A 72,089-nucleotide genomic window follows, 5' to 3' on the forward strand; every position below is an offset into this window, starting at 1 on the left:
GTGAAATTTGCTACTCTACTCAAAACTAGTAAGGTACACATGTATTGAACGCATGAGATTTCGAAACCAAATTATGAATAAATACACACTATGGCATGTAAAGCTTTGAGTCATATATGCATGATGTAGATGTTCGTTTAGTTCTTATAGTTCATCTCATTCAAAATCAATAAGTTTTATAAAAATGTTAAGATTCATGGGGTTGTGCAAAGTTGGGTCATCTATTTTGGAACGGAGGGAGTAAATCATAAAGTAAAAAACAAATAATGGCAATTCATTTAGAAAAAATAATCAATTATGATACAGAAGATTCTAGAACAAAGGAGAAGTGCTTGTGTTTTGAGGTTTGTGCATTATGCTTAAGTTCAACCATGGAGTCTTCTAAATTGTACATGTGGCAGATCTGGTGGAATGTTGATGATATCCAACGGCCAGTAGTGCTCGGATTTGCCTATCTTTGCACTGTCGGGTTAGCTTCATCTAGCGAGCATCTTTCAAAGTTATTGGCACACTATATAGTTCTTGTGCCATAGTTGCATGTTTTGGAAAAAAGCTACTAGTGGGTTGTACTATCTATTTAGGAATAGAAGATGTATACATGGAAGTTGTAGGGAAAGAGATGACATGGAGCATCTCAATTCCTATGAGTAGGGATTGGGAAAGAGATGTCATTTGGTTCACATCATAGGAACTTTTCTATTGAATATAGAGATGACATGTTTCTCAATTCCTATGAGGAGGGATTAGAAAAGAGATGTAATTTGGTTCATATCATAGGAACTTTTCTATCGAATATACGCTAATGTTTATTTTCCTTTGAAATTAAGGGAGTATAGGAATCCATTCATATGAACCAAGTGGCTCTAAAGCTATAGAAATGATATCATGTTTATTTCCTTTGAAATGTGGAGTATATGAATCTATTCCTATGAACCAATTGGCTCTAAAGGAAAAAATCCTATAAAAATCATATCATATAGAGTTCCTATGATATTCCTCGACACTAAAGGATGCTTGAAATTGCTGCAGGTGATACGATGGTCTTTCTTTGTAGACTCCTCACCCAACTTTATAGTTACCTCTCGAAGATGAATGAAATGATATATACATGGTATTCTACATGTGCAACTTGGTACACGAAAACTCGGTAAAAGTTTGCGAGGTTCGAATTTTCAATAAAGCTATATGCACAGCATTTTGGAACGGAGGGAGCATACGGAAGTTGCTAACACTCACGTGGAAGATTTGTGTGTAGAAGGAGTGGCTGTTCTGTTAAATGACATTGCAAAACTGACACCGTCGGATGCCGATCTAACGGTCCTTACGGCGTTCGTCAGGAAAAGGCTTGTGGCGAACGTTTGTCGGATAATGATTTACGAACACATGCATTGCATTGATACGTGCCCCCCTCTCTCTCACGCACATGCACCCTCACGAGTCACGACTCTCCCGAGTCCTCTTGCAGACTCGCACGTCGCACCCACCGTCTATCTACAGGTAGACGTCACGCACATATGTGCTCTTCACACCCTACCCTCAGAACTTCTAAAAAACAAAAGACGGCGTGCACATTTTATTTTAGCTCACACGTCACACACTTGTACTATTACTGAAAGTGCTAGTGATCGACTAGAGGGGGGGTGAATAGGCGATTTTTATGATAGTCTTCAAAACATGGAAGTTTCGAAGACAAACGATAGAAATAAACCTATTACCATGCAGCGGAAGGTAGACTACACTAAGCAAGCCATAGTCAAGTATTCAATGAAGTGAAAGCACAACGACTAATAGCAGCTAGGCAGTATAGATCAGGTAGGAAGATAGTGTGAAGCCAATCAGAACAAGCGGTCACTCAGTGAAGACAAAAGATAATGCAATCATACAATGACTTCACTAGAGCCAACAGTAAGTAAAGGAATGGGAAGGATGAAACCGGTGACTCGTTGAAGACAATGATTTGTTGGACCAGTTCTAGTTGCTGTGACAACTGTACATCTGGTTAGGGAGGCTGAGATTCAACTCAGAAGACCGCGTCTTCACCTTATCCCCCTTGAGCTAAGGACACCCGGTCCTCGCTCAATCACTCTGGTAAGTCTTCAAGGTAGACTTCCAAACCTTCACAGACTTCGTTCACCAGCAATCCACAATGACTCTTGGATGCTCAGAACGTGACGCCTAACCGGCTGGAGGATTCACAATCCTCAAGTGTAATAAGTCTTCAGATCACACAGACAGGAAGACTTCGGTGATGCCTAACACTCTTTGGCTCTGGGTGTTTAGGGCTTTGTCCTCACAAGGAATTCTCTCTCAAAGGCTTCGAGGTGGGTTGCTCTCAAACGACAAAAGCCGTACACTAACTCTGAGCAGCCAACCGTTTATGGTTGTAGGGGGTGGACTATTTATAGCCACTAGGCAACCCGACCTGATTTGTCTGAAATGACCCTGGGTCACTAAGGAACTGACACGTGTTCCAACGGTCAGATTTCAAACACACATGGCAACTTTACTTGAGCTACAAGCAAAGCTGACTTACCCAGCTCTGGATAAGATTTGCTCTCATTGTCTTCGCTCGAAGACATAGGATTTTGGTTAAGCATCACTTCAGTCATTCTGACCGGTTCACTTGGACCCCACTTAATAGTACGGTGGTTCCTATGACTCAACAGAGAAGAAAAAGAACGACGAAAAAACTAAGTCTTCGCGCTCCATAGTCTTCACACGTTGTCTTCTCTTGTCATAGTCTTCAATGTGAATGTCTTCACATCCCACCTTTGACTTCAATGTCTTCATACATTTTTAGGGGTCATCTCCGGTAGGAAAACCGAATCAATGAGGGACTTCTACCTGTGTTATCCTGCAATTCTCACAAACACATTAGTCCCTCAACTAGGTTTGTCGTCAGTACTCCAAAACCAACTAGGGGTGGCACTAGATGCACTTACAATTACTCTTGCGGCGAACGTTCTTTGGGCATAGTATATTGTACTCTCACAAAGAGAAGCGGTGCACACACGCACTAGTTCTCTCACACCCACTCGCGGGTACACATAGGAGTGCATTTTTTGAAGCTGGTACACCAAAATCACTCCACTATATATAAAAGCAGGAGCCTTAGCGCTTGCTTTACTAGGGTTCCTCTCGTTCACTCTCTCATGCTCTCCAGATCTAAGAAACACATAGGTGGCCACACACACTCTCAGCTCACGGCTGGTCACAAATCCGGCCGGACAACCTCGACCGGGGCAGGGGTGTAGGTGCATCGTTCACGCTGTCGTCGGCAGCGAGGGAGGAGACCAACGGCTGCCCGCGCATTCCAATCGGCGGCCGTGCCGTTCTCTCCGAGAGAGCGCCGGCTCGGGAGGGCCTCCGACCCCTTCTTCCTCCCTGCGGTATTGTGGCCAAGATACGGCCTCCCGACGCCGTCTTTGCGACATGCCGACGACCCTCAGGTATATATTCCTTCGAAACCTGCCTTGCTCTACTGCCCCAGCTCCCTTCGTGTGGATCCTTTTCTACTTCCGTCCGCTGTTCCAAAGCCACCTAGACTTCTACTAAGGCACGTGCTTTGCACGTATGTTCTGTATGATAGATACTCATATACCTTCTTTTTAGAGAGATAAATGGGTACTCATATCTTGAGTAGATATCATAGTGTGTTTGTTTGCACGATCTAAGGACTATTCTGAAATAAGAAGCAAATCACTTGCACAAATCAAACTGAGTTCCAAGTAAGAATTTGATTACAAGATAAAAGTTGTAGTTTTATTATATGTTGTTTCCTGGGTTCCACTGATGTATAGTTCCAGAGTTGTTTGACGGTTTACATGCATGTTTATGGACTATTTTGTGCAACTAAATAAGTCATTTAGGTCTGACAGACACTCATGTCCTGTATTAGCTTGAGGTATAGCTTATGTATGACTGAAATAAAATATTACACTTTTTCTGCGAATAATAAAAATATTACATTTCTCGATGAAGCAGAATAAAACTTTAGCTAGCTTAGCCATGCAATGTTATGTTATGTGAACAGTGTAAACTTTGCAGTATAGCGGCATCTAAAAAATCCATTTTTACAGTAATCTAAAAAAATAAGTTAGTAGTAGAGTGTTTATTTCCCAGGTGACAACGGGGAACCAAAATGTGCTAGCTATTTGCCAACTTGTCGTACTTGCATGTGAGGAGGTGGCAGCAGTTTCTAGACATTTCTCAACTTCAGTAGGTGCAATCCAGATTCAATGGGGACTTCTTTATTTGTTTACTTGGAGAGCAGAGTCGGCCATGTGCACAAGGAGCGGGAGCGAATCCGGCAGCTCTTAGCCGTCAGATCATGTCATCCTTTGTTTGATGGATGACAGTGATATGCATGAGAGGGGAAATGAACGGTGGATTTTGAGCCAATGCTTGTTTGGGTGGGAGAACCGAAGATGGAGTGGTAAATCCAATTTCAAAACCGCCGCATTATAGTAGTAGTAGATTAGAAGTAAAGCTATTTCATACAGTCGACTCAAAGCGTTGGTTCAAACAGGGAAGAAAGTGGGAAAGCTGTAGCATGAATCTAGGACTTGGTTCTAAGAGGAAACGGGGAAAGTTGTAATATCCGTCACTGTTTAAATAACCATATTTCTTATTTGCGCAAACAGGGATGTCTGTCTCCATATCGTTTCGGGATGTCTGTCTCCGTATCGTTTCTATCCGCGCAATCAAAAGCACACACCTTAGTTTTAGTACAACTGCGCAAAATGAGATGGCTATCCCTCGCTGCCGTCGTCTAACCTCCTGTCTTCAAGGTATCCCTACATTGGTAGTAACTAAGGTAGAATGACCAACGCAATCTAAAAGAAGCTGATTCGTACGTTTTACTTCCTGATTGCAGTGCAGGGATGAGCGAAAACAACTGCATCCTAGTCCGGAATGCACTTTCTACCAGTTCATCCATGGACCAAGGACTAGCTGGCACGGCTGCACGGCGGTCTTTTGGACAGGTGCGCGGACAAGAGGCATTGTGGTTTGCTTATTTCTGCAAATAGCGGTGCTTAAATTTAGTGGAATGCACAAGCATTTCAGCTGGTTAGTACACTGCATGGTTCAGTTCAGCATTCCAGCTGAGACCACAATTATAATTGGTTATTCTGGAATGAGAGAACCTAACCCTGAATGGTGGCAACAAGAAAAAACCAGAGTGAACTCCAGGAAATTTAAGCCTGCCGGGAGGCCCTTTGCTCAGAGAGAAGCCTTGCTTGTTGTTTCCTGATTTGTAAACCTTCTCACAACTTTGTCTTTTGTTGTGAACTAGTATATGTTTGTTATGTTCTATGAATCATTGAGATGTATAAAATTGCTTAACTTATGATTTTTCAAGTTTTTTATGAAGACGAGTTTAGTGTGAGTGTTCCACATGAGCGTTGGACTAGCGTGTGAATGTTTGGAATTTATTACATTGTGGCCTCAATTAACTGCATGAACCACTGTAACAAGATACATAGTTGCTTATATGTCAGACAGCAGATTGTTGATTGTTAGCTGGTCGATAGCCTAGTGTTGAAGCGAGCTGAGCCAATGTGCCGTGTTTTGCACAACTGCTTACAAGTGGGGTAGCACCAACAGTGTTTACAAGTACTTATGTATACGTCGGCGCACGGTTCTCGAACGAGTGCTCTATTTCATCAAAACACACACTGCTCGTATGATAAACCGTGACAACTTATGTCTTACCATGCCATATTCATGAAAAAACTAGTGAGGATGCATCTGTTTCGGCAACAATTACGATGGTTCTCACATGATTCACGGGCACACAAAAGTAGTAGCAGTTCCCATAGACGGATTTAAACAGAGTACTAGCCCCAGAGGGGTCGATAACAGGCAAGGTTCGGATAATTAGACACAATCCAAACTACTATTAAACACTAGCTGGGGCAACTATTTCATGCCTCGATCTAATTTGGGCTGGATACAAGACGGACCTTGCCATGAACATCATCGAGGACGTCCCGCAGCAGCTCAATCCTGTGAACCTTCATGAAGACAACCTTGTGGCCTTGCCACTGATAAACTTGTTTGTGGAGGCATGCCATGTCATCTTCCTGCGTAAGCTTGACAAGAACAGTATTCCTCACAAACGAAGGAGTAGCTTTGAACTTCTTGTGCTTCAGTACACCCTGGACAACACGCCTGACAACAGTGAGGTTGGAATACAACTCTTCATTGGTATAACCGCAAATGGCTTCCAGGATCCAACAGCCTAAGAACTCTGTTTTCCCAGTGCGTATATTCAGGTCGTCCGCCTCATAGAGAGTGACATGTACAACCACACAATCCTTGTCTGCATCAGGGCTCTAATTGAAACAAAAACAAATTCTGAATTACTTTTCAGTATAAGAAACACAAGTTATTTAAACCACTACGTATACCATGGCATCGAAGCTAATAAAATTTTGCATTATTAATCACCACATACTTCCTTTTCTAAAAAAATCACCACATACTTAGATGAAAAACCACAATCGAGATCGGCAAAGAAGGAAATCGCCTTGGGCAGCTCAGCGGGGGGGGGGGGGGGGGACACATCCTCGAAGGGGGAAAACTGCTCCTGCAGTGCCACGGGGGCTATAACCTCAAATGGGGCGTTGACCATCTCAGTATCTGGGGTCGCCTCGGTGGTTGCCTCCATATTCTTGGAGCTCTCTGTCTCGTGGGGATCAGCCTCCTGCGTCTGCTCCAATATCGGCAGATCTTTACCTGGTTCTCCTTGGTCCATCATGAAACTGACGAATACTAGGAGCCCACTGAAAGGAAAACACAATCGCAATGACAATGAAACAAAAAAGAGAGTGAGGATCAGTTACTGCTTTGCAAAAGTTCTTTTTTTTTCCTTTGAACGAAAATATACCAACATCACGGATCCGCTTACCATCCCTTCGTTTGGAGAGAAGAACAGTGGCAGATGCAAGTGTTGCCTTTCTTGAAGACGGTGAGGGAGAAGGGGATTCAGCGAAGAGTGAAATGATGGTTGCTTCGTCCGTCAAACTTAGACTGCGGGGAGGTGGGGTTTTGTGATACGACGGCTCGTTACTGCCGCGCTACGACCGGGGTGACTCTCCGTCTGCATACTGCCTTCTAATTTGGTGGATGGCATTTGGGCCCGTGCGCTGCATGGCCCGCATGTCGGTGAACAAAAGTATAACGGCATTCAGTAGAGGGAGACATTTCAATGACCTAGGAGGAGCCAGAACCGGTAGAGTGTCTCCACTGTACTAGTAGTAATTGTTTTTCTGGGTAGCTGTAGAGTGTCTCCACTGTACTAGTAGTAATTGTTTCTTGGGTCCCAAGACAAAACAGCCCATCCACACTAGTAAATAGTAAAATCAATTCAAAAGCCCATATATTTACTGAATGAGAGGCACTACCCACCCACCTCACGTCAGCTCGCTCCACTCGTACCCCCAAATTCCTCACCTCACTCCTACAGAAAACCCCAGCTCCCCTTCTTCCTCACTCCTACAGAAAACCCCCAGCTTCCCTTCTTCTTCACTCACACTACAACTAGGCTCGTCATTCGTTACTCTGCTCAAATCCGTGAGTGCGATGTGACACCCTCGAGGAAAATGGAGTCGGCTGACCCTAGCGCCAAGAAGATGAGGCTCCCGCCAGCGGCGACGCCTGTTGTAGATCCCGCACCCGGCAGCGCGGGGAGAAGGGGCGACCCCGCCCCCACCGGATCCCAGGAACCCATAGAATCTCGGGTGGACCGCATCAGCGATCTCCCGGACACCATCCTTGGGGAGATCATCTCGCTTCTCCCCACCAAGGATTGCTGCCGCACCCAAGTCCTCTCAATTCGGTGGCGCCCTCTATGGCGTGTCGTTCCCCTTAATCTCGACTGTCGTCAACTATCTCTCTTCAATGATTTTGAAATCCCCAGAGCCATCATCTCCTCCCACCAGGGCTCCGTTCAAAGCCTCTGCATCCCGTCATGCTACATGAGCAAGCATACCATGCCCTGCACGATGGATGCCTGGCTGGAATCCCCTGAATTCACAGAACTACAGCTGCTTGAGTTATACTATTCCCCTGGAAATCACATACCACATACCGAACGCCATGAACTTGTGCCCTCAGCACCGATGTCCATCTCGGGGTTTTCGTCCTCTCTCCACACCTCCACCTTTGCGCAGTGCTACCTACCAGACAATCTGGTACTAAACCTTCAACTCCCATTTCTCAAGAAACTTTCACTTGTGCAGGTTCATATATCGGAGGCCTCATTGCACAGCATCATCCACTCCAGTTGCCCTGCGCTGGAGTGCTTGGTGCTTATTTTCACAGTTAGAATCGGTTGTCTCCAAATAAAGTCGCCTAACCTGGTAAGAATTGGAATTTCTTTTGACGGAAGGCAGCTCATCATCCAAGATGCCCCTTCACTTCAAAGGTTGATCCTTGATTCTAGTTATTCACTGTTGCAAAAAATCGTCCTCTCTGCGCCTAAACTGGAGACCTTGGGTGTAATACATGATCTCTGTGCTCATTTCAATATGGTGTTTGGCTCCACAGTTCTTCAGGTACTTTATATTATCATCTATACTTGTAACCATAAGCTGCATTTTAAATTTCTGCGCATAATTTATATATCATCTTGGAGTACACATTTTGTACTAATATTATGTTCTATGCTCAATGAAGAGTTTCTCCATGGATGGCCTATCAATGGTGCTGGATTCTATCAAGATCTTATATATCCAAATGAATAGTTTTGATCTGAACAAGATTATTGGCTTGCTGCAATGCTTTCCATGTCTGGAGAAGTTGTATATAAAGGTGATAATTTCACGCACATTGGAAGCCCGCATATAGTGTACTAGAATTAACCATTCAGCTGTTGCTCTTTCGACACTCTTCTTTTAGACCTTAACTATTTTCAATCTTCATGTCTATTTAGGCAACAGGATGGGGTAAGAAAGTTATAACCAATCGGTGGATTCGTAAGCATCGGGATTTTCTCACTTCTCATGAGATTCGATTGAAGACAATAACGCTAGAACGATATGTAGCCAACCATGCAAACACAAGATTTGTCACATTCTTCCTGCTGAATGCGAGGTTACTATTGTCCATCAGGCTTAAGTTTATCATCAGCATGGTTTTGATGGATGGGTATGTCGAAGAGCAAAAAAAGGAGTTTCAGGTGGGCAAAAGAGCTTCGGAACGTGCCGGGATTCTATTTACAACATATTGTGGTCATAATCTAGTAAATTTTACGACCCAGGATGTTCATTCTATGGACCTGACCGATCCATTTGACTGTGACTGCCGAAAACAGTGCTGGAGTTAGATGTTGTTGCCCTTTTCAATCTGTTTTTTTTGTAAACCTGATGAACAATTAACCCTCGTGCTTTTGTACAGTTTGTAAGCTGGAGTTAGATGTTCCTGCCCTTTTCAACTCGGCTGTGACTGTCATATTTTCTTTGAAACAAGGCAAATGGCTTGCCATTTGTCTAATTTAGAGTGAAATATTGTAACAAATCCAAACCAAGGGAAATAACATCACTCTCGCCGGCTGCTTGAGCTCACTATGCATTACAGAAGCCAAGTGATTAGCCCCCACCAGCACCCACAAACTTATTTTGAACTAGCACATCAAATGGGCTGTAAATTTTCATAGGAAAGGCTGCATGACCTGACAGATTTGGATTCTGACATTTGGGACCCGCGAGGAAATAGCCTATCCAAGGTGGTGTCGACTTACTAGCCAGTCAACAAACGATTCTGCCTACCAGCCGTTGGATTGACATCCAACATCTATCGTGTATCTTCTATCTCTTGTCTTCTTCTTCCTCCAATTGCCCAAACCAAACCACCCCATCGGCTCCGCCTGCTCCCGCCTCCCATGGCTGGCTGCGCCTCCTCTGCCCTACCGTACGTACCCTCCAAAGTTGGCCAGTCCCTCCCTCTATTCCCCCACACGTCCTGTTATTATCCGGTGACGTCATCCCCAACATGCACCCGCGCCCGAACCAGTCAACCCCCGTACTCCCCTCCGCCTGCGACTGGACAGGCGCATCTTCAACGGCTCCTGTTCGTTCCGTCTGAGGCCTCGCCATCGTCCTCCGCCTTGTGGCCTTGGTTCGCTCGCCGTGCACGGTGCGCCGCCCTCTTGCGTTGTCAACATCGTCAACAACCGAGAGGAACAAGGAGATGACTGTATGTGGAGAGGATGACAGTAGGGACCCACCAGCGTCATGGCAGTACGCAAGCAAGTGCCTCTATAGTACAAGCCCAAAAATATGGTTCCTCCTAATGGTTGGACATCTGGGGCTCACGCCATTGTCAACGTAGTCAATAAACGAGAGAATTACACTACGAGCGGCTGACACCAGGGACCCAGCAAGTCACGCAGTTTTTTTTAGGAACAAGCAGTTGTTATTTATACTAGTTTTAGCGGCGGATCAGGGTAACAACGGGGCTGTGCGGGGGCTGTGGCCCGTCTAGCCAGGGTTTTATTTATGTTTACCACATCATGAGCCCAGTTGTGTTTTTTTCTTGCTGAAAATGGCAAGCACAGTTCTATTTTTTTAAAGAAATACCCAAACAAGGCCTACTTGCTTTATTGGCCCTGCTGGGCTGCAAATCTTTCAAGACGAGGAGAGTTTCATTCGGTTTGCCCAGAAATGGGTTGTACATTTTTAAAACACATCAAACCGGGAATTAGTTTCAATTATTTTTCATTACAAGATCTTAAATTCCATTGATTTTTATGCGTGGATAATTATTTGGATTTTATATTTATATAAATTATTTTTCAAAATAGTTTGAATGTGAATCGATATTTCTGGATTAAAAACAGTTGACCGCACCGAAATATGCAAAATTTCGTATACTTTTTAACCGTGGCCACAATATGGGGTGTGATGCTAACAAAAAGAAGATGGGCTCCAAAAAAATTCTTAAGAATTAGCAAATGGGTTGTACATTATTATAAATAATGGCAGATGGGTTGTATGATGTTTTTCACAGATTTGAGGCTGACCTGTGCGCCTACTACAGGTTGACGCGTATGCTTTCATAAAAAAAAGGTTGATGCACACGCAACGCCCTGTCAACTTAGTCAACACACGAGAGCAGTGACTCTTTGATGTCCATCCAACGGCTATCGTGCTTCTTCAATCTCTGCTCTTCATGCTCAAGCCGCTCAAACAAGCGTCGGCGGGACTGCCTGCTCCCTCCTCCCGCGGCCGGCTATGCTGCCGCGCAGGCCTCACGGCCCCACCGTACTCCCATCGCTGGCCTAGCCATCCCTCTACTCACCCACACATGTTGTTATTCTCCAGCGACGGCAGACGAACCAGTAAACTCTCGTACTCCTCCGCGTGGGAAACAACTGCCGAGTATTCCCTGGCTCCGTGTCGTTCCCTTCCAAGGCCTCGCCGTCGTCCACCGCCTTGGTGCTCTCGACGCGGCCTGGTTAACGTGGTCAATGAACGACATCCATCAGAAGTGGACTGTACGTGGAGAGGCTGACAGCTGGGTCCACGGCCGCACGCAAGAAAATGCCTCCTTATTACGCGCAAAATAATGACTACTCCACTTGACAGCTAGGACCCACAGGAAGGGCCTCTGTATTTCGCGAAAAAAACGTCCCCCCCCCCCGCTGACGGGTCGGACCCACCAGCTATATCTTCGCACGCAAGGAAGTGCCTCCTTATTACGCCCAAAAAAATGAATACTCCCTGCTAGCTGGGACCCACCATATTGTTGGGCTGACTTGTGGGCCTACTAAGTTGACAGGGACGGAGAGCTTTGTCAACTTAGTCAATACTCCAGTGACCGTATGATGTCCATCCAACGGCCATAGTGCTTCTTCAACCTCTGGTTTTCTTGCTCCAGCCGCCCAAAGCAGCGCCGGTCATGCCGCCTGCTCCTGCCTCCCGTGGCCAGCTGTGATACCGCGGAGGCCTCACCGCCCCCATACTACTCCCACCACTGTTCAGGCCATCCCTCCACTCACCCACACCCCCTATTATTCTGCGGCGACGGCAGCCTCACACCGCAGCCGAACCAGTGAACGCTCGTACTCCTCTCCGCGTGGGCATCCACTGCCGCGTCTTGCACGGCTCCACGTCGTCCCCTTCCTAGGCCTCGCCATCGTCCACCGCCGTGGTGATCTCGGCGCGGCGTGGTCAATGTGGTCAACAACCGACTTCCATTGGAAGAGTACTTTACGTGGAGAGGCTGACAGCGGGGTCCACGGCAGCCGCAAGGAAGTGCCTCCTTATTACACGGAAAATAATTATTCCTCCACCTAACAGCAGGGACCCACCGGACGGGCCACCAGTATTTTGCGAAAAAAAATTGTTTCCCCCTGACTGCTGGGACCCACCGGACGGGCCACCGTATTTCGCGAAAAAAGCGTTCCCCCCGCTGTCAGCTCGGACCCACCGGAAGTGCCTCCTTATTACGCCCAAAAAAATGAATACTCCCCCGGCTAGCTGGGACCCACCTTGCTGGGAGGCTGACTTGTGGGCCTACTAAGTTGACGGGGACGAAGGGCTTTGTCAACTTAGTCAATATGAACGATTCTAGCTCCAGTGACCGTACGATGTCCATCCAACGGTTGTAGTGCTTCTTCAACCTCTGGTCTTCTTGCTCCAGCCACTCAAAGCAGCGCCGGTCGTGCCGCATGCTCCTGCCTCCCGTGGCAGGCTGTGCTGCTGCAGAGGCCTCACCGCCCCCTACTATTCCCACTGCCGGCCAGGCCCTGCGGCGATGGCAGCCTCACACCATAGCCGAACCAGTGAACCCTCGTAGTCCTCTCCGCGCGGGCTTCCACTGCCGCGTCGTCCCCTTCCTAGGCCTCGCCGTCGTCTACCGCCATGGTGCTCTCCGCGTGGCGTGGTCAACGTGGTCAAGGAACGACTTCCATCGGAAGAGTACTGTACGTGGAGAGGCTGACAGCTGGGTCCACAGCCACAGCCCAGTTTTTTTGTGATTTGCCAAGTAAGTCGCTTTTGTCAGGCCTGTTGGGCTGCAAATCTTTCAAGACGAGGAGAGCTTTCATTCGGCTGGTCGAGAAAATGGCCCATCAGTAATGAGAAATGGGTTGTACATTTTTAAAACACATCAAACCGGCAATTAGTTTCAAATATCTTTTTTTATTTCAAGATTTTAAATTACATTAATTTTTATGCGTGGAGAATTTGTTGGATTTTATATTGATATACATTTATTTTTAAAATCAGTTTGAATGTGAGTCGAAATTTCGGGATTAAAAACAGTTCGGACCGCACCGAAATATGCAAAATTTCGTATAATTTTTTAACCGTTGCCACAATATAGGCTGCAATGCTAACAAAAAAATATGGGCTCCAAAAAAACCTTAAGAATTAGCAAATGAGCTGTAAATTATTAGAAATAATGGCAGATGGGTTGTATGCTATTTTCCACAGATTTGAGGCTTTCCTAAAAAAAGGTTGACGCACAAGCACTGACTGTTGGATGTCCATCCAACGGCCGTCGAGCTTCTTCAATCTCTGCTCTTCCTCCTCCAGCCGCTCAAACATGCACCGGCGGGACTACCTGCTCCCTCCTCCTCGCGGCCGGCTGTGCTGCCGCGCAGGCCTCACCGCCCGACCGTACTCCCATCGCTGGCCTAGCCATCCCTCTACTCACCCACACATGTTGTTATTCTCCGGCGACGGCAGACGAATCACTAGTAGAAAACAGGGCTTTGGTCACGGGGCAGTTTTCACATTAGTCCCGGTTCAGTCAAGAACCGGGACTAACGTGAGCATTTATCCCGGTTCGTGCGGCTAAGGCATTAGTCCCGGTTCACCTGGGCCCTTTAGTCCCGGTTCGTGCCACGAACCGGGACTAAAGGGTGCGATGCCCATTAGTCCCGGTTGGTGGCACCAACCGGGACTAAAGGTTAGACCTTTAGTACCGGTTGGTGCCACCAACCGGTACTAATGGGTTTTGAGGCATTAGTACCGGTTCATGGCACGAACCGGTACTAAAGGTCCCATTTCCAAACTCTCCCCCCCCCTGGACCGCCTTTTCAGTTTTAGAAAAAACAAAAGAAAATGATGGAAATGTCAAAAAATAATAAGTTTCCCATGTGATATGTGGTCTACTTGTTGGGAAAATTTACAAATATGAATTTCGACTTTATTTGCAAAATCTCTCTGGAATTTGTAAAATGGGCATAACTTTTGCATACGAACTCGGATTAAAAAGTTTTTTATATGAAAAATCATCTACTCGAAAAGTTACATCCGAATTTAACTGGGGGAACATCGTTAAACATTTTCAAAATCCTCAAAAACCTAACAGAAAAAAAGTTACGGGGCTTTTAAGATCTAGAGTGGAAAAAATCGAAAAAATTACTAGTCAAATCTGGTCAAACAGTGGTCAAACTGTCGTCAAACAATGGTCAAACTAATTATTCTAGAATATTAGTGTTACTAAATAATTATTTCAGTTATTTTGAATTTTGGTCAAATCTGATCAAACTGTGGTCAAACTGTGGTCAAACTAATTATTCTAGAAATATTAGTGTTACTAAATAATTATTGTTTTTTAAAACAATAGTTTCAAACTCAAACAGTGAAATGTGTCACTTCATGCTCAAGCAAAATTCATGAAGGTTAATAGGATTGACATCTTACTATTGTCAGGAAAACAACAAGTGCAGACTTGGAAATGAGAAAGAATAGAACCCGGAAGTTAAGCGTGCTCAGGCTGGGGGAGTGGGAGGATGGGTGACCGTTTGGGAAGTTAGATGATCTGGAATGATGAGGGGTGATTAGAGGATAAATTGAGCAGTGATGAGGGGTGGTGATAACACACTAGAGGTTAAAATAATTCAGAAATTTGAAAATAAAAAAATTCAAAAAAAAATTCAAAAAAAATCATAAAATTTCCTTTAGGTGGAGCTCCACGTGGCCGCGTCCTTTAGTCCCGGTTCGTGTAAGAACCGGGACTAAAGGGGAGAGGCATTAGTACCGACCCTTTAGTCCCGGTTCGAAAACCGAGACTAAAGGGGCCTTACCAACCGGGACAAAAGCCCCTTTTTCTACTAGTGAATGATGACCCACAAGTATAGGGGATCTATCGTAGTCCTTTCGATAAGTAAGAGTGTCGAACCCAACGAGGAGCAGAAGGATATAATAAGCGGTTTTCAGCAAGGTATTCTCTGCAAGTACTGAAATAAGTGGTAACAAATAGTTTTGTGATAGGATAAATTGTAACGAGCAACAAGTAACAAAAGTAAACAAAGTGCAGCAAGGTGGCCCAATCCTTTTTGTAGCAAAGGACAAGCCGGAACAAACTCTTATAATAGGAAAAGCGCTCCAGAGGACACATGGGAATATCGTCAAGCTAGTTTTCATCACGTTCATATGATTCGCGTTCAATACTTTGATAATTTGATATGTGGGTGGACTGGTGCTTGGGCGATGTTCTTACTTGAACAAGCATCCCACTTATGATTAACCTCTATTGCAAGCATCCGCAACTACAACAAAAGTATTAAGGTAAACCTAACCATAGCATGAAACATATGGATCCAAATCAGCCCCTTACGAAGCAACGCATAAACTAGGGTTTAAGCTTCTGTCACTCTAGCAACCCCTCATCTACTTATTACTTCCCAATGCCTTCCTCTAGGCCCAAATAATGGTGAAGTGTTATGTAGTCGACATTCACATAACACCACTAGAGGCTAGACAACATACATCTTATCAAAATATCAAACGAATACCAAATTCACATGACTACTAATAGCAAGACTTCTCCCTTGTCCTCAGGAACGAACGTAATTACTCACAAAGCATATTCATGTTCATAATCAGAGGGGTAATAATATGCATATAGGATCTGAACATATAATCTTCCACCAATTAAACCAACTGGCATCAACTACAAGGAGTAATTAACACTACTAGCAACCTACTAGCACCAATCCCGGACTTTGAGACAAGAATTGGATACAAGACGTGAACTAGGGTTTGGAGATGAGATGGTGTTGGTGAAGATGTTGATGGAGATTGCCCTCTCCCGATGAGAGGAGCGTTGGTGATGACGATGGTGATGATTTCCCCCTCCGGGAGGGAAGTTTCCCCGGCAGAACAGCTCTACCGGAGCTCTAGATTGGATCCGCCAAGGTTCCGCCTCGTGGCGGCGGAGTCTCATCCCAAAAAGTTCCTCTCTATTTTTTTCTCATCGAAAGACCTCATATAGGAGAAGATGGGCGTCGGAGAGCCACCAGGGGGCCCACGAGGTAGGGGGCGTGCCCTAGGGGGGGCGCCCCCCACGCTCGTGAGAAGGGTGTGGGCCCCCTGGCCTTCATCTTTTGCGTGGATTTTTCTTTATTTCTTTTAAGACGTTCCGTGGAGTTTCAGGACTTTTGGAGTTGCGCAGAATAGGTCTCTAATATTTGCTCCTTTTCCAGACCAGAATTCCAGCTGCCGGCATTCTCCCTCCTTATGTAAACCTTGTAAAATAAGAGAGAATAGCCATAAGTATTGTGACATAAAGTGAAATAACAGTCCATAATGCAATAAATATTGATATAAAAGCATGATGCAAAATGGACGTATCAACTCCCCCAAGCTTAGACCTCGCTTGTCCTCAAGCGAAAAGCCGATAACAATAAATATGTCCTCATGTTTAGAGGTAGAGGCATCGATAAAAATAAAATACGGACATGAAGGCATCATGATTATTCTTATAACAGCAACATATATAGATTTTGTCATATGATTACTTATGTTCAAGTGATGATCTATTCACAATGCAAAAGTATAAATCATAAACCTTATTGGGCTCCAACAAACTATAATCTCAGTCATTGAAGCAATTGCAATTTATCATAACATCGGAAAGAGTCTATGTCAGAGCTAAAAAGCAAGTCCACATACTCAACTATCATTTAGTCCTTCATACTTGCTAACACTCATGCGATACTTGTGGTTACGGAGTTTTAATCGGACACAGAGAAAGATAGGGGCTTATAGTTTTGCCCCACAACCTTTTACCTTAAGGGTAATGTCAACAATAATGGTTCATGCTCCCCTACATCCAATTATATATATATATATCATGTTCTTTCCAACATGCTGAGCTTGCCAAAGGATAAAATGAGAAAGAAAAGGTGAAGATCACCATGACTCTTGCATAAGGTAGAAGATAATAATAAAGGATAGGCCCTTTGCAGAGGGAAGCAGAGGTTGCCATGCGCTTTTATGGTTGGTTATATAAAATCTCAATGTGAAAGAACGTCACTTTATATTGCCCCTTGTGATATGAACCGTTATTATGCAGTCCGTCGCTTTTATTACTTCCACGTCACAAGATCGTATAAAGCTTATTTCTCCCACACCAATCAATCATACATATTTAGAGCAATTTTTATTGCTTTGCACCCATGACAACTTACTTGAAGGATCTTACTCAATCCATAGGTCGATATGGTGGACTCTCATGGCAAAACTGGTTTAGGGATTTTGGAAGCACAAGTAGTATTTCTACTTAGTGCTGAGAATTTGGTTAGCATGAGGGGGAAAGAAAGCTCAACAAGTTAGAGGATCCATGACAACATACTTTATCCCAGATATAAGAAATACATAACTCATTACGTTGTCTTCCTTGTCCAACATCAACTCTTTAGCATGTCATATTTTAATGAGTGCTCCCAATCATAAAAGATGTCAATGATAATATATCTATATGTGAAAACCTCTCTTTCCTTATTACTTCCTATTAATTGCAACAATGACCAAAGCTATGTCTGCCAACTCCCAACAACTTTTAATCATCATACTCTTTCTATGTGAAGCCATAACTCTCAATAAGATCAATATGAACTCTTTGCTTCTTTTTATTATTTTTCTCTTTTCTTTTATTAACCCAAGATCATGGCAAAATAATCAAGCCCTTGACTCAACACTAATGTTTATTATATACAGCTCACTGACTCGATTACATATAGAGATCATAAAGCAAAACTCAAAACTAGATCATGCCATATACTTTATTCTACTAGATCAAGATACTACTAATAGGATCGAACTAAGAAAAACGGTAAAGATAAGAGTTGTGATTGTGATACGATACCGGGGCACCTCCCCCAAGCTTGGTAGTTGCCAAGGGGAGTGCCCATACCCATGTGATTATATCTCCTTTGTTGGTGAAGAAGGTGGAGGTGACGGATAATCGCACATCGAGTGTAAGAGGTCCTCCAGCTTGCGAATAATGCCCTTGAGTGCGACAATATGCTCCTTCAACAAAATATTTTCTTGTGTGAGATACTTTTTTTGAACACGAGCTAACTCAATCATCTTGAAAGCTTCGATCTCAGTTGGGGTAAGAAGGTTATGATCAATTTGAAGGGTGTCTTTTGCTGCTGGAGCTTGATCCTCCGTGGTCTTCTTGATCCTTTCATCCTTGTTGACCCTCGTGGGTTCTTCCCTCTTCAGATCTATGTTCATTATCCAAGCATCGTTGTCACCATTGTTGGAGGAGGGAGACGACATGATGCCTAGCCTGGAAAACCCTGACAGAAAATAGCCCGAAACAAGAACATGAGATTTTTGCGTGATACGGGAGTCAAAACCTTCGGGAGAATATATAATGAATTTTTACCGACCAAAATACGTAATGTGCAAGAAAACGGAGTCCGGAAGGCACACGAGGTGCTCACGAGGTAGGGGACGCGCCCAGGGGGGTAGGGCGTGCCCACCACCCTTGTGGGGCCCTCGTGTCCTTCCCGGTCTGCTACTTATTTTTCTATTTTTCTAAATATTCCAAAACGGAGAAATATTGCCTTAAAACTGTTTTGGAGTCGGTTTACTTACTGTACCACATACCTATTCCTTTTCGGAGTCTGAAACGTTCCGGAAAGTGTCCCTTATGTATTCCTCCGGGGTTACGGTTTCAATAATATTGGTTTCAACATTTATGGGATTACCTAAGATATAATGTTTGATTCTTTGACCGTTTACCACCTTTGGATTTGTGCCTTCGAAGTTGTTGATTTTTATGGCACCGGAACGATAGACCTCTTCGATAACATAGGGGCCTTCCCATTTAGAGAGAAGTTTTCCTGCAAAAAATCTTAACGAGAGTTGTATAGCAATACATAATCTCCTACATTAAACTCACGCTTTTGTATCCTTTTGTCATGCCATCTTTTAACTTTTTCTTTAAACAACTTGGCATTTTCATAAGCTTGAGTTCTCCATTCATCAAGTGAGCTAAAATAAAATAACCTCTTCTCACCGGCAAGTTTAAAATCATAGTTAAGCTCTGTAATAGCCCAATATGCCTTATGTTCTAGTTCGAGAGATAAGTGACATGCTTTTCCATAAACCATTTTATACGGAGACATACCCATAGGATTTTTATATGCAGTTCTATAAGCCCATAATGCATCATCAAGTTTCTTGGACCAATTCTTTCTATACCTATTAACAGTCTTTTGCAAAATTAATTTGAGCTCTCTATTGCTCAACTCTACTTGACCACTAGACTGTGAGTGATAAGGAGATGCAATTCTATGATTAACATCATATTTAGCAAGCATTTTACGGAAAGCACCATGAATAAAGTGTGAACCACCATCAGTCATTAAATATCTAGGGACTCCAAACCTCGGGAAAATAACTTCTTTAAGCATTTTAATAGAAGTGTTATGATCAGCACTACTAGTTGGAATAGCTTCTACCCACTTAGTAACGTAATCAACAGCAACTAGAATATGTGTGTATCCATTAGAGGCAGGAAAAGGTCCCATATAATCAAAGCCCCAAACATCAAATGGTTCAATAACAAGAGAATAATTCATAGGCATTTCTTGACGTCTACTAATATTAACAATTCTTTGACATTCATCACAAGACAAGACAAACTTACGGTCATCCTTGAAGAGAGCAGGCCAATAAAAACCAGATTGCAATACCTTATGTGCAGTTCTATCTCCAGTGTGGTGTCCTCCATAAGACTTGGAATGACACTTGCGTAGGATTTGTTCCTGTTCATGCTCAGGTACACAACGTCTAATAACACCATCTACTCCTTCTTTATAAAGATGTGGGTCATCCCAAAAGTAATATCTCAAATCATAGAAGAACTTTTTCTTTTGTTGGTATGTGAAGCTAGGTGGTATAAATTTAGCAACAATATAATTAGCATAATCAGCATACCATGGAGTACTACGAGAAGTACTTATAACATTTAATTGTTCATCAGGAAAGTTATCATTAATAGGTAGTGGGTCATCAAGAATATTTTCTAACCTAAACAAGTTGTCTGCAATGGGGTTTTCAGCTCCCTTTCTATCAACAGTATGCAAATCAAATTCTTGTAGCAAGAGAACCCATCTAATAAGTCTAGGTTTAGCATCTTTCTTTTCCATAAGATATTTAATAGCAACATGATCTGTTTGAATAGTTACTTTAGAATCAACAATATAAGATCTGAACTTATCACAAGCAAATACAACTGCTAAAAGCTCTTTTTCAGTAGTAGCATGATTTCTTTGAGCATTGTCTAGAGTCTTACGAGCATAATGAATAACATTTAATTTCTTATCAACTATTTGCCCTAGAACAGCACCTACAACATAATCACTAGCATCACACATAATTTCAAAGGGTACATTCCAATCAGGTGGCTGAACAACAGGTGCAGTGACTAATGCTTTCTTAAGTATTTCAAATGCTTCTACACAATCATCATCAAAGACAAATGGTATATCTTTTTGCAATAAATTAGTCAGAGGCCGAGAAATTTTTGAGAAGTCCTTAATGAACCTCCTATAAAATCCAGCGTGACCAAGGAAACTTCTTATACCTTTGATGTCCTTGGGACATGGCATCTTTTCAATAGCATCAACCTTGGCTTTATCAACTTCAATACCTCTTTCAGAAACTTTGTGCCCCAAGACAATACCTTCATTAACCATAAAGTGGCACTTTTCCCAATTAAAGACAAGATTAGTTTCTTCACATCTCTGCAAAACTCGATCAAGATTGCTCAAGCAATCATCAAAAGAGGAACCATAGACGGAAAAGTCGTCCATGAAAACCTCACAAATCTTTTTACAAAAGTCAGAGAATATAGCCATCATGCATCTTTGAAAGGTAGCAGATGCATTACATAAACCAAAAGGCATACGTCTATAAGCAAAAGTACCAAAAGGGCATGTAAAAGTAGTCTTTGATTGATCTCTAGCCGACACAGGTATTTGAGAGAAACCAGAATAACCATCTAGAAAGCAATAGTGTGTATTTTTGCATAATCTTTCTAGCATTTGATCAATAAAAGGTAAGAGGTAATGATCTTTTTTAGTAGCTTTATTTAATTTGCGGAAATCAATTACCATCCTATAACCTGTGATAATTCTTTGTGGAATCAATTCATCTTTATCATTAGGAACAACAGTAATACCTCCCTTCTTAGGGACACAATGGACAAGACTTACCCACTCACTATCAGCAACGGGATAGATTATACCTGCCTCCAGAAGCTTGAGTATTTCTTTTCTTACCACTTCTTTTATTTTAGGATTCAGACGTCGTTGAGGATCACGAATTGGTTTGGCGTCTGCTTCCAAATTTATTTTATGTTGACATAGAGTGGGACTAATGCCCTTAAGATCATCAAGAGTATATCCAATAGCAGCATGGTGCTTCTTCAGAGTTTTCAATAATCTTTCTTCTTCATGCTCTAAAAGGTTAGCACTAATAATAACAGGATATATCTTCTTTTCATCAAGATAAGCATATTTAAGATTATCAGGCAACGGTTTAAGCTCAAACATGGGATCACCCTTAGGTGGAGGAGGATCCCCTAAGATTTCAACAGGCAAATTATGATGCAGAATAGGTTCCTGTTTAAAGAATACTTCATCTATTTCCCTTCTTTCATTCATGAACATATCATTTTCATGGTCTAGCAAATAGTGTTCTAAAGGATCACGAGGAGGTACGGCAATAGAAGCAAGACCAATAATTTCATCCTTACTAGGTAATTCTTCCTCACGATGTTGTTTACTAAATTTAGAGAAATTAAACTCATGAACCATATCATCCAAGCCAACGGTAACAACATTCTTTGTGCAATCTATGGTAGCATTGTCAGTATTTAAGAAGGGTCTACCAAATATAATGGGACAAAAGCTATCTTGCGGAGAAGTAAGAACAAGAAAATCAGCAGGATATTTAGTTTTCCCACACAAGACTTCAACATATCTAACAATTCCAATTGGTGCAATAGTATCTCTATTAGCAAGTTTAATTGTGACATCAATATCTTCTAACTCAACAGGTGCAATTTCATTCCTAATTTCTTCGTATAAAGTATGCGGTATAACACTAGCACTAGCACCCATATCACATAAGCCATGATAACAATGATCTCCTATTTTAACAGAAATAACAGGCACGCCTACCACAGGTCTATGTTTATTTTTAGCACAAGGTTTAGCAATTCTAGCAATTTCACCTTTGAACTAAATAACATGCCCATCAATATTATCAGACAAGATATCTTTAACAATAGCAATATTAGGTTCTACTTTAACTTGCTCAGGAGGTGTATAAGTTCTAATATTGCTTTTACGAATAACAGCTGAAGCTTTAGCATGATCCTTTATTCTGATAGGGAAAGGTGGTTTCTCAATATAAGAAGTAGGAACAATAGGATCATTATAAGTGACAGTCTTTTCTTCAACTTTAATAGGTGCAGCTACTTTTACTTCTATGGGAGGATGATATTTAAACCACTTCTCCTTAGGGAGATCAACATAAGTAGCAAAAGATTCACAGAAAGAAGCTACTATCTCAGAGTCAAGTCCATATTTAGTGCTAAACTTACGGAAAATATCGGTGTCCATAAAAGATTTAACACAATCAAACTTAGTTGTCATACCTGACTCCTTACCTTCGTCGAGGTCCCAATCTTCAGAGTTGCATTTAATTCTATCCAATAAATTCCATCTGAATTCAATAGTCTTCATCATAAAAGAGCCAGCACAAGAAGTATCGAGCATGGTGCGATTGCTTTCAGAAAGCCGAGCATAAAAACTTTGCATAATTATTTCTCTTGAGAGCTCATGATTGGGGCATGAATATAACATTGATTTAAGCCTCCCCCAAGCTTGAGCGATGCTTTCTCCTTCGCGAGGCCAGAAATTATATATATAATTGCGATCACGATGAACAAGATGCATAGGGTAATACTTTTGATGAAATTCCAACTTCAATCTTTTATAGTCCCATGATCTCATATCATCACATAGCCTATACCATATCAATGCGTCTCCCTTCAAAGATAAAGGGAAGACCTTCTTCTTAGCAACATCATCGGGTATACCTGCAAGCTTAAATAATCCACAAACTTCATCCACATATATTAAATGCTCATCAGGATGCTTTGTTCCATCTCCTGTAAAAGGGTTATCTAGCAGTTTTTCTATCATACCCGAAGGATACTCATAAGGAATTTCATTTTCAATAGGTTCAATAGGTTGAGGAGCAACTCTTTGCTCTACTGGACGGGGTGAAGATACCCCGAACAAGCCCCTCAGAGAATTATTTTCCATAGTAATAAGTGACAGTAAATTTCAGCACAGTATATAAATTTTTCCTTACCAAATTCCACCTACCAAAGGCGCTACGCTCCCCGGCAACAGCGCCAGAAAAGAGTCTTGATGACCCACAAGTATAGGAGATCTATCGTAGTCCTTTTGACAAGTAAGAGTGTCGAACCCAACGAGGAGCAGAAGGAAATGATAAGCGGTTTTCAGCAAGGTATTCTCTGCAAGTACTGAAATAAGTGGTAACAGATAGTTTTGTGATAGGATAAATTGTAACGAGCAACAAGTAACAAAAGTAAACAAAGTGCAGCAAGGTGGCCCAATCCTTTTTGTAGCAAAGGACAAGTTGGAACAAACTCTTATAATAGGAAAAGCGCTCCCGAGGACACATGGGAATATCGTCAAGCTAGTTTTCATGACGTTCATATGATTCGCGTTCAATACTTTGATAATTTGATATGTGGGTGGACCGGTGCTTGGGCGTTGTTCTTACTTGAACAAGCATCCCACTTATGATTAACCTCTATTGCAAGCATCCGCAACTACAACAAAAGTATTAAGGTAAACCTAACCATAGCATGAAACATATGGATCCAAATCAGCCCCTTACGAAGCAACGCATAAACTAGGGTTTAAGCTTCTGTCACTCTAGCAACCCATCATCTACTTATTACTTCCCAATGCCTTCCTCTAGGCCCAAATAATGGTGAAGTGTTATGTAGTCGACGTTCACATAACACCACTAGAGGCTAGACAACATACATCTTATCAAAATATCAAACGAATACCAAATTCACATGACTACTAACAGCAAGACTTCTCCCTTGTCCTCAGGAACGAACGTAATTACTCACAAAGCATATTCATGTTCATAATCAGAGGGGTAATAATATGCATATAGGATCTGAACATATAATCTTCCACCAATTAAACCAACTAGCATCAACTACAAGGAGTAATTAACACTACTAGCAACCTACTAGCACCAATACCGGACTTTGAGACAAGAATTAGATACAAGAGATGAACTAGGGTTTGGAGATGAGATGGTGCTGGTGAAGATGTTGATGGAGATTGCCCTCTCCCGATGAGAGGAGCGTTGATGATGACGATGGTGATGATTTCCCCCTCCGGGAAGGAAGTTTCCCCGGCAGAACAGCTCTGCCGGAGCTCTAGATTGGATCCGTCAAGGTTCCGCCTCATGGCGGCGGAGTCTCGTCTCGAAAAGTTCCTCTCTATTTTTTCTCATCGAAAGACCTCATATAGGAGAAGATGGGCGTCGAAGAGCCACCAGGGGGCCCACGAGGTAGGGGGCGCGCCCTAGGAGGGGGGCACCCCCCACCCTCGTGAGAAGGGTGTGGGCCCCCTGGCCTTCATCTTTTGCGTGGATTTTTCTTTATTTCTTTTAAGACGTTCCGTGGAGTTTTAGGACTTTTGGAGTTGCGCAGAATAGGTCTCTAATATTTGCTCCTTTTCCAGACCAGAATTCCAGCTGCCGGCATTCTCCCTCCTTATATGAACCTTGTAAAATAAGAGAGAATAGCCATAAGTATTGTGACATAAAGTGAAATAACAGTCCATAATGCAATAAATATTGATATAAAAGCATGATGCAAAATGGACGTATCAAGGAACTAGTAAACCCTCGTACAGTCGTACTCCCCTTCGTGTGGGAAACAACTGCCGAGTCTTCCCTGCCTCCGTGTCGTCCCCTTCCTAGGCCTCGCCGTCGTCCACCGCCCTGGTGCTCTCGGCGCGGCGTGGTCAATGTGGTCAAGGAACGACTTCCATCGGACGTGGACTGTACGTGGAGAGGCTGACAGCTGGGTCCACGGCCGCAGCAAGGAAGTGCCCCCTTATTACGCGGAAAATAATGATTTCTCCACCTGACAGCTGGGACCCACCGGATGGGCCACTGTATTTCGCGAAAAAACGTTTCCCCGTGACTGCTGGGACCCACCAGCTACATCTTCGCACGCAAGGAAGTCCGTCCGGGCAAAAAAAAACGATTCGCCCCCTGACTGCTGGGACCCACCAGCTACATCTTCGCAAGCAAGGAAGTGCCTGACAGTCGGGACCCACCTGGTCGAAGCGTACGTAGCGTTGTCATTGTGGTCGCAAATGTATACGTACATACTGGTCGATGTAGAGGCGCGCACGTGTCGTAGTAGAGGCACACACGTGTCGTAGTAGAGGCGCGCACGTAGCATGTACACGTACGTACAGTGGCCAGGGTGCAAGAAAGAAAATACGGCCACGTATGTGTACATACGGGTGGGGTCTCGAACGCCTACTCGCGCATATGTACGGCCAGGGCTCGTGTACATGGCTGGGTCGGAACGGAGAAACAGCGTCGTCGTCGTGTTCATGGGGAGGCAACGGAATGCGTCATGTTCATGGGGAGGCAACGGAATGCGTCGTGTTCATGGGGAGGCAACGGAACGCGTGGGAGCCAACCGGCTGGGTCGAAACGGAATGCGTGGTCGTGTTCATCGGGAGGGATTGGACGGAACAGGCGATGGAAACGAGGCCTGGCGTACCGCAAAACGGAGGAAACGGTCTTGTGTTCGACCGGCCACGTTCGAAACGGGATCCTGTTCATCGGGAGGGGTCTGGCGTATCGCAAAACGGAGGAAATGGACCTTCTACGGTCAAAACGAGGGTCCTGTTGATCGGGAGGGGTGTGGCGTACCGCAAAACGGACGAAACGGACTTGTGTTGGAGCGCTACGGTCGAAATGGGGGTCCTGTTCATCGGGAGGGGTGTAGCGTACCGCAAAACGGGACTCCACGGGATACTGTTCATCTCCACCGTCGACCCCCTCCAACCTCCATGAGCTACTGTTCATCCACCGTCGACCTCCTCCAGCCTCCACCTGCGACTGTTCATCCATGGGCTCCTGTTTATCCAGCCTCCACCGCGCGCTACTCCACGGCTACTGTTCAACCAGCCCTCTCCACGGGCTCCTGTTCAACCACCCCTCCACGGGCTACTGTTCAACCACCCCTCCACCGTCTACTGTTCATCTTGCCCTCCACGGGGTGGTCCTGTTCATCCAGCCCTCCAAGGGGTCCTGTTCATCCAGCCCCAACCGGCTCGATCGATCGGGATCCTGTTCATCCAGAGGCAACACCACGGGGTCATGTTCATCCACCCCCACCGGGAACTGTTCATCCAACCCCCCCCCCCAACGCTCACTGTTCATCCAGAGGCAGCATCGATCGGCTTCAGTTAGCAGCAGTAGCGAAGGAATCGCTCTATCGGGTTCAGTTAACAGCCATCGATCAATCGCTCAGGTTCAATAACGCGTAGCCTGCAGTGCAATCGCTCGGGTTCAATTAGATCCCAACGCCTCGCTCGGGTTCAGTTAGAGCCAACGCCTCGCACACACGCGCGTACGTGTACGAGAGAAACGCGCATCGCTCGGCCCCCGACCTCCCACCGTAACCGGCTCCCCGAAATTTTCCTCGCCCTCTCTTCTACCACGGTTTTTTCCGTCATGGACGGCCCAAAGAATGTCATGCAGCTGCGTCTCCGGCCCGCCCAGGACGAAAAGCCCATTTTCTATCATGATTTTTTGTCATAGAAGTAGGAGCCCACCACATCTATGATGATACCGGGTTTTGTCACAATTATCGTCATAGAAGTGTCATATGTATGACAGATTTTTTTTTCGTTCGGCCCAAAATGTCACGGATGTGTCTTTTTTTGTAGTGTTCACTTGTGTTTGGTCTGTGCTTCGCTTGTGTTTGGTATGTTGAACCTTGTTTGCTTTGGTTTGGTTTGAGTTTATTTGAGCTTGTGAGACTTATCTATCATATGGTGTAAGACATATGCACTCTATCTATCGCACCTTACTGAGCTTATGATATGTTGTGCTACTTAGTTTATGCTCTTATTTACTATCGTGCTTAGTGTTAGCATTATTATTGCACGATATGCCATGTCTATAAAATATAGGGGGAGTGTTGATCCTAGTATGTGTTCTGTGCAGTACAAAGCACTCATATAAATAGCACACATCTAGGGGGAGCCCATCTATAGTTTAGAGATGTATGGTTTGCTCTTGTTCTACACTTTCTCCCTTGTCCAAATCCCGTATTGTCATCAATCCACCAAAAAGGGGAGATTGTAAGGGCATATTTATCCCTAAGGTGTTTTGGTGATTGATGACAATGCATTTGCGGACTAATCGTGTGCCTCAAGTATTTTAGGTATTTCATTACTAGGCACAAGATGGTTAGGAACCCCCTCAAAGATTATTGAAGACGGTGCTTTTTCTACGTTCATTTTTCGGTGGATTTGAGTCATAGGAAAGCTGTACTATTAAGAGGGGGTCCGCTTTGGAAAGGTTTGGGTGGAATCGTCACGTACACGTTTACTCCTCTTTGCACCGCCTTTCCCTTAGCACTTTGGAGCATCCTCCATTTCTTCGTGTTTGTGCAAAAAGAAGAATTCCTAATGTTGTTGTTCTGAGGCTTGCGGTAGTACCGCAGGCCTTTGCGGTAGTACCGCAGGTGGTCACGGTAGTACCGCTCCTTGGGAGCCGTAGTACCGTGAGTCCTGGTCCGGCACAACACCATTAGCGGAAGTAGGGGCGGATGTAATTTTTTATATCTGCTCCCTGCGCGGTAGTACCGTTTGCCTTCAGCGATAGTACTGATAACCCACAAGTATAGGGGATCGCAACAGTTTTCGAGGGTAGAGTATTCAACCCAAATTTATTGATTCGACACAAGGGGAGCCAAAGAATATTCTCAAGTATTAGCAGCTGAATTGTCAATTCAACCACACCTGGAAACTTAATATCTGCGACAAAGTATTTAGTAGCAAGTAATATGATAGTAGTGGTAACGGTAGCAAAAGGTAACAGTAGCAAAAGTAAAGTTTTTGGTATTTTGTAATGATGATAGCAATAGCAACGGAAAAGTAAATAAGCGAAGAACAGTATATGGAAAGCTCGTATGCAATGGATCGGTGATGGAGAATTATGCCGGATGCGGTTCATCATGTAACAATCATAACATAGGGTGACACAGAACTAGCTCCAATTCATCAATCTAATATAGGCATGTATTCCAAATATAGTCATACGTGTTTATGGAAAAGAACTTGCATGACATCTTCTGTCCTACCCTCCCGTGGCAGCGGGGTCCTAGCGGAAACTAAGGGATATTAAGGCCTCCTTTTAATAGAGTACCGGACCAAAGCATGAACACATAGTGAATACATGAACTCCTCAAACTACAGTCATCACCGGTAAGTATCCCGATTATTGTCACTTCGGGGTCAACGGATCATAACACATAATATGTGACTATAGACTTGCAAGATAGGATCAAGAACTCTCATATATTGATGAAAACATAATAGGTTCAGATCTGAAATCATGGCACTCGGGCCCTAGTGACAAGCATTAAGCATAGAAAGTCATAAGCAATATCAATCTCAGAACATAGTGGATACTAGGGATCAAACCCTAACAAAATTAACTCGATTACATGATAGATCTCATCCAACCCATCACCGTCCAGCAAGCCTACGATGGAATTACTCATGCACGGCGGTGAGCATCATGAAATTGGTGATGGAGGATGGTTGATGATGACGATGGCGACGGATTCCCCTCTCCGGAGCCCCGAACGGACTCCAAATCAACCCTCCCGAGAGGTTTTAGGGCTTGGCAGCGGCTCCGTATCGTAAAACACGATGAATCCTTCTCTCTGATTTTTTCCCCGAAAGCAAATATATAGAGTTGGAGTTGAGGTCGGAGGAGCTCTAGGGGGCCCACGAGGTAGGGGGCGCGCTCTAGGGGGGCAGGCGCGCCCCCCACCCTCGTGGACAGGTGGTGGGCCCCCTGGTCTTCATCTTTTGCAAGGATTTTTTATTATTTCCGAATAGATGTTCCGTGAAGTTTCAGGTCATTTCGAAAACTTTTGTTTCTGCACATAAATAACACCATAGCAATTCTGCTAAAAACAACGTCAGTCCGGGTTAGTTCCATTCAAATCATGCAAGTTAGAGTCCAAAACAAGGGTAAAAGTGTTTGGAAAAGTAGATACGACGGAGACGTATCAAGTACCATGTCGGATTTTTGCACTATTTGAAAATCAGCGGAAGTTGCCACGGACTTTTCTTTATTTGTCCACGGCCTTCCCAGGCTGGTCCAACCCTCCCTTGCGGTAGTACCGCAAGGGGGTGCGGTAGTACCGCGCGAGCGGCAGTACTGTTCCAGCTTCGTTGCTACAGGCCTAGGCTAGCTCCTGTCGTGGCCACGGTAGTACCGCGGTCCGCTGCGGTAGTACCGTGAGCCCTTACGGTAGTACCGCTTGGCTGGCGCGGTAGTACCGCATGTCGCGGGCTGGTTAAGTGGATAACGGTTGGATTTGTCTCTCCACTATATAAGGGGTATCTTCTTCTCCGAGTTGACTACCTCTTCCAACCCTAAGCTCCATTGTTGCTCCAAACTCCATTCTCGCCTGATCTCTCCCCCTAGCCAATCAAACTTGTTGATTTTCTAGGGAATGGTTGGGAAGGCCTCGATCTACACTTCCACCAAGAGAAATTCGATTCCCCCCACTAATCCCTTGCGAATCTTGTTACTCTTGGGTGTTTGATTACCCTAGACGGTTGAGGTCACCGCGGAGCCATATTCCATTGTGGTGAAGCTTCGTGGTGTTGTTGGGAGCCTCTGATTAAGTTGTGGAGATTGCCCCAACCTTGTTTGTAAAGGTCCGGTCGCCGCCTCCAAGGGCACCAATAGTGGAATCACGACATCTCGCATTGTGTGAGGGCGTGAGGAGAATACGGTGGCCCTAGTGGCTTCTTGGGGAGTATTGTGCCTCCACACCGCTCCAACGGAGACGTACTTCCCCTCAAAAGGAAGGAACTTCGGTAACACATCCTCGTCTTCATCGGCTCCACTCTTGGTTATCTCGGACCTTTACTTGTGCAAGCTTATTTGTGTTATTTCCGTTGCTTGCTTGTGTGCTTGTTGTTGTTGCATCATATAGGTTGCTCACATAGTTGCATGTCTAGACAACCTACTTTGATGCAAAGTTTAATTTGGTAAAAAAAAGTTAAAAATTGTTAGTTGCCTATTCACCCCCCCTCTAGTCAACTATATCGATCCTTTCACTTATCCCTATTTTGAATGATCGATATATCTTGAACCAAATCTCCATTATTGAAACTATTTATATATTTGAATTCATAGCGTGAAGACATTTAGAACAATATCAAGCTTGCATATATGTGGATTATTTTCCATTTCATTGTTTCACATTTGTTAAATATCAAATAGCACATGTTTTCACATGGATGTGTGTTTCATATATATGAAAAGTTGATTTCACTCGTTTCAAAATGGATTTTAGTCAATGCAAAGAACTGATTTCAATTATTTTAAAAATGATTTCACTCATTACAAAAATATCTCAATTTAAAAAAAACAATCTCACTCATTTCATAAAACAAAATCCACTTATTTAAGAAAAGAATTTGTAAATAATTAGTTTCACATTTTTTAATAACTAGTTTCAAAATTTTGAAATAAAAAGTTTGATGTATTTCACACTGAAGTATGTGCCATGTTTATGAAAAACATATTTCACTCATTAAAATTGGCACTTAATTCAACAAACTTATTTCATATTTCAGAAAACTGATATCACCCATTTCAAAAAACTAAAGAAATTCACTCGTTTCAAAAATAGATTTTTACTCATTTTGAAAAATGATGTGAAATACTAATCAGCTTCATATTTTTATGAATAACTACTTTGCATTTTTTAGATAACAAGTTTCACATTTTGCACACTGAAAATAGGTTTCATGTGTATGAAAAACATATTTCACTCATTTCAAAAAACTGGTTTCACTCAAATCAAAATCTTGTTTTACTTAATTCAGAAAACTAAATTCAAAAGTTGAAATTTGAACATATTTGAAATGTATTCATATTTTCCATATATATTTCAGTTTTTAAATGGAGTTAATAGCGAGACTTCATATTTTTTCCATATATGCTCTGATTCCTCCCCTTAAATGTCTCACTCCCGCGGGGAAAATAGTAAACAAAGTGATTTGCAATCTCTTGCTTTTATTAGTCATTAGTAATAGCATCAGAGTGATATTCTTGGAATATCCAAGATTATCCAGTTTAAACAATGGTGGAAATGAGTGTAAAAATACATTCATGAGCACACATGGGGATGGAGCTACTGCTTCTATTGTATCCCCTTTAGTGAAATCACTTTTTATGTGCTACTTCTTGCAAAGTGACTCACCGTCTCTCGTGGTGACAAGTGACACACTTCATGTGCAACACTTATCGCAATGGTGGGATTTTTTCCCCATGCATGGGAGGCACAGGGTGTTTGTTTGTGCTTTTTTTCCAGATTCTTTTTTCAAGAACATTTTACCTCTTGAACGATATGTTTTCGCTGTTGTGTTTTTCGTGCCGATTTCTTCGAAAGTAGATCCCATAGTTGATGGTTTCAATGATTTTTTTGGGCAAATATATGCTTCCAACTAGAAATAAGTTGAGCTTTCAAACCGTATGAACCCGTGCTACCAAGTTAACTAACTTGTGCTTCACTTTTGGGTGAAGCACAAAAGAATAACTGTCTTTCACTTTTTTTTTGGAAAACACAAAAGCACAAAACCTACAAAAATGGAACCAAAAAATACCAAAAGAATTGGAAACAAAAAAGAACAAGAAAAATGTAAATACGGGAGACAAAAAAACCGCATAAAAACTAGAAATTGAAAAAAAATAAAAAATGAGAACTTAAAGAAAAAAGAACAGAGAAACTAAAGAAAAAAGGAAACTGAAAACCGCGAAAGTACAAAAGCACAGTTTGTGCTTCACATGGAAGCACAAACATGCTTCACTCTTTTTGGAAAGCATAATTGTACTTCATGTAGGAGCACACGTGTACTTCCGCATGAAGCACAATTGCGCTTTAGTTGTTTCTTGAAAAGTGAAAAGCACAGATGTGCTTCAACTGTGCTTCCCGAACAATGAAAAAGCACATGTGTGTTTCCAAAAAAATGAAAAGCATAGAAGTGCTTCAGGTTTCTATTTTTTTGGTTTTCGGTTTTCATCATTTTCCGACTATTTTTCAGTTTTTGGTTCTTGATTTTTGTTTCTGTTTTCCGGTTTTCTATTTTTTTAAGTTTGTCCAAACCTATTAACATGGGATCTAGTTTCGAAGACCTCGGCGAGAAACACAATGGTCAAATTGTTCGTGATTTGGACGCACAGTTCAAGAGATAAAACATTTTAAAAAATAATAATAATAAAGGCACAAAACCTCCAGCTTGCAACAAGTTTCACACATGTAGTGCGCTACATGTCACCATGAAAGAAGGTGGAAGTGACTTTTACCAGGGGTACCCCTCTAACTAGTGATTTCTGATTTCGGAAGAGAAATCGTAGACAGCCTGCCAAATGCAGAACAAAGTAGTGATTACTGCAGGCCGTTTGCCCTGAGCTCGTGGGCTCTTGGCGCTAACCAAAAGCCGAAATATGTTTGCTTTCTAGGCCGAGTTAACCACTGAAGGCCCAGCCCAATAACGACCTACGGGATGCCAATCCCCCCCCACATCGCTTCACTTCTCTGCTCGCATCGCACAGTCCGCACTGCTTCCATCCATCTCCTTCCACGGCTAAAACCCTAACCCCTGAACCAGCCTCCGCCGCCGCACACCCCTTCCACCCACCCCGAGCCCCCGACACTCCGGCGGCCGCCCGACATGGGGAAGAGGCCGAGGTCGACGCGGCCGCCGCCCGCGGCGGGCCTCCACAAGTCCAAGCGGGCCAGCGAGGCGGCGGCGGCGGCGGCGATCTCCGACTCCGACTCCGACGAGATCGACGCCTTCCACAAGCAGCGGGATGTCATCCCCCTCGACGTCGACGACTCGAGGGACTCGGAGGAGGATGCTCTGGTGATGCCCATCTACGACGTCGAGGGCGTTTCCGACGACGAGAGCGATGACAGCGAAGGCGGCGAGGACGGCGACGAAAGCGAAGATGGCAGCGACGGAGCCAAGGACGGCGACGCGCACGCAGGTGATGTTGAGGTATGGGACAAATCATATACTGCAAAAATCAAGAGGGCGCAGAAGGCAGCCAAAGAGGCTGCCGGGGATGATGGCAGCGCGGAAGAAGATGAGGAGCCGGAGGATGATCCAAAGAACTGGGGCACAGGGAAGAAAACATACTATGATGATCATGAGCAAGATGCTGATGATGTTGAGTTTGATGAGCTAAGGAGGTTGCAGGCAGAGAATAAGCTGTCGATGAAAGATTTCGGATTGGAAGATGATGAAAGTGATGAAGAGGATAATAAGCCCTCAAAGGCGTCTGACCATCAGGTGAAGCTTGGTGATGAGGCATCCCCTCTTGAAAGCTACACGAAGCTGAGAGAAGACTTTGCTGTCCTGTCAAGAGACGAGAAGATGGATGTAGTGTACAGCTCAGCTCCTGAACTGGTTGGGTTACTGGCTGATTTGAACGAGGCCCATGAACAGCTTAAGGCAATAGGACCAGTCACCCCTGAGTTGGCAGCTGGGCAAGGCAAGAATAAGGGTAAAATGCAGCCATTGGAGGTGAAGCGAGCTTGTCTGTTGGCTCATTGTCAAGCCATTACCTTCTACCTCCTTATGAGAGCAGAGGGACTGTCTGTGCAGGATCATCCTGTAATTGCTCGGCTGGTAGAGACCAAGAATATGGTACAAAAGCTGGCAAATATAAATCTTCCGAGCCAAGACGGGGACACTGAAGACCATTTTATGCCTGATAGTAGCACCCTTGATGAGGTGAATAAGGCAGTCTCTCTAGAGAATGAGGGTAAATCTCACAATTTACTAGCTCTGGACAAGGTAAAACAAGGTGCTGAAGTAGCCGAATTGAAAAAGAATAAGCCTTCTAAGGGGCACCTTGAAATTGCGAGCAAGGATGAGTATATGGGCTTGCAAAGCAAGGAAATGTTGAAAAGAAGAGCAATCCTTGAGGAGGGGTTGAAGCAAAAAGGGCTGTGTAAGTTGAAGCCAAAGTTGTCAAAAACCATGGCAACCAATAGTAGGAAAAACCTGCAGACATTGGATGACTTTGATGATGAAGTGCAGAAAAATAGTCAAGTCGTCAAACCTACAAAGCTCCTGGTCAATGCAGCTGGCTCAGTTAGAAACAAGGTATGGGATATTTTCATGCAGGTTTCTTATTGTTGTTGGTTTACCTTCATAGCTAGCTATTTTTAACTTGTGCAAAATCTAAATATCTTGTGATAATGATCTGTACCTATTTGGCTCAAGTGTTTTATGCATGTGGTGAAAAATTCCAAGTTTGTAACTGCAAAACTACACCAACAAATATACGTACTGTCATGTAGGGCCAAAATTTCAATGCCATATGTTTCTTACTGTAGATTCTTGATAGTATTCAGCTGAAACATCCTGGTTTCGACCAAGTTTACATCTGTTACATTTCTAGTTTTCTACCTTATTCTATGATTTTCAACATTCCACATTCCTTTTGTTGCCAGTATGCCTAGTATTAGGCGAGTTTGTAATATAATTGTATTGATAGAAACCTTAATTGAAACTGCATCCTTATACCCAGCTATGTTGAGATATATCAACCAGCACATACTATACATGATTTGAAACATCATTATATCCAAAAATGTTTGTGAAATTTGAGGATTATTAGGTGATTTTGGAGCTCTGCTGTCATGGTGTACATATCGATCCTGAGGTTTCTCGATATGTCTAGAGTTCAATAGGACTTTGCTTGCATTGCAAAAGTGAATTGGAATTTTGATAATACTTTGACATGGCATTTTGTTGCTAGCTGTGAATATGAGAAGAATAACCATTGTTAGTAACATAGCAATGATGAATTGTGCTACACTCAGGGACACTAGCTACACTTGCCTTCCAGCTTTAAAAACTCTGGCATCACATTGCCACACTCCTATCATATTTGCTTTGATAACATGCACTAGTCAACAATGCTGGTCAATTTGTTTTGTCAAAAATGTTGCGTCATGCTTGAATCTTGCTGCTTTGTTAGTGTTTGTAATCTTAACATTATGCTGTTCCAGAACAGCCTTTGTGCTATTATGTGTCATGTTAACAGAATATATCTGCCATCAAGTGCATATAATTGTTTTTCTTAGCGAGGCAAACCTCGTTACTCTTGTCCTATCAAAGATATCGTCTGAAATACTCGATGAATTTATAATTGCTGATAATTGCTCATCTAGAAAACTAAATCCACCGTTTTAACATGTGCTTGTGCTTTGTGTATCGGTTGTTGCAATGGCTGTATCTATTCCTAACCCTTTTTTCTCTTCTGGCCATCATTTCAGCTTGTTTCTGGTGATGATGACATTCCAAAGCGAGATGAGATTGGTGAAAGACGCCGAAAGCATGAACTACGTGTTCTTGCTCGTATAGGAACCAATTCACGTGAAGATGATGAGTTGCCAGAAGATGGTGATCATACTGAAGAGAAGCTCAGCCAATCCAGCGAGGAAGATGGCGATGATCATGAATCTTCAGGGTCTGAAGATGAATTCTACAAAGATATCAAGAGGCAGAGGACCGAAAAGCGCCTGGGCAAAGAACAGAGCACCCCTGCTACTGAGCTGGAGGAAGAAAGCGAAGGAGATGGCAAGAGGAAGATTTCGCGGCAGATCGAGAAGAACCGAGGGCTGACACGCTCCAGAAACAAGAATCTCAAGAATCCACGGAAGAAATACAGGATTAAGAGTGATAAACAGAGTAAAAGGAGGCAAGGTCAAGTGCGCAGCGCGAAGAAGCCCTCGGGTCCCTACGGAGGTGAACTGTCTGGCATCAATGCAAACGTCAGCCGTAGTGTCAGGTTCAAGAGTTGATAGCATCGGCCTTATCGTGAATGTACGCAAATTTTGTTTGGTTTGGTTTAGTTCGTGTGGGGCATGAAATTTTCGTTTGATGGTCATTTGTGTTCGTAGTAGTAAACAGTTTCGGTGGAAAGAAAACAGCATGTTTGCATTACTTAAGATTATAAAATTACAACCACTCTGGTGGTTGCTCTATCTGCCTGCAGATGTTGGATGTGTTTGATGGGAATTAGAAGCAGAAAGATGAAGAACTACCAGTTCCTATCTCACTTTTATTTGCAAATGCTTCTATTACATAATGTTGCTGTGCTCAAAACAGTCAGGACTCAATATATGGAATTCAAAGGGATTCCATATGATTTTGGAGCAGTTGGATCCTTAGGAATTTTGATTCGCTGGACTGGAATCCTTAGGTACAAATGCCCTAAGCGGCACCGATCAAAAGGCACTCGAAGGCTCTACATCGAACGATGGAAGCGGCACCGCTTTCCCAGGGCACAGCACCACACGTCGACGAAGGAGGACGCGCAGCCCAAAAAAGAAAAGAGGCCCGAACACGTGGACAGCCACAGTATAACGCCTAGAGGAGTAAGTCAACGGGCCAGGCTGGCCCACGCGCGCTCAATATTATCGCTAGCTGCACCAACAGAGTAGATACGCACGTTGAGAAAATTTTCATCGACAATGTAGGGCCACCAGGTAAATTTACACGCCAGTATCCCAAATTAATACACGCGTCACCAACCAACATGCTGAGAAGTTGATTTCACCCAAGTGGGTAAACGTGAGCGCAAAAACATCCCCGGATATAGGGGCTTGGGTATTTTTCATGGAATTCATTTGCACTCTATTTTGAAAGAAAATTTCTATCCACTCAAACCTTTTGGTAGAATTTCTTTGTTTTTCTTGTACTATCAAACACTCGTCCATTCATGTATTCGCTGGAGTAGTAAATTTCATAATCCTATATAGGATACAAGGGATCCTGCAAATCAAAGAGGACCTCGAACTAATAAGTAGGAGAATAATTATATATGTCAACGTAAGACAGAAAACCTGAAATCAACATTGTCACTCAAGACTGCCATGGAAGCATGGACATTGTCATTCTAGTTGGAATATTTGGAATCAGAGAAATGGGAAACATTTCAAAAAATGAAGTGCCTGCAGTCAACACATGGAAATACCTTCTCAAGCAATACCTTATTCTCCTTGGTCAGAGAGTCAAACACAAGAATCGCAGACACCTTGGAGAGTTGGATTAACACTCGTCTAGGATGATCGCGTTGTAGTTTCGCCTTACAAACTCTGAACCTCCTGTTTCCTAGAACAGGCATTGGATGATCTCCTTTCCTTTTTATTTCTTCGTCTTGTTTTTCTTTTTGTTCCTCCCCCTGCATGTACATACTTACTCTTTTAATCTATAGAAAATACCATAGAACCACTGTTCTACGGTCCTTGCCTCCTTGGCGTCAACCCTCCCCCTTCCCCCCACCCGAACCAGAAGCTGGTTGTTTGTTTACCCTGTTGTTGGACAGCTGTAGGAGCTGTGGGTATTATGAAATGTCAATAAAGTCCATGAGTGCCGAGTATGATGTTTATATGCATATTAAAGTGCAAGTTGGCTGTTTTGACTCGATAAAGTGAGAATCAGCAATTTTTTAACCATATATGAAATATTTTCTAGAAATGTAATGATTGTAGAAACATATTATCCGAAATATGCATATGAAACATAACATCCAAAATAAGCACGGACCATCATAATCTTGCATACTAAACATATGATCCAAAATAAGTGTGGCAGCTCGGGACTCACCAAATTGGCAGCTTCAGGCTGGATATGCATGCTAGTTCATTTCCAGGAAGCGATTCTAGCCAGCTAAGGTAAGAATCTGCGAGTTAATTTTAGATTCTGATTTTGTGAGGCCTAGAATCTGAGAATCACTAGCTGTGGCTCAGACAAAGGTCACCTAAGTGCTGTACACCTAAAAAAGTAAGTGTTGTAGATTGGTGTGGAGAAGCTTTTAAACAATTCAAAATGAGCTTGTCAAGTACGTACATTACAAAAGATCACTATTATAGTAAACATCATTGACAGTGTGATCCCTCGGTGACTTGATCTCTGGATAACCCCGGTTTGACAGCCTGAACTTGTGGCTCTAAACCTGCCACCTGCGATAAATTTATCGTATCCGTACTATGATTGAATCATCGTCATGCAAAGAATTTCCTGCCATTCAAACTCTCATCTTGATAGGTCAGTGTATTAGTCATAAACTAGGAGCACATCAATCATGCATTAGTTTTCTAGGAGTTCCCTACTACTAATTTGCTACTTGGGCACAGCTTGTTAATGACTGGAAGATAAGCCTATCACAATTAGTCATTGTACTCATTGGCTGACTAGGATACTATGAATGCTGACAAAACACTTTCAGAAAAAAAGAACAATTCACAAGAGCTTGTCAAGTACAGAACAAAATATCACTATTAAAGTAAACATCAATGACAGCTTAATTCCTTGGTGACTTGATCTCTGACAGCCCGAACTTGTGGCTCTAAACCCGCCATCCGCGATAAATAAATTTACTACATCCATACTATGATTGAGTCATCGTCATGTGAAGAATTTCCTCCCATTAAAACTCTCCTCTTGACACCTCTCAGTGTCATAAATAAACTAGGAACTCATCATCACGCATTAGGTTCCTAAGAGTTCTAGTACTAATTTGCTAGTCAGGCACAACTTGTTATTGACTGAAAGATAAGCCTATCGCAATTAGTGATTCCAGGATTTTGTCATTGTACTCATTGGCTGGCCTGGATACTAAGAATCCTGACAAAACAAACTCTTTCAGAAGGAAATAAAAATAACAATGTTTCTTTCATGGGGACCTCATCTTGGCAGTTTATTTGGAGCATACCTGGGCCTGTAGCGTCCAGTTGGTTTTCCTGAATATATTGGTCACCTGGCCTTTCAAGATGCAGAAAGATTCAGCTCAGGAGCTAGGTGTCTCTTGTCTCTTGGCCACAGCAGAAGGCAAAAACCACTGATGTGATGAATCTCTTTTCTAACTCTGTACAGTTCTACCTTTATCATCCATTGACAATATAAAATCATGCAGTTGGAAGACAATCTGTGTACAGGGACATACTTGTAGACCACCTGTACGAAGAGGTGTTTCTGAATTTCACTTCCCATATTTTACACATCATAGGTGACCATGCTACTTTTGAGCATCATTGGCAGTGAAGACATTACTCTTAACATCATTGGAAATCAATGTAGTTGGGCTCCACTATGCGGAGAACAATGGAACAGAGTTCAACAGTTCATGCAAAAAATTGCATGTAATTTATCAAATCTACAGGTTCCCTCAGAAGAATGGTAACAATGGCAAATTTTTATTCGGATCCTCGAGTTTAGGTTCAAACCAAACATATTTAACTCAACTCAATGTACATTATTCTAGAGCAAGCTTTCTGCAGCAATGCTTTTTTTTCTGTCTGGGGTGGGCACATATATTCGCGCCAAAAAAAGAACATACATATATTGCAAGTGGCTCAATTCGACGTTGAGCCAGCTTATGTACACAAGACCTGACAATTTCAACCATCTAATTCTTCCATGTGACAGGTCTCAATGCTGAGTTGCTGACCAAAGAAATCATCTTTCTTCACAGCATCCCAGCAAACCATCTTCCTTCAAAGCCACTGAATTTTTGTAATATGAAACTGCGTTTCCTGCATCAGTGACGCTCTTCCTTTGAACTTTGAAGCCTGAATTTCAGGCCACCTCTTTCCTACGGAAGATGTTCATTGCATCACTGTATAGGGCAACAGAGTTTGAGACAACAGCAAGCACGATCATGGTTACAGCCAATATCTTGTCACGCTTGGTTGCGATTCCATAAGGATCCCTTGGAAAAAAAGAACGAGTTTATGTGTTAATACGGGAGTGCTTAGCAAATAGGGAATATATAGCCAATCAGAAGCATTATTTAGGTACCTTAATATGACCATGGCAGGAAAGATAAAACCAATCAAAACGGCAGCTGTGGCGCCAGTAAACTGGAATGCATCCCAAATGCTTGGTATGAAGATGGCAGCAGTATAAATAACCACGAGGAGTGAGATGGTTATGATTGTAAATCTCTTATTGTCATAAGAAATGTGCCTCGACGTGGGAAAGAGTAGACCATCCAAGTTGAGCCTAAGGGCAAAGAAGACGATGGGGAAGACAAGCATAACGTGCGCAGCATAGCTCACTCTGACTACGTCATTGAAGACAGAGCTGAAAGGAATGCCAAGATTTGAATCAAAGTTGGCGAGCACATCATCCAGTGTACCATCTCCAAAGAGAAGATAAGCAAAGAAACTTGTGGCAATGTAAACACTGGAGCAAAGGGCCAGTGATGTTCGCACAATTGGTTTGGTTTGTGTTTTATCCTCAAGCTCATTGTCAATGCTGTGAACTGTGGAATCATGAAAAACATTCATTTAGAATCGACATAACTGAATAATGGCAAGAATAGCTGGGCACTGAAATTGCATACCATTATAGTGGCAGATATATGCAGTGACAAGGACAGGGACAGCTGTAAAAAGCTTCCAGACAGAACTAAGATCATCTATTTCTGGAAAAAGCTTGGGCATTGCTACAGTTCCATTGATGACTTTGATTATGGCAATCCCAGCAGTAATAACAACAAAAACCACAGCGAGAGCAACTGATAGGGCAGATGTGTAGCTCAGTGAATCTGTAGGAAATGACAAGATTCAAGATTAATATCATGCAGCAACCATGGTGAAAAGTAGTTATTTCATAGTTTGCACAGATGAACACGTACCCAATCGTTTAAAGCTCAACAATGGAGCAAACACGAAAAGAGTTGTCACAAGAAGAACAATGGCACGAGAATTCCACAAATGTGCTCCAAACCAGCCCTCCAATATGCCACGATGATGAACACCGCCTGACGATGTTCCAGATAATACATCACCTATCAAAATTTCAATAACCACCGTCAATCGCAGTTCATGCAAATAGAACTGTTCATTTTAAGTATTAAGGTACAAGATGTTACTTGAAGATAAGAAGCTGCTTCTAACTAACTCAAGTTCAACCTGGTATATTATGTTTTTACTAAATTGCTCAAAATGACGACTTATTTCTTCAGAGAGGGAGCTAGGGTTCCATTTGCCATTTGATAGTATGAAACTTGATAAAGTACTTATCAGGAGCTCATGGATGAGAATTGTCTTGAAAGTAATGTACTGAAGAAACCCAAGTTCAATCAGCTAAGCAATAAACTTATATGCTCTAAGTAAAAAAATCAAAAACATCTTGGAATTATTCGTGACTCGTCTTAAAACATAGGCCCTGAAGTGTGCCATTAGTGGAATAGAAGGATTAAAAGATACTCTGGTGGAGCATTGGATTATCCATAACAAGCCCGCTTGGTGAATTTAAGTTGCATCACAAAATGTTCGAAAGTAACACATAGAACAGGAAGGAGAAGTATTGAGCTTAGATGAAGTACCAATTATAATCATGTAAACAATCATCACACCGATGTTGTTTATAACCACAGAGGCCTGCAGCGCAATCCTCCCCCATTGTCCATATGCCTCACCCATCAGCCACCCATACGACGTGATCTTTCCTTGGTGGCTGCACCTGATAAGCATGTCTATGGATGCCTCTGTGAGCAGTGCCACAAAGATGATCATCAGAAGGCCAGGGATGAGGCCCAGCATCTTGATGCTGGCTGGCAAGGCCATGATTCCAGCACCAATGATGGTGGTCGAGAGATTGAAAACTGCGCCGGAGAACGAAGCTCCATTAAACTCATGGAACCCCTCCTCCTCCACCTTGACCGGAAGAAGCGGCGTAGTCTCATCTCGTATTTCATTGCGCGCCGTCTGCTGGTTCGTGTCTGCTGATCCATTCCCGACACCCATTTTTCTCTTTCACTCTCCTGAAAGGAAAGGATTTGAGTCAATGATATAGCGCAATAGGCTATTTGATTTGACCAAAACCAGTAGCTTTGTGTTTTCTCTCGATACTTCTTATGGTGAGATCCAGTTTGTTATAAAATTTAGACACACTTAATTTGATCTCCATCTCTTGTGTATTTAATTTAATCTTCAAATAAATGAAGGATGCCTTGTTTAATGCAAATTCCGAAACAAGACAATTTTGATAGCTAGCATTCAGAAGACAAAAGTCATAGTAGTTCAGAGTATACAGACCAAAGCATCCTACAGGGCTACAGCAACATACAATTACGGAACCAAAGGGCCAGGTGATGAACTTAAGGACCATGATTCACTAATAAGTAACAATATAAAGTTCAATCCAATGGTATCCTGCAGATGAGGCAAATCACATGGCGAAATGACATCCAAACTATATGACCCAAGCACAACAAAGTCAGCTAAACCTTTTTTGTTTCCAACACAATCCGGCCCGACAGACAAACACAACATTCGATTAAAAGTTCCTACATAATCAAAGAAATGCAGTACATGCCCAACTAGCTCAGACATCCATCAACTGCCGTAAAAGCAACATTCTTTTCCACCGCAGCTCACCCCCACTGAAGCCATCATCATCACACATCCACAACAAGAACAGATGCAGTTTTCTCCATACCAGGCAAGAATCCTGACCAAGAACTGACGGCAAGGGAAAAGGGAGAAAAGGGCGTTACCTTTCCAACCGAAGTCTCTCCGGGATCCGGAAGCCAGAAGAGCAGCAGACGCGACCAGAGCCAGACAAAAGCAGAGAAGAACTTGTGGACTGCGGAGGGAGGAGGGCCGCCTCTCTCTGAGCCACCAGGCAGTCCAGCCAGCCTCGTTTTATAGCGACGAGGAGACGCGGAGCTGCCTCCAGTTAAGGCCAATCAATCAGCGCATCCATCCAAACCTCTCGCTGTCACCCGCTACAGGTCCCCTCCCTCGCCCGCCCACGAGTGGATGGATCCCGTCGACGTCGGCGGGAATAATAAATCCGATCCGGGATCCCGTCCCTGTCTCGTGCTCCTCGGAATCTTGCGGGCGGGCCGGCGAGGTGGTGCCGGGCGATTGGATTTGCGGGGAGTTTCGCCCGTGCCGGTCGCTCGTGTCTGGCGTGCGGGGTTCCTCCTGCCGGGCCCGCCGATGGGAATGGCGGGTGGAAGACGGCCGGCGGTGTGGCCGCTGCCCGGAGCCTCGCATTTCCGGTGGCAACGGGCGCGACAGCGCCAGCTGAACCAACAGCGTCTTTGTTTAGTACAACACACGTGTTCTCTGCTAAAAAGACGACCAAGAGTATGGCTACGTATTGTCAACGTGAAAACGTATTCTGGCGAGGGCGAAAGCGCATTGGAAACGTATTATGGGGTGACGGCGTGAGGGACGGACGGACGGACGGAGTGGGTGGGTGGCCCGGCCCAGTTGCCCACCTACCAGAGACGGAGACGCGACGCCTCCACACGACGCGTCCCGAGCCGGACCACCCCACCCCACCGCACCCGCACCTCAATTCCCCTCCCGACCCCCTCCGCCGCCGCCGCCGCCGCCATGGCGGGGCTCGCCGACGAGTTCTTCCTCGGCATCGACGAGGACGGGCCGGGGTCGCTCGGGGAGCCCTCCTACCTCTCCTTCTCCGACGCCTTCGAGGAGGAGGAGCACCACTTCACCCACTCCGACATCTCCCCCAACTTCGACATCGAATCTCAAACCCTAACCCCCGCCCCGGGCTCCCCCTTCTCCTTCGACTCCGACCACGACCTCGACCTGGACCTCAGCCTCGGCCTCGGCCGCCTCTCGCCGTCCTTCCTCCGGATGCGCAGCCCCTCCCCGGCCCGCTCCCCGCCCTTCTGGGACTGCCTCGAGGAGGACCTCGCCGACGACCTCGCGGACGGCCTCGAGTGGGAGGAGATCGCCGACGCCGCCGACGCCGACGCCGGAGACGCCTCCGTCCCTGGGGGCGGCGGTGGGGGCGGGGCGGGAGGAGGAGGCGGAGGGGGCGACGCCGATGCCGACGTGTTCGGCTTCCTCAGCGAGCGGGAGATCCTGGGCGTCATGGAGGGGATCGACAGCGGGGAGGACGAGTCCATGTTCTCCGACGAGCCGCCCTTTGATTTCGGCGACGAGGGCCCGGAGCTCGACGACATATTCCGGAGCGTCGGCTGGGAGGTGCTGCCGGTGCCGCTGGATGAAGACGAGTTCGAGGTGCTGCCGGGGCATATGGCGGACGTGACGGTGGGGGGCGCGCCACCTGCGGCTCGGGCAGCGGTGGAGCGGCTCCAGGTGGTGGCGATCAGTGGGGAGGAGGCCGCACAGGGATGCGCTGTGTGCAAGGACGGGATCGTGCAGGGGGAGCTCGCCACGCGGCTGCCGTGTGCACACTTCTACCATGGGGCGTGCATTGGGCCATGGCTCGCCATACGCAACTCATGCCCGGTGTGCCGTTACGAGCTGCCCACTGATGACCCTGACTATGAGCAGCGGCGGGCAAGGCGGCGTTCTGCTGGTGGCTCCACAGCACAGTTGGGCACACCTATGCAGATGTGAGCATGGGTTCCTTGGTGGCATCTCTTGGTTGCAATTCCATCCAAGTTATGTGAGAAACCTCACACTCTTGACTTGCTCAGTTAGGATGCTTGGAGGTTGCTAGGGTCATACTTCTTTGGTTTTTAAGTGTCGATTGATGTAGCGGTTCTGAACTTCTGATTGGGACTTGATTGGTAAGAACAATTGTTAGAGCTTCTGTATATATGTCGTGCTGCTTCAATAACACAGAAAACCAATTCACTCACTCGATGCTTGTTTTATTCGTATTGTTTGTGACAAATCAATTAGTATTTTCTTCTACTGGAATACTGCTTTTCTTATTGCATCAGTTACCGGCATCGTGATATCATAAACACCATTGTAGAAGACTCTTTTGTACTACAAATCTCAATCTGGTATGCTTTAATCAAACCTTAGTGTTGCTCTTCTGTACTTGGATGTAATTTCTTTGTGGTGATGCTACTGATGTGAGCTTCTCTGCTGCACTACAAGTACTGTAGGTTTTAATTAGCACACAATACCAGTTTGCTGGAAGTTAAAATGAGAAACCTCACTCGGTGACTGATCAGTTAGGATACTTCGAGGTCACTAGTCGTACTATTTGGTTTGAAGTGTTGATGTAACTGTTCCGATTGGGAGTTGAATGGTAAGAATAACCGTTAGTGCTTCTGCATATATGTCATGCTGCTTCAGTAATACAGAGAAGTTTCTTAGTCACCGAAATCTTGTCTAATTTGTATTGGTTGTGGCAGAACTTTCTTCTACTGGCCTACTGCTTTGCTTACTGCATGATTTACTGCCATCATAGTTACAGAAATATCTTTATAGATGTTAGCGTGCTACTCTCTGTACCAAGACTGCCCTGTACTAGAAATTCCAATCTAGTTTTCTTTAATTAGACCTGTGAGTTACTTTTCTGTACTGGGAGTATAGTAGTATATATCATTTCTGTAAGGTGAGCTTCTCTGCTGCACTGTAAGTACTGTGGTCCTTTAACTAGCACACAATACCAACTGGTGGTGTTTAGCAGTACCAAACAAGCAATCAAAGTTCCGTTACGTTTGGAGTGGTTGGTACTCCCTCCGTGGAGTGGTTGGTACTCCCTCCGTAAAGAAATATAAGAGCGTTTAGATCACTAGGCCGGTAGATCATTTTGCTTGTGCTGAAAGTCAACATGGCCCTTCCAAAAATGGAAGAGTTGGTTACCGATTCTTATTTACTCGTTTATATTCGGCAATAGATAAGTCGTCAAAGTTCTGTTACATCTGGGAAGCAAAGTACAGTTAGATCCATGTGCAGGGAACATGCTGGAGAAACCATCTTTTATCAGAATATATGGGATGAAGCGTACCTTAGTTGCTTATTGGATATATGAAAACGACGACACGGCATGGCAGTTGCTTGGAAATTTTTTATCTTGGCACTCGCTAGTTATTCATTGAGACCAGCAAGTGCTTCTATGTTCATTTATTTGCCATGCTATTTTCTTCAGGCTACTGTGCGGTGTTCATAGTGTGCGTCTTAAGTGGAAAACTGAAAGGGGAGGTTACCTGACCAATCACAGTGAACCATCGGATTTTTCAATTCGTTTTGCAAGATTTTTTGATGTAGACGGCACTCCATAATTTCCATGGTTTGACTGGTTGTCCAATTCTTGTTACCATAACCGGTTATCGAATTGTTTCTAATAAGTGTTACTGCACTTGCTCTTGTTCCCAGTCTTGTTCTCTTGAGCTAAAATCCGAAGCTGGTCATATTGGGCTGACGATATTTTCCGAAATCGCCTTGCGATCCGTGGTCTCTGCTGAACACGGCTAACACGCGTCTGCTGCAAGTTCGGCCTGGAACAGCTTATGGCCAATTTTCCGTTCCTGGTTCAGAAATACTGCCACTTTTTGTTGCCCTGTTCAGGGTGGCATGGATGCAAACTTGCCGTCCTTCCATTGTGTTGATGCATTTCAAGGTTTCAGTCCTTTATCCTGTGTTGTGATTCTTGGTTCAGGCAGGCTACAGAATGCATCGGTGCCCAGGTAAGGCCTAAACTCTTATGCACACATGATGCCGGTCTGATCGCTGGTGTTTCGCACGTGGAGATAGAAGTGGCGCACGCTGATCGCTTAGTGCTGATGCCCCTAACAACTGAAGGTTGGCACTTTGACATGCCGCCGCCATCTTGTCCTGAACGGAGGAGGTGTCTGACGCGCAACATCTTCTGAATCTCTCTTGGACACTGGTTACTCTTCCTGTTGACCGGATGGAGCGACTAGATGGTCTATGGCGAGTTGGCTGCCGGTGTGCGGCGGCTGGCCGGCGTTTGACGTCGCTGTCGCCGGCAGCGGGACAACACCAAGGCCACCATCGATCGTTCGACAGTGGGACTGTAGGAGCGTCACTCAAGAAAGATCGATGTTGCAGCCAACGAAGTTAACTTATACGGAGTAGTGGTTCACTGAAGCAGGAGTGAGCAATTTCAAGAGCCCGATCAATGAAAACACAATCCAGCTACATAATATTCACACGCCCGGTAATTAATCTCCTCATGGTTATGGCATATATCATCGTCCTGGTGTATACTACGGTCGCGATCGCATGTGTTACGTACGTCGGATCCTACGGCGTTCTTGCGGCGGCGGCCTCGTCGCCGGCGTCTCGATCGGCGGCCTCCTCCTCGGCGGTGAGCCTCCCCCGCAGGCGGCGCAGCTCCTCCCGGAGCCGCGCGTTGTCCCGGGCCACCTGCGCGTGCCTGGCCTCGGCGCGGTTGAGCTCCACGACGAGCCGCTGGTTGGCCGCCCGCAGCTCCGCGGCGCACGCCGACAGCTCGTCCAGCTGCCTCCGCCGCCGCATCCGCGACCGCCGCGCCGACTCGCGGTTCGACGCCAGCCGCCTCGCCTTCCTCGTCTCGCTCACGGCGTCGGCGACGTGGCTCAGGCCGCTGTCGCACGACGGCGGGCCGCGGCCATTGTCGCCAGCCCCGCCGCTGCCGCCGACCAACCACCCGTCGACGAGGTCCACGTCGACGTCGTGCGGGTGCGGCGGCAGGTAGGACGTCGGGAGGCCGACGAAACCGGCCGACTGGTACGCCAGCGCGGCGAGCTCTTGCTGCATGGCCGGCGCCGCCGCGAACTCGCAGATCACAGTGCTCCTGCTGCTGCTACGGAGGTTGCTATGTATACAGAAGGCCACTCTCTCACTCTCCGGCGTCGTCGAATGGATGGAGGGAAGGAGGAAAAGGCTGCGAGCTGCCGCTTTAAACCGCGCGCGAAAAGGGAGAGCCCACCCACTGGCATGCACCGCCGATGCGGTCAGCAAGCTTTGCCCCTTTCGGAGCCCCATCGCCATTGCGTCTGCGCTTTGATATTACCTATCCCGATGGTTTTTCTGGGATCCGTCGCTGTCCGCGGTTCGGTTGCGGTAATTTGCCAGCAGCATAGAGATGATAGATCGTCGTCGTCGTCAAGATAGGCTTAGTTTCTCCTTGTTTCGGAAACGCTCTTCCCGTGCGGTGTCGATCGGGAGAAGTCGCCGCGCTTCCTCTTTTGCTGGGAGAATTTTGCCAAGGCTGGCTGCATTGAATCGTAGATCACCAATTCACCATCGAGAGGCGTCGTTTTCTTGGCGGTTGTATAGGTTAAACCGTGGAGTCTGAACATCTTGCATTGTTAGTTTCCGTTACTGAGTTGGCTGGCTGTGGAGTATAGACTAGGATTTTTTTTCCTCCTATAAATATACTCGGTGTGCAGAAACGGAGGGTCTTCAGCCAAACTTTTCTGCTGTCGTGGCGAAGTGGCAACGCGACGGAACTGCCCTTTAGGCCTTTTTTCTTTGCGCATACAAGATATTGGAACGATAAGAGCACTGTATAGCGACGCCACACAGTACTAGTATAAACAAGGCCAGATGCCAGGACACCAGCCGCTGTTTGGCCATCACTTGGACTTGGGTGCGTGATGCAGCGTTAGAGGTTTATGGTACTGTTTGGTCAGTCCCGCCTCGTGTAGAGAGACCTTGTTAGTGAGTGCTCTTGATCTAATGCCTTCCGGTTAGGTCCATAGAGAGCTTGGCTTTATCTACAACCTCAAGAAAATATGGTGCCGGTTTATGCGGATATCTTGATCTTAATACAAATCTTAGCTTCGACCTTCGACTATATAAATATAAGTCTATAATAACTGATGGCTGACGGTCCCACTCGCAAGATACTACTCCTTTCGATTCAAAACAAGTGTCATGGCTTAAACCGGGACATTTATTTTGGATCAGAGGGAGTACTATATGACATGCGCAGTAGCATGCACATATTTCCTGCGCGTTTGCTAATTTTAGGATCGGTCAGTCAAATTCTTAGAGTAAAGAGGTAGCACACAAGGCTGAAAATAGGTAGGTTGTGCTACTGATAAGGCTTACTTTGCCTGTTCAAGGCAGTACAACATAATATCTTTGTATACATGTCATTAGGTTTTAACTAGGTCCCCTAGCTAGGGTTGCTTAGTTCATGCTTATCACAAGCTCTTGTTTGCTTACCTACTAATGCCATTAGCTGCTATACTTTAAAAAATAAATCCAGCCTGGTGTGTCACATTCTAGGAGCGAAGACAATTGGGCATGCCTAAAGCAGAAACTCGTGGAGGAACAAAAAGGTATATGGGGTAGTCAAGATATGTCTAAAGCAAGAGGTTGCTAATCAGACGGCAATAATTGTTTGTGGCGACTCTTGTTGACCATCAGCTTTTGGAACACCAACCTGTCTTCTCTCTTAATTAATTTATTTACTTAACAAAGGTAAGCACTACATGTTCATGGCCTTAGCCACACTTGGCTTTGGTGCCATAAGCAGCAAATGGCTTATGACCTTTTGAAATGAAATGCCACATAGCCTTTTGCTTTCTAGCAGAAAGGTGTGCCGGTTTTTAGATAGGTCGGACACACAAATTAATGTGCACTTCTCATTGAGAAAAACATGACTTCATGAGTTTCTGATTTATATGTTTCTTGGTCGGTCTGGCATGAGATAAAACTGCAACATTAAAGCATTTTGCGTGAGGAAAACATGAAACCTTTTCTCTTACTCTAATAACCAGCGCGACTCTCGAATTGTCACGCAAATGTGTAGGCCTGTCATCTGAAAACACAGAAGGAGAAATCAAGAAACGGTCAGTGCTAATAAACTTCTCCTATCGTAGTTGAGAAACCTTTCAATTATAAAAACAGAGGAGATATGGCGTGACTTCTTTTATCATCCACAATCGTTAGTGGCTTCAACTTTCAGTCCACCCATCGTTCCCTGTTACGTGTGCAAGATCAGCACACCAAATGTGGGAACGTCATCTCTTGCCAAAGCAAAGCAAAGCACATCACATCGATGGCAGGATTAACAATGGTTTTGCGCCTCAGATTACTAATTAGGGAAATTTAAAATCATATTGACCTATCAATGATTACGCGATAGGCAATCCGGTTATAGCATAACACGATAAGCGTAGCCACCGAAGGATTCGATTTTACAAGGTAAAGAAGGCCATATCTTGCACGGATTATTAGAAGAAAAAAGGCATTGCATACGTTATAGTGCTTTATGTTTAAGTAAAGTCCAAAGCAGCATAATACACTTGCACGGCGATGCTTACTTCACTGGGGAAAAAGACTGAAGAAGAAATGAAACCACCAAGTGTACGATAGATATCAGAAAATATCTGATGGAAATACTATATGAAAACCAAACAAAATTGCATATATATAAATTCTTAAAATATAGTACAACCTCTATACACTAATATATGGCATTTTGCAGTTTAATTTAAACTGCAAAAATGTCTTACATTACTTTATTGAGGGAGTAGGATGGATGTTGGTCTATGGACACTTGCATTTCAAATTCACAGTCAAATTCAACTCTGGTGTGGTTATTGATGGTGTTGGAAACACACTCAACCTGATCACGAATATCAATCATTGCATGCAATCAAAGGACAAGTACGAATTTAGTATGTGCAATTCGAATTCGCGGATATAAGATGAAGTACTTGATTAACAAAGTGAGGTCCAAATGACGCGTAGTACATGAGGTCATATTGTCCCTCGTCTCTATGGCAAAGGGTAGCAATCTCTAAAACTCAATCAAACAAAACTCACACCCTAATTCAATACCCTAAGGGAGGTATTTAAGCGGGGTCAATGGGGGAATTCAGCCAACCCAGGAAGGAGGGAGGGGTCGGATATGTTAAATGATAGGCTTGTAGAAATTATATAGGCTAGTATTTTGTGACATGTTGTCACGTGCTGTACGTACACGTACATGTAATCTTGGGTGCGGCAGGTTGTTAGTTAGGATAAGTTTATCTTTGTATAGCTTGGAGTAGAGGCCAAGCCTAGTAACAACATGCGCATCTCATCTTGTAATCTGACATCTCTATGTAACACGTATGCGTCCCTGCCGAACAACACATGCTTCCACAATTCTCTTTCTTTCATGGTAATCAGAGCAATCCTCGAGCTCATCCATGGCGACGTCTTCAAGTTCCTTCCTCTCCTCGCCATTCGCTCACGCTGCCACAGAGAAGCTTACCAAGGGCAACCAAGCCCTGTGGCGAGCGACCGTGCTCTCCGCCATCCGGGGAGCCCAGATGGCGAAGTACCTCGACGTTGAGCAGCAGCTGCCGCGCATGTAGATCGACGTGGCCTCCGTTGACGGCAAGACCACGACGAAAGCGCCGAACCCTGACTTCCAAACCTGGTATGCGCAAGACCAACAAGTCTTCTCCTATCTCCTGATGACTCTTCCTCGTGAGATAGCCATCCAGGTTGCATCCTGTCATACCTCAGCGGAGCTCTGGAACGCAGTCAAAGGGATGCTTGCATCTCGCACTCGATCGCAGAGCACCAACGTTCACATCGCCCTCGCCAACCTGCAGAAGGGCAACCTTTCCATCACCGACTATGTCGGGAAAGTCAGAACCCTCACCGACGAGCTGATCGCCGCGGGGAAGAGGGTGGACGAGGAAGACATTGTCTCCCACATCCTCGCCGAACTCGATGAAGATTTCGATCCGATGGTTTCTGCTATGTGCTCCAGGGTGGAGCCGGTCACTGCAGCTGAGCTTTTCTCGCAGCTGCTCAGCTTCGAGACGAGGCTGAATCTTTGTGGCTGCGGGTCTCAGTCCTCCGCCAACAGCGCCACCCGAGGCCGCAAGCAAGGCGGCGGAGGTGGTGACCGCGGCCGCAGACAAGCTGGCAATGGTGGTGACCGCGATGGCCGTGGCTATTCCAGGCCAGGAGGTCGTGGCGGTGGTGGTCACGACGGCAACAATGGAGGCAGCAGCGGAGGCAACTACAACAACCATGCCTCTGCTCCTTGGGTGCAGTGTCAGATCTGCGAGAAGATGGGCCATCCGGCATGGAAGTGCTTGAAATGGTATGATGAGTCCTACCAAGGCGTGGAGGAGAAATCGACCAATCTTGCAGCCCCATAGTATGGCGTAGACACCAACTGGTACCTTGACAGTGGTGCTACTGATCATATCACGGGCGACCTGGAGAAGCTGACCGTACGTGATCGCTATAACGGCAATGAACAGATACATACTGCAAGCGGGTCAGGTATGGATATTAAACATATTGGTCATTCAGCAATTCATACCCTAGATCATGATCTCTACTTAAACAATATCCTTCATGTACCCGAAGCAAATAAAAGTCTCATCTCTGCTAGTCGTCTTGCCATTGACAACAACTCCTTTGTTGAAATTCACCCTTATTCTTTTCCTGTTAAGGATCAGGGAACGAGGAAGGTACTACTTCAAGGAAAGGGTAGGAGACGTCTCTACCCGATTAGGCACACGAGCACCGACGTCAAGAAGCAAGTGCTAAGTGCTACCAAGCTATCTCCGGATAGGTGGCACCGACGTCTAGGGCATCCTTCTTCTGTTATTGTTAGCAAAGTCATTAGTCAAAATAATCTGCCGTGTGCCAATTATTTCAATAAAGAATAAAGAGTCTGTATGTGACGCATGCCAAAAGGGCAAAAGTCACCAACTTCCTTATCCAAATTCAATAAGTGAATCAAAATTTCCTTTAGAGCTTGTGTTCTCTAATGTTTGGGGTCCTGCTGTGGAAACAGTAGGAAGAAAGCAATATTATGTGAGTTTCATAGATGATTTCAGTAAATTTACATGGATCTATCTTATCAAACACAAGTTCGAGGTGTTTTAAAAGTTTCATGATTTTCAGAAACTTGTAGAGCGACAATTTGATCGCAAAATTCTTGCTCTCCAAACGGATTGGGGAGGGGAGTATGTTAAACTCAACTCCTTCTTTACCAAAATAGGTATATCTCACCATGTCTCTTGTCCTCATGCGCACCAACAGAATGGTTCAGCTGAAAGAAAACATCGTCATATCGTTGAAGTAGGTTTGTCTCTTCTTGCTCAAGCTTCTATGCCCCTGAAGTTTTGGGATGAAGCTTTCATTGTCGCAACCTACTTGATAAATCGGATGCCTAGCAAAGTAATCCACTTTGAAACACCTTTCGAACGTCTTTTCCATGAAAAACCCAACTATTCCATCTTAAGAATCTTTGGGTGTGCCTGCTGGCCCAACCTCTGACCTTACAACAATCATAAGCTTCAATTTCGCTCCAAGCAGTGTGCTTTCCTTGGGTATAGCAACCTTCACAAAGGCTTCAAGTGCCTAGATATTTCCACCGGACGAGTTTATATTTCAAGGGATGTTGTGTTTGATGAAAACGTGTTTCCTTTCTCTACACTCCATCCTAATGCTGGTGCTCGTCTTCGGGCTGAGATCCTTTTGCTTTCACCAGATTTATTAAATCCTACTGATCAAGGGGGTGAACATATTGCTAATGATCATTTGTTTAATAATCCTAACCCTAACGGAGACAACAGTGAAAAAAACAACACTCCAAATCGTCATCATTTTATGCAGCAACAGGAGCAACAGGAAACACCTGGCGCGGAACACGAAGCTGATTCGCCTGCACCTGCGGGCGCTGATCCCACGAGATTTGGTGGCAGGGGGCCAACTGACGCATCTGCGGATCCCCAGGCAGACCTTCTGGCGCCCCCTGATCCCTAGTCGGGCGGGACCGGCGGTGATTGGTCGGGTGGACCCGACCCGCCCTCGCCTTCGTTTGGCGCGCGCCATGCGTCAGGTTCCCGCACGGGCGGACCTGGCACGCCTTCGTCGTCACATGGGGCGGGTGGTGCGTCGCCTGGCCCACGCGCACAAAACCCGAGCCCAGGCAGTGCGCCGCACAGTGCAACCGCATGGGATCCAAGCCCAGTCAGGAGCTCGGCGGTCGAGGGAGATTCGCCCGCCTTTGCTCGATCGAATCAGGTACGAGGTGATGGGCTCGGATCTTCTGTGGCTGATAACTCAGTACGTGATCATGCACCGTTACGAATGACTACGCATGCACAAAAAGGTATTTTGAAACCATAAAGTTTAAATATGGGACAGTCAGGTATGAGAAAAAAATTCAAGTTTGCAAACTTTGCTTCAACCGGTGAACCTCAAAGTCTGTTAGAGGCACTAAGTAATGATAATTGGAAAAAGGCTATGAATATAGAATATGAAGCTCTCATGAAAAATCAGACTTGGCATTTGGTTTCTCCTAAGCAAGGGAGGAATGTGACAGATTGTAAGTGGGTATACAAGATTAAAAGAAAACCCGATGGCACAATAAACAGATACAAGGCTAGGCTAGTGGCTAAAGGCTTTAAGCAGGGTTATGGCATTGATTATGAGGACACATTTAGTCCAGTTGTTAAAGCTGCTACTATTAGACTTGTTCTGTCTATTGCTGTTTCCAGGGGTTGGAGTCTTCATCAATTGGATGTACAGAATGCGTTTCTACATGACGTTCTTGAGGAAGAGGTTTATATGAGGCAGCCACTTGGATTTGGGGATGGCTTGAAACCACATCATGTATGTAGGTTGGACAAGGCCTTGTATGGTCTAAAGCAGCCCCTAGAGCCTGGTATTCAAGATTGAGTATGAAATTGCAGCAACTAGGTTTTCGAGCTTCAAAGGGAGATACTTCTTTATTCTTCTTCAAGAAAGGGAAGGTGATCATCTTTATGTTAATTTATGTTGATGATATAATTGTTGCTAGTTCATCACAAAATGCTACCTCAGCTCTGCTAAAGAATTTGAGAAGTGAGTTTGCACTCAAGGACTTGGGAGAGCTACATTAATTTCTAGGCATTGAAGTTAAAAAAATGCATGATGGTATTATGTTAACTCAAGACAAGTATGCCAGAGACATAATTAAACGAGTAGGCATGAAGGATTGTAAGCCTTCCAATACACCACTGATAAGCTGTCATTGCATGAAGGAAATGTATTGAGCGCCGAAGAGGGAACTAAGTACAGAAGCATAGTTGGTGCACTTCAGTACTTAACTTTGACTAGACCTGATATATCATTTGCAGTAAATAAGGTCTGTAAATTCTTGCATGCTCCTAGCTCCTTACATTGGACACCTGTAAAAAGGATACTAAGGTATATTCAAGGAAGTACTGGAATAGGGCTCAAGCTATGTAGATCTCCATTAACTGGAATAAGTGCATTCTCTGATGAGGATTGGGTTGGGTGTCCAGATGATAGGAGATCTACTGGAGGTTTTGCTATTTTTCTTGGGTCTAATCTTATATGAATGCTAAGAAACAAGCAACACTATCACGTTCCAGTATTGAAGCAGAATATAAGTCTCTGGCAAATGCAACTGCTGAGGTAATGTGGATTGAAACTTTACTTAATGAACTAGGAATTGGAAGATCACATGTGTCACAACTATGGTGTGACAACTTGGGTGCAACATATCTTTCTGCAAATCCTGTATTTCATGCCAGAACAAAGCATATAGAAATTGATTATCACTTTGTTCGTGAAAGAGTAGCACAGAAGCTATTAGAGATACAGTTCATTCCAACAGGAGATCAAGTTGCTGATGATTTCACTAAGACTCTACAAGTTCGACAGTTTCAAGCCTTCAAGAATAATCTAAACCTTGAGGAGTTAAGATTGAGGAAGGATGTTAAATGATAGGCTTGTATAAATTATATAGGCTAGTATTTTGTGACATGTTGTCACGTACTGTACGTACACATACATGTAATCTTGGGTGCGGCAGGTTGTTAGCTAGGATAAGTTTATCTTTGTATAGCTTGGAGTAGAGGCCAAGCCTAGTAACAACCTGCGCATCTCATCTTGTAATCTGACATCTCTATATAACACGTACGCGTCCCTGCCGAACAGCATACACTTCCACAATTCTCTTTCTTTCAGGATCCAACCTTGAGTCGGTCCACTCCCTAAATACAAACTATAAAAATTGCATGTAGTCTTTTACTCCAAAAGTACTTGAACCTGACCCAAATCTGAGGTGGGGCAAGACCTAAGGATGATTATGTATAAAATTTTGAAGTGTCATCTTGTATATCTCATCTATGTCTTAATGTGTCATTATGGCGGCCTTAAAGTCCCGAGGTCTCCGCAAAAACATCATCTTTGTTCTTCGTATGCTGGATGCCATCTCCCTGTTCGATCATGCTCCAACATTTGTCCCTCTCGTCCAGGCTAGGTCCTTCATTCCTATAATACTAACATACTCCCTCCATTTCAGAATATAAAGTGCATCAGTTTTCGTGCAAGTGAAACATATGTATTTTTGACCAGGATTATAGAATAAAATATCAACATCCACAATACTAAATAAATAAATATAAAAAACCTTTCATGATGGATCTAATGATACAAATTTTGTATTATAGATATTGATACACTTTCTAAAAACTTGGTCAAATATGCATATTTTTTACTTTTGAAAAATAATAATACACCTTATATTTTAGGACGAAGGGAGTATTTGAGTAGGCAGTATCATATTTTCATGAGCAATAGTGAAAAGCACCCGATAATTAAGTTGATGTCTATAGTCACTAATGATTGGTCCTTGTCTCTTTGTTATTGTGGGGGCTGTGAGTGTAACTATAGTATTGTTGTCCACATGACTGCTTCTACGACCTCAAATGGAAAGAAAGTCGTGAGCAGTCCAATGGGCGTCAGATCTAACAGGGACAAAATGTTTTCACAATTGCAAATGTCCTTGATGCGGCATGGTGGCGCAACACCATCGGGGTGCCTTGTGGCACACTGTCATCCCCACCACCTTCGGAGCTTTGCAAGCAGCCCATGAGACAATGAACAAACAACACTAATCCACCTAGAAGAAGACCTGGCCACCCTCTCGATGCAGGGCGAGCCTCCACATCGACGAGGTCGGACGCATTGGTGATGGGGTAGATCAAAAGCACCAACCGCACACCAAGGGCCCTCGTTGTTGCCCGGGACGGGATGAGTAGTGTTGGTGGTGGTCTTTAGGGTTCACTAACCTATTGTTCCACTTTTGGGTTCTCAATTTTTCCGTGCATACACCTTAAAAAGAATATGAGGTGCAAGTTAATACCCCCTCCGTCCCAACATAAATGTCTCAACTTTGTACTAATTTTAGTACAAAATTATACTAAAGTCAAGACACTTATTTTGAACAGAGATGGTATTATGCATTTCTCTAGAGCATCACCCTCTCGACATACTATATCTTTTGATAATTTTTGAGCAATTCTAAACATGACTTTCATGGAGTTTAATTCATCATGTGTTTCCACCGGAGACTTCTGCAATCGGATGTGTCCCTCTATAGCAACATTGATACATATCGCTGCCTAGTTTTTTAGAGTAAATATCACTTTGTACTCTTTTTAGTACGAATTATTTAGTAAACACGGGGCTTGAACGAAGACCGAATTCGGGCCCGTTGTAAAGCAAGATTGCATCTAAGAGCAACTCTAGTAGAGTCGTCATATGAGGCTGCCGAGGTGATGCGCAAACTCAGAGTCTTCATATTAACTGCTTTCCTATCATGGGACCCCTTGTCAATGTAACATTTTTTTCTTTCTAAATCTCCCTTCCATTCCCATGTGAGGTGGGGGCCACAAGAAGTTTTTCTTCCGCCAAATATTTGAGCTAGAGGAAATGCATTCCCAATGTTGGCCCTGAGACGCCAAATATGGAGGCCGAGAGGTCAGAATTCAAGGATGCCGATAAATTATGGCGAATGTAGGTATGATGACTCTGCTAGAGTGTCTTTTGGTTAGAACCATCATGTTGACAGTTATTGTGGTGATTGAGCAGTATGATGACTTCGCTAGAGTTGTTCTGAAACAATTGAAGAATAAAATTAAGACAATGCAACCGCATAGAGTCCACGTCCGACCTCTGCATAATAAGATGTGTAATAAACGCGTCCTGCTGCATAATTTAGCCGCCAAATCACCGATCCTTCAGTCCACCGCCGTAGAATGTTTGCTACTGTAATTCCGTGAGTTCACGTGGTTGCTAATTTAGCCGCCAAATCACCGATCCTTCAGTCCACCGTCTGAAAAACAAATTCGCCCTACGGCCCTATATATAACACCCAATGATCACGACATTTTATCACATCTAATCCCCAGGACCAACTCAATCCCAACAACACGGGAATAGACATCAAACTTAGCTCTTACATTCAGCTTCTTAATTAGCTCGGGCTATTTTTCTGAAAAATATGGCTCGAGCAAGAGCGATTGCAGCGCTGGTTGTGACGTTACTGGGCTGCGAGTTGGCCGTCGCCGGGGACGACGTCGCCCCAAGTGCGTCGCGACCCAAGGCGCAGCCGCCATCCGGTGGATTGGCGCCGGAGCCGCAGCCCCCTGCGCCCGGGGGATTGCTGAAGGCGCACGTTACATTCTACGGTGGCGCCGACGGCGCTGGCACCATGGGTGAGCAGAGCTTACCAACATCACACCTCCTTCCTTTCGTGGTGAATGCTACCGTGTTGCGCATCAGATATTTGTAGTACTTCCTTTTTCTTAGTTTACAGGACGTGCACATACTCTTAGATTATTAATTTGATCAATCTAATACAAGTCATATATTACAAAAAATATACCAATATAAACTTCAGATATACTATTTACAAACGGTATAATTTTTGTGTTATATAGTTTATATTAAATCTAGGTATACGCGCAGGACTTGTAAATTGAAACGGAGAGAGTAACTGATTTATGTTGGAAATATGAGCAATTTACCAAATGATTTTATTAATAGAAATACTAGATAAAGCATGGCTAATATAGTAGAGATCGAACAAGTCATGCGTTCTGACAGAGAAAAGGTAAATAGCATCGGCATATATGAACTTGAACTAAACACATCTAGAACAGACACTAGATGAAGTTGCATATATGAAGTAGAATCAAACATATATAGGGCAGAAACTAGAACAAAGAACTGTGACAGAAAGAGCAAGAACACGTACGGGACAGTAGCAGCAGAAGCACTGGACTTGGGATCGACATCCTCTCCAGCCATGTCGTTGCAGAGGTAGTCGACGTCGGGGAAGTAGTCGTCGGAGTCTGTGATGAAGAAGCCAGTAGTCGCGCGGAGCGCTCCCCAAAAACCTTATCACCCTTCTCCCGTACATGACACAAAAGGTGCGGTTCCGGAGGCCTACTGTCCTGACCTGTGGTGCACGCCGCAAGCCAGGATGAGGAAGATCGTAGCAGTAGGCGAGAGGATAGCAGTAGCGGAGCGCTCCCCAAAAACCTTATCACCCTTCTCCCGTACATGACTCAAAAGGTGCGGTTCCGGAGACCTACTGTCCCGACCTGTGGTGCACGCCGCAAGCCAGGATGAGGAATATCGTAGCAGTAGGCGAGAGGATTGCATTGTTCTGGTGTGTCTCTCTGGGAGGAGCGACCTTCCTTTTATAGGCACAGGAGAGGGACCCGTCGTGCGTGGCAAAAACTTAGACATCGGCTCGGCTCATTCCCGCAACCCGCGGCGCGGCGCGGCGAGGCAGCGGAGGAGGAGCGCGCGTGGATGTCCCTCTTGTTCTCATCCTCATACATGTGGAGAAAGAGTCTCCCTTATAAAGAGGTCCAACTCCCTCTAAACTAGCAACGTGGGACTAAACTTTTATTCCACCTCTTGCCTTGCACAAATGGGCTGCGTGGGCCTCTAGGATTTATTAGGAATTTCCGAAACTGCTATTGGGCAAGGCCCAAAATAGACAAAATTCCAGCAATTTACTGATCCATCACGGGTGGAGCTTATGCGTCATACTCTGAGAATTTTCATGAGTTTACTAGAGAGAACCCTACTCTCATAGATTGCGACGTTTAACAATCAGACTAATATAGCTGTGTTCTTCAAAAGATGTTCTGCAGGACAACATCTCTGCTTAAAAGAGCCACTTAGAACACATTAAGATATACATCAACCTGCCATGCAGATTAGAAGAGTATTGCATCTTCATGGAGTGGTATTGTTAATAGTAAGGATACTCTCCTCTCAGTTGACCAACAACTTGTCTTCCACATCTAATTCATGGGATCTCTGATCACAAAGAATAGGTTACCACTGTGAACAACTCATGTTGTGGGTCTCATACCCATCTCCCTCGATGCATTATCTATCACATTACATGATAGACCCTTAGTAAAAGGATCTGGCAGATTTTTAGATGTTTGGATATAATCCAATGCAATAACTCCGGAGTTTTTCATTTTCCTGACAGACTTTAACCTTCTCTGAACGTGTCTTGATGACTTCATGTTATCCTTTGAGCTGATCACTTTCGTGATCACAGTTTGATTGTCGCAGTTCATAAGGATTCTCGGTACATGTTTCTCAACAATCGGTAAGTCATTCAAGAGCCGGCGAAACCAATCTGCTTCGACCCTAACTGTATCTAGTGTTGTGAGTTCTGCTTCCATTATTGACCTCGTTAAGATGGTCTGCTTGCAAGACTTCCAAGAAACAACGCCACCTCCATGAGTGAATACATAACCGTTCATGGCCTTTATCTCATCAGCATCTGAGATCCAGTTTGAGTCACTATACCCTTCAAGCACCTTTGGGTGCCCAGTGTAGTGAATTCCATAATTCGCAGTGCCTTTCAAATAACGCAAAACTCTCTCTAGAGCTTTCCAATACACATCTTCTGGTTTTGAGACAAACTGACTCAGTTTGCTAATAGCAAAAGAGATGTCAGGTCTTGTAGCACTAGCTAAGTACATAAGCGAGCCAATAATCTGAGAATATTTCAATTGATCTCTAGCAATTCTTCGATTCTTTCGAAGTAACACACTCGCTTCATATGGTGTTGGAGAGGGCTTGCCATCACTATAGCCAAAGCGACTCAAGATCTTTTCCACATAGTGAGATTGAAGCAATGTAATCCCATCATCATCGTCTCTCAACAACTTGATGTTTAGAATGACATCAGCCACTCCTAAATCCTTCATCTCAAAACAACGAGATAGGAAATCCTTGACCTCCTTAATAACATTTAGATTCGTTCCGAAAATCAGTATGTCGTCAACATACAAGCAAAGGATAACTCCCTCGCCCCCACCATGGCGATAGTACACACATTTGTTAGCTTCGTTTACAACAAAGCCTACAGCTGTTAAAATTCTTTCAAACTTCTCATGCCACTGTTTGGGTGCTTGCTTGAGTCCATACAAAGACTTCAGCAATTTGCACACTTTTCTTTCCTAACCATCTAGTACAAACCCATCTGGTTGTTCCATATAAATTTCCTCGTCCAACTCTCCATTTAGGAAAGCAGTCTTAACATCCATTTGATGAACGAGAAGACCATGTGAGGTAGCTAGTGAAAGTAGAACTCAAATAATGGTCAGTCGAGCCACATGTGAGTAAGTATCAAAGAAGTCTTCACCTTCCTTTTGGGTATAACCCTTAGCCACGAGCCGAGCCTTGTACTTTTCAATAGTACCATCAGGTCTAAGCTTCTTCTTAAATACCCATTTGCATCCTATTGGTTTGCACCCATAAGGACGATCAGTTATCTCCTAAGTTTCATTCGTCAAGATGGAATCCATCTCGCTACGAACCGCTTCCTTCCAGTAGTCAGCATCTTCAGATGCATAGGCCTCTGAAATAGAACTGGGAGTGTCATCTATGAGATATACAAGAAAATCATCACCAAAGGACTTTGCAGTCCTTTGTCTCTTACTCCTAGTAGGAACTTCATTGTTCTCCTCCACATGACTTTCAGATTGCTCCATCGAAATGGCAGGTTCGATAATTGTAACTGGTTCCTGATTCGATGAACTAGGCCTCTCCTGATTAGATGAGGTAGCCATATCCTTCATGGAAAAGATATCTTCAAAGAAAGTCGCATCATTCGACTCCATGATCGTACCGACATGCATGTCAGGTGCCTCAGATTTTACAACCAAGAATCTATAGCCAATGCTATGAAAAGCATATCCCAGAAAAACACAATCCATAGTCTTTGGTCCAAGCTTCCGCTTGTTTGGAATTGGAACATTGACTTTCGCCAAACAACCCCATGTTCGCAGATAAGAGGGTTTTAACCTTTTCTTCTCCCATTCTGTAGGATCGAAAGTATGTCTAGAGGGGGTGGGGGGGCGATTAGACTACTTGACCAAATAAAAATCTAGCCTTTTCCCAATTTTAGTTCTTGGCAGATTTTAGCAACTTTGGACAAGTCAAGCAATCTTAACACAATTTTAATAAGCATGCAAAGAGTATATGAGCAGCGGAAAGTAAAGCATGCAACTTGCAAGAATGTAAAGGGAAGGGTTTCGAGGATTCAAACGCAATTGGAGACATGGATGTTTTTGTCGTGGTTCCGATTGGTGGTGCTATCGTACATCCACGTTGATGGAGACTTCAACCCACGACGGGTAACGGTTGCGCGAGTCCACGGAGGGCTCCACCCATGAAGGGTCCACGAAGAAGCAACCTTGTCTATCCCACTATGGCCATCGCCCACGAAGGACTTGCCTCACTAGCGGTAGATCTTCACAAAGTAGGCGATCTCCTTGCCCTTACAAACTCCTTGGTTCAACTCCACAATCTTGTCGGAGGCTCCCAAGTGACACCTAGCCAATCTAGGAGACACCACTCTCCAAAAAGTAACAAATGGTGTGTTGTTGATGAACTCCTTGCTCTTGTGCTTCAAATGATAGTCTCCCCAACACTCAACTCTCTCTCACAGGATATGGATTTGGTGGAAAGAGGATTTGAGTGGAAAGCAACTTGGGGAAGGCTAGAGATCAAGATTCATATGGTAAGAATGGAATATCTTGGTCTCAACACAAGTGTAGGTGGGTTGGAAGTGTAGTTTCATTCTGATGGCTCTCTCCACGAATGAAGAGGAGGTGGAGGGGTATATATAGCCTCCACACAAAATCTAACCGTTACACACTTGCCAATCTCGGTGGGACCGAATAGTTAAACTCGGTCGGACCGATTCAGCAAAGCTAGTGACCGTTAGGGTTTTCAGTGGGACCAACATGCAACTCGGTAGGACCGATATGGTTAGGGTTAGGGCATAACGTAATCTCGGTGAGACCGATTACACAAACTCGGTGGGACCGATTTTGGTAATAAGCTAACCATAGAGTTGGTCAGGTAAACTCGGTGGGACCGAAATGTTACAAAAGGGAAACAAAGAGTTTAAATTGCAATCTCGGTGGGACCGATCGCTCATCTCGGTGGGACCGAAACGTTACGAAGGAAAACAGAGAGATTGCAACCCCATCTCGGTGAGACCGAAATCCCTATCGGTGGGACCGATTTGCCTAGGGTTTGTGGCAGTGGCTATGACATCTAAACTCGGTGGCGCCGGATAGAAAGAATCAGTGGGGCCGAGTTTGACTTTTGGTTTAGGTCATATGTGGATGTGAGAAAGTAGTTGAGGGCTTTGGAGCATATCACTATGCACTTTGAGCAAGATCCTCATTAAGCAACACCTCATCCCTCCTTGATAGTATTGGCTTTTCCTATAGACTCAATGTGATCTTGGATCACTAAAATAGAAAATGTAGAGTCGTGAACTTTTGAGCTTGAGCCAATCCTTTTGTCCTTAGTGTTTTGAGGGGTCCACTTTTCTCATCCATGCCATGCCAATCATTGAGCTTTCCTGAAATATTAGTCTTGAAATAGCATTAGCTCAATGAACTATATGTTGTTAGGAATTACCAAAACCACCTAGGGATAGTTGCACTTTCAATCTCCCCCTTTTTGGTAATTGATGACAACATATAGATCAAAGCTTCGACAAATGATAATAAGAGTGAAAAACATCGTCGCTTTGAGAAGTATGTGAAAAGCAAGAGCTCCCCCTAAATTTGTGCATAGTTTAAGATTTGCTTTGGACTGCAAATGCACAAAGAGTTAGGATCATGGGTTACTCTTCCATGTCACATACATCTTGGTGGAGCACTCAAAATGATAATAATTAAAATACATGCACTCCTCACCAAGCAAAGTGAGTGATCATATGGAATATAAAAGGATAATGTCATCCAACAAGCATAAAGGTAGTATATGATCAAACACATGATCATCCAAGCAAGCACAAAGTATAAAGTATCTGAAACGAGCAGATAATAAAGTTCAACCACCAAGGAGAAACACAAGAGAGAACAAAAGCAACACTCTCTCTCGAAGCCTATGATCTATACATTTTCTCCCCCTTTGACAACAAGTTACCAAAAAGTTCATAAAAAATGCATAGTGCTAAATCGACTCTCAGGCTTGGTCTTCAGGTGGTGGTGTAGACAGAACTCCAAGGACGAAGGCGTTAGTCGATGTAGATGGAGCTGGTGGAGTAGGTGCTGGAGCTGGTGGCACTGAAGCTGTAGCTGGTGCAGATGAAGTTGCTCTGGTGTCTGGAACAGGCACTGCAGCAGATCTTTGTCCTCTGGGCACTCTAGCAAAAGCATCAGTTGTAGACTTGCCCTTCTTCTCCTGCACTTCATCCTGAAGTTGCTCAACGACTGACTGGATCTCAGTGACCTTCACATCTAAGTCATAGAACTTCTGCTCCACGATCCTCTTCAAGCTCTCCTGGTTTTGAGTCAGGGTAGCCAATCCCTTCTCAATCCTCAGAGTGGAGGCAATCAAGTAGCCAAGCTGATCTTGTTTGCTCTTCAGAAGATACTGAGATGCCTCTTCAGTGGTTGGCATCTTTGCAGCCTTTTCAGCCCTAGCCTTCTCCTTTTTGACTTGTGCGTGCATAGAAGATGGTTCATTTTCATCCATCACCACAGTGTTGTCCTCAAAGTCTGGGTAGATGGGCAGGTGCTCCTTGTCCAGTAGATATGTACCAGCGCCCATCTTGGAGTTGATCAACTCCTGGATCTGTGGGGCATACCCACAACTCCTCTTCTGATCTACAGTTGTCCTCTTTATGGTTTCCACAATTAGGCTCATGATCTTAAACTTCTGTGGAACATAAAAAATATGCAGCAAGTTGATGGAGTGACCTCTGATCATCTTGTGATCACCTGACTTTGGCAAGAGAGTGTGCCTGAGGATCCAGTTGATTGTTGGCAAGCCTGACAGAAGGTAATGTACTGATCCAAACTTGTGTGTCTCAAGAGCAGCATCTTGGATCTCTTTGTACATATGTGCCATGGTATTGTGATCCTTCTTCTTCTTGGCATAGACATCCAAGTAATCTTCTTGTTCTTCTGGGGCATTGATCAACTGAGCCCATTCTACAACTGTTGACTGGTACCTAGTGCCTTCAGACATCCAGACAATCCTTCCATCTGGGTAGAAATGAGCTGTGGAGCAGAACTGCATGATGAGCTCATCATTCCACTTTGTGAGCTTCTGAGCCACAAACTCATCGACTCCACACGCCTTGAAGCTGTCATATACACCAGGGAAGTGATCCTCATTTTACTCAATGAATGTCCAATCGACCCATCTCATGTCACACACTATTGGCTTCTTGTCAAGCAACACTGTCTCATAGAAGTCCTGATGTTCCTTGGTATGGAACCCGTAGTCCACAACAGTTCTTCTTTTGGTGGCATATGGATCTGACTCTCTCCATAGCCTCAATCCTGAATCCTTCCTTATCTTCATGTTCTCAGCTACTGGATGAGCATCATTGTGATCTGGAATTTTTGGGCTTCAACTTCCTTAACACAACAGAATCATCTTCTCCTTCAGCATCTTGAGGCATTGGGGCCTTGTTCTTCTCCTCAGCAGGGATGTTCCTGGTGCTCCTCTTTGGTTTTGGCTTTGGAGTTGGAGCAGCAGTCTTAGGAGCAGTCTTAGGCTTAGATGGAACAACCCCTGCCCTTATAGCATCTCCCATAAGCTTTTGAGCTTTGGGTGCTGGTGTTGCATCCTCTTCCTCTTCCTCTTCTTCAGAGTCTTTCATTATTGAAGATCTCCCAAGCACTCTGGCAGTAGTCTTCTTGACCCTTTCCTTTCTTTTCTTTTCTGCCACAACTTGCTCTTTGGGTGTAGATCCCAAAGTCTCTTGAGTGGATGTTCTGGCTTTTGACATGGGAGCTCTCTTGGCAGGAACCTTTTGCTTCATCACTGGCTTAGTGGCAGCAGCTGTGCCATATTCCTTTTTCAGGAATTTCCTCTTTGAGGTGGCCTCTTCCTCAATAGCCACATAGTCCTCATCCTCAGAATCTGAGGTTTTCTTCTTTCTGGTCCTGGTGGCTGCCTTAGGCAAGTTGCTGGGTGTGCTCCTGCTTCCATCATCTGAGCTACTGGAGGGACTAGTGCCCTCACTCATGTGAACCTGCTCCTCAGATTTGTTCTGACTGTCACTCTGATTTGACATGATGCAAACACTGACAGCAGACCCTGTGAATAGATTATAGATGAGGTAGAGTGTATGAGCATCACAAAGTGCAGAGGTTTTTGCAAAAGAATGAATCAAAGACTTAGTTTTAGTTTTCCACAGAAAGCATTTCGGATCTACCGATTTGAAATCTCGGTGATACCGAAGCAGCTGTTGGAACCTAAACTAGTGAACTCGGTCAGACTGAGTCATAGTTCGGTGGCACCAAAACTGCTAGGGTTCCACAAAGACTCGAACTCGGTCAGACCGAGAATCACATGTGCAATGGCCTGAGCCAAATCGGTGGAACCGATTTCAACAACTCGGTCGGTCCGAGATGGTTTCGGCGGAAACCTAACCCTAAATTTTCAATCCACAACTAAATTACAGAGTTTTTTCATTGGATAGAGTGATCTCAATCGTGGCAAGATACATGGCAAAACAATGTGCTGGGGAATCGGAGTGAGAACAGCACAAAGATCAAGTCCATACCCTAGTTCGGCGATGGACTTGCTACGGCGCCAACGACGGAGATGATCCTGTTGACGGCGGCGGAGACCAGCAACTGGAGGCGGCTGGCGATGAGGAGGACGATCCGGAGACCCAGGGAGGCAGAGCAGGCTGAGCGCGGGCGAAGAGGTTCGGAAAGTTTTCCAAATTTTGGCCCGTGGGTATATATAGCCTGACCTTGTCGGTGTGACCGAGTGGAACAACTCGGTGGCACCGAGATGCATAACTGCAAGCAGTTACTGCAACTCGGTGTGACCGAAAAGTTCAAATCGGTTGCACCGAGATTAAAAACCTAGATCGACTTAGTGATCTCGGTATGACCGAAATGGATGAGTTGGTCAGATCGAAACACACAAACAAGTTTTGGAAATTTAAGTCTATGACGAATCAGGGACTCCGAGTGCTCCTCACACAGAGTGGTTCGAATCTGACTTGATCAAACTTTGTGATGCAACATGAATAGAGTTTGAGACAAGAAGAGCATAGATAGCTAGAGAAGGTTCTTAGACATTCTTGTCCATCCACTTGGCAAGAGAAAAAAAACCAATCAATAAAAACAACAAGTGGATGTCCTCGAATGAGTAAATTATGCAACCAACATGCTCACACAATAAAATAACAAATGTAATATGTGGCAAAGCATGCACAAACAATTCTAGCATCTATCAAGCAATTGGCGATGACTAGGTCATCTATATATGAGTATATTGACTTAGGAGTCAAATGAGAACATTTGATCATATGTCATACTCATCGTTTAAGCACAAGTGGGGTTACCACTTTTACATAAAGCGTTGTTGTGTTCACACCATTAGAGTTGCTTTAGCTCAATTTCTAGAGTAAAGCTCCCCCTAGATGTGAGATCCCCCCTAAGAGGGATGAACTAACCTTGGGTTTTGTCGATGATGACTTCATGTAGGTGTTGAATATGTGGATGCTCTAAGTTGATGTAGATCATTCGGAGCTATCATTTGGAGTGAGTTGCGCTTTCAATACCTACACGGGTTAGTCCCACAAGGAACAAACAAGGATATCCATAGACATAGAGTGATGCACACACAAGATGATGTCTACGAAAGCATTAGGTTACCTTGTCCCTTGTCTTACCAACAAGAGGGTTTGTGACTCCTTGAACTAGTGCAAGATGTGGAAGTTGATTGCACTTGTTCTTGCCAGAATGATAAGAGTGAAGTATGTTGGCAGAGTCACCCTCAAGAACTCTCTAGTTCTTCTTCTTCGGGATCCACACCATCTTGATGGGAATCCTCGGAGTTGTAGTTGTACTTGATGAAGTGGAACTTGATGTAGTCTTGGGAACCCACTTGACCATGGCCTTAGGAGCTTCTTCAAATGCATCAATTTCCTCTTGAAGCTTGTCCTTGCCTTTTTCCTTGTGGTCTTGTGGTGGAAGATCATCTTGAGCTTGTGTCCCTTTGAAAGAAGTAGGATCATACTTCTCTTGTTGAGGAACAAACTTCGTCTTGGGGTATTGATATTCTGCCCACTCAACTCCATTGGCACTGAACTTTCATTCAAAACCAATACCTTGGTTCTTCCGGCGCCTTCCTTGCTTGCGTACAATTTCCTCGAATTGCTTACTCCCGGCAAGGCTCTTGTAAACACCTTTCTCTATGATTCCTTTCAATAAGCTATTTTCTTGCTCAAGTGTAACTTGGCTAAGAGAATCATTAGTGGAATCAAGAGAACTACTAGAAGCAACAATGTTGGATTTAGCATGATTATTGTTACTACTAGAGGAAGAATCCTTCTTGTTCTTGTTACTAGACTTGACTTGAGGCATGTAAGTGGATAGGAGTAAATGCTTGGCAATGTAAGAAGAACTTTTCTTGAGAAGATCATCATTGATTGCCTTTAAGAACTCATGCTCTTGCTCAAGATTGAGCTTCTCAAAACGTAATTTCTCATGAGTCCTTAAAAGTTCTCGATGATCTCCTAAGATAGTTTCATGAGCTAACTTAAGAGTGTTTAGTTCTTTAGTTAGAGACTCAATCTTCTCCTTATCATTGTCATTCGTTTCATCTTGATTAGCATGATTAATTGACGTTTCATCATAGTATTCATCACTGGAGTTGTCAACAAGTAAATCATCATCACCTAACGAGTCATCTTCATCACTATTGAAATCAACATACTCGGGGTGTGATACCTTTGGACCTTTGGCCATGAAGCATCTTCTAATTCCTTCATTTGGTGAATCAAATATGTCGTAGGAGTTGGTTGACACAAGTGCTAGACCGACAACGCCTTCATCTTGAGTATATTTGGAGTCGGAGTGATAGCTTCTCTCGGAGTGATTGTCGAACTCGGAGCCGGATACCCATTCACCAACATGAGCTTGATGTCTTCGTTTTGTGTAGCTCCTTGATGACTTGTCCTTCCTTTCCGAATCCTTGCTTCTCCGAGAGGGTCTTCGTTCATAACGATCATCCCTACTCTTTCTCTCCCTCGATGGTGATTCTTCTCTTCTACTTCTTCTTTTGGGAGAATCTTCTCTTCTCTTGTAGGGGGTCGTACACTCATTGGAGTAGTGTCCGGGTCTTCCACAATTGTAGCAGTTTCGCTCTCGACTAGAAGATCTTTTGTCATTGTAGGACCTTGACTTGGAACTTCTCTCTTTGCTTCTACTCTTGTAGAACTTGTTGAAGTTCTTCACCATTAGGCTCAATTCTTCATTGAAGGTTTGTTTCTCACTTGATGATGTGGGAGCTTCACATGAGGCTTAGTAAGCACCACTTGACTTGTTATGGAGCTCCTCCTTATCCTTGAGTGACATCTCATGAGCAACAATTCTTCCAATGACTTCCGTTGGCTTGAGATCTTTGTAATTTGGCATCATTTGGATCAATGTGCATACGGTATCATATTTTCCATCCAAGGCTCTTAGGATCTTCTTGATGATGAATTTGTCGGTCATCTCTTCACTTCCTAAGCCGACAATCTCATTTGTGATAAGAGCAAGCCTAAAGTACATTTCAGCGACACCTTCACCATCCTTCATTTTGAACTTGTCAAGTTGACTTTGAAGCACATCAAACTTGGATTCCTTGACGGAGTCGGTACCTTCGTGCATATCAATCAAAGTATCCCAAATTTCCTTTGCATTCTCAAGACGACTGATTTTGTTGAATTCTTCGGGGCACAATCCGTTGAAGAGGGTATCACAAGCTTGAGCATTGTATTGTAGCATCTTCAACTCTTCTGCGGTAGCTTCACAGTTCGGTTCTCTCCCATCAAAGAATTCACCTTGCAAGCCAATACACACAATAGCCCAAACGGCGGGGTTATGTCCAAGAATATGCATTTTCATCTTATGCTTCCAACTAGCAAAATTAGTGCCATCAAAGTAAGGACCTCTACGGTGGTAATTTCCCTCGCTAGACGCCATACTCTCCTAGGTTGTGAAACCAAGGCTATGACCACCAAAAGCTATGGAAATCAAAGCAAATGGAGACCAAAGCTCTGATACCACTTGTAGGATCGAAAGTATGTCTAGAGGGGGGGTGATTAGACTACTTGACCAAATAAAAATCTAGCCTTTTCCCAATTTTAATTCTTGGCAGATTTTAGCAACTTTGGACAAGTCAAGCAATCTTAACACAATTCAAGAAAGCATGCAAAGAGTATATGAGCAGAGGAAAGTAAAGCATGCAACTTGCAAGAATGTAAAGGGAAGGGTTTGGAGGATTCAAACGCAATTGGAGACACGGATGTTTTTGTCGTGGTTCCGATAGGTGGTGCTATCGTACATCCACGTTGATGGAGACTTCAACCCACGAAGGGTAACGGTTGCGCGAGTCCACGGAGGGCTCCACCCACGAAGGGTCCACGAAGAAGCAACCTTGTCTATCCCACCATGGCCATCGCCCATGAAGGACTCGCCTCACTAGCGGTAGATCTTCATGAAGTAGGCGATCTCCTTGCCCTTACAAACTCCTTGGTTCAACTCCACAATCTTGTCGGAGGCTCCCAAGTGACACCTAGCCAATCTAGGAGACACCACTCTCCAAGAAGTAACAAATGGTGTGTTGTTGATGAACTCCTTGCTCTTGTGCTTCAAATGATAGTCTCCCCAACACTCAACTCTCTCTCACAGAATATGGATTTGGTGGAAAGAGGATTTGAGTGGAAAGCAACTTGGGGAAGGCTAGAGATCAAGATTCATATGGTAAGAATGGAATATCTTGGTCTCAACACAAGTGTAGGTGGGTTGGAAGTGTAGTTTCATTCTGATGGCTCTCTCCACGAATGAAGAGGAGGTGGAGGGGTATATATAGCCTCCACACAAAATCTAACCGTTACACACAACTTGCCAATCTCAGTGGGACCGAATAGTTAAACTCGGTCGGACCGATTCAGCAAAGCTAGTGACCGTTAGAGTTTTCGGTGGGACCGACATGCAACTCGGTAGGACCGATATGGTTAGGGTTAGGGCATAACGTAATCTCGGTGAGACCGATTACACAAACTCGGTGGGACCGATTTTGGTAATAAGCTAACCAGAGAGTTGGTCAGGTAAACTCGGTGGGACCGATTCGCTCATTTCGGTGAGACCGAAATGTTACAAAAGGGAAACAAAGAGTTTAAATTGCAATCTCCGTGGGACCGATCGCTCATCTCGGTGGGACCGAAATGTTAGAAGGGAAACAGAGAGATTGCAACCCCATCTAGGTGAGACCGATTTGCCTAGGGTTTGTGGCAGTGGCTATGACATCTGAACTCGGCGGCGCCGGATAGAAGGAATCAGTGGGGCCGAGTTTGACTTTTGGTTTAGGTCATATGTGGATGTGAGAAAGTA

At 44.3% G+C, this 72,089-nt stretch overlaps 4 protein-coding genes and 1 pseudogene across 4 annotated transcripts; 3 read left to right on the forward strand and 2 right to left on the reverse strand.

The window, feature by feature from the left end:
- Positions 1-33,211: 33,211 nt before the first annotated feature.
- LOC125525772 (protein THALLO) lies at positions 33,212-36,678 on the forward strand. Its single transcript, XM_048690782.2, has 2 exons — positions 33,212-34,789; positions 35,968-36,678. Exons 1-2 carry the CDS (start codon positions 33,350-33,352, stop codon positions 36,493-36,495), a joined length of 1,968 nt encoding a protein of 655 aa, XP_048546739.2. The 5' UTR covers positions 33,212-33,349; the 3' UTR covers positions 36,496-36,678.
- A 3,230-nt stretch (positions 36,679-39,908) lies between these two features.
- On the reverse strand, positions 39,909-43,361 carry LOC125525773 (amino acid transporter AVT6A). Its single transcript, XM_048690783.2, has 6 exons — positions 43,203-43,361; positions 42,030-42,467; positions 41,337-41,489; positions 41,043-41,246; positions 40,496-40,961; positions 39,909-40,406 (listed from the first exon to the last, which is right to left on the reverse strand). The coding sequence occupies exons 2-6, from the start codon at positions 42,448-42,450 to the stop codon at positions 40,274-40,276; spliced, it is 1,377 nt and encodes a 458-aa protein (XP_048546740.2). The 5' UTR covers positions 42,451-42,467; positions 43,203-43,361; the 3' UTR covers positions 39,909-40,273.
- A 533-nt stretch (positions 43,362-43,894) lies between these two features.
- LOC125525774 (uncharacterized) lies at positions 43,895-45,292 on the forward strand. Its single transcript, XM_048690786.2, has one exon. The coding sequence runs from the start codon at positions 44,053-44,055 to the stop codon at positions 45,046-45,048; it is 996 nt and encodes a 331-aa protein (XP_048546743.1). The 5' UTR covers positions 43,895-44,052; the 3' UTR covers positions 45,049-45,292.
- Positions 45,293-47,498: 2,206 nt separating this feature from the next.
- LOC125519076 (uncharacterized) lies at positions 47,499-48,400 on the reverse strand. The gene has a single exon (XM_048683963.2). It carries the CDS (start codon positions 48,385-48,387, stop codon positions 47,659-47,661), a length of 729 nt encoding a protein of 242 aa, XP_048539920.1. The 5' UTR covers positions 48,388-48,400; the 3' UTR covers positions 47,499-47,658.
- A 3,631-nt stretch (positions 48,401-52,031) lies between these two features.
- LOC125526143 (small nucleolar RNA Z247) lies at positions 52,032-52,170 on the forward strand (annotated as a pseudogene).
- Positions 52,171-72,089: the final 19,919 nt, after the last annotated feature.

The sequence above is a fragment of the Triticum urartu genome, chromosome 7A (assembly GCF_056163025.1).
Source record: "Triticum urartu cultivar PI428250 chromosome 7A, HENAU_Tu73, whole genome shotgun sequence".
Classification (NCBI taxonomy): domain Eukaryota; kingdom Viridiplantae; phylum Streptophyta; class Magnoliopsida; order Poales; family Poaceae; genus Triticum; species Triticum urartu.

Coding starts and splice junctions, on each gene's coding strand:
- LOC125525773 (XM_048690783.2), bottom strand. CDS start 42,450: ATGGGTGTCGGGAATGGATCAGCAGACACGAACCAGCAGACGGCGCGC. Junction 41,490..42,029: donor TGTTTACATGATTATAATTG/GTACTTCATCTA, acceptor AAATTTTGATAG/GTGATGTATTATCTGGAACA. Junction 40,407..40,495: donor CCTGCCATGGTCATATTAAG/GTACCTAAATAA, acceptor TTTTTTTCCAAG/GGATCCTTATGGAATCGCAA.
- LOC125525774 (XM_048690786.2), top strand. CDS start 44,053: ATGGCGGGGCTCGCCGACGAGTTCTTCCTCGGCATCGACGAGGACGGG.
- LOC125519076 (XM_048683963.2), bottom strand. CDS start 48,387: ATGGCGATGGGGCTCCGAAAGGGGCAAAGCTTGCTGACCGCATCGGCG.
- LOC125525772 (XM_048690782.2), top strand. CDS start 33,350: ATGGGGAAGAGGCCGAGGTCGACGCGGCCGCCGCCCGCGGCGGGCCTC. Junction 34,790..35,967: donor CTGGCTCAGTTAGAAACAAG/GTATGGGATATT, acceptor CCATCATTTCAG/CTTGTTTCTGGTGATGATGA.